A 72,089-nucleotide genomic window follows, 5' to 3' on the forward strand; every position below is an offset into this window, starting at 1 on the left:
CACCGCCCACCTCCCCGCTGGCCTCCTGCTGCCGGCGGAAAAGCCACTCAGCAGAAGAAGGCGGGGCAGAGAGCGGAAGAAGCTCTCTGACCCGGTTGGTTCTTTCTCCGGCAGCAGGAGGCTGGCAGGGAGGTGGGCGGTGGCGGCGGTGGCGGCAAGGGCGCGGCCAGATTCCCCAGCCTCCTCTTCCTCCGCCTCTTAGGGCAGGATCTACACCGTCGCTTTGGGGGCGCACTGCAGGCGCACGCAAGCGCCTTCAGTACGCAGTGTAGATCCCCTCATGGTTGTCCAGCTGCCTCTTGAAGGCCTCTAGTGTGGGAGAGCCCACAACCTCAACAGGCAACTGATTCCATTGTCGTACTGCTCTAACAGTCAGCAATCTTTTCCTGATGTCCAGCTGGAATCTGGCTTCCTTTAACTTGAGCCCGTTATTCCGTGTCCTGCACTCTGGGAGGATCGAGAAGAGATCCTGGCCCTCCTCTGTGTGACAACCTTTTAAGTATTTGAAGAGTGCTATCATGTCTCCCCTCCATCTTCTCTTCTCCAGGCTAAACCTGCCCAGTTCTTTCAGTCTCTCTTCATAGGGCTTTGTTTCCAGACACCTGATCATCCTGGTTGCCCTCCTCTGTTTCATTTCATTCTGTTGTTTTCTGCCCAGCACTCCAGCCTATCAAGATCACTTTGAAGTTTATTTCTGTCCCACCCAATTTTGTGTCATCTGCAAACTTGCTCCAGCATCGTTATATTTTGGCTGCCCTTTTCTGCGTCTTCTACCTTCCACAATAGCCTTTCTGAGGTGGGGTGACCAGAACTGAACGCAGCACTCATAAGAACATGAGAAGAGCCCTGATGCTGGATCAGACCAAGGGTCCATCTAGTCCAGGAGCGGATCTGCACAGATCCGCCGAGCTCTCCGACCCTGGTGGTTCTTTCGCTGGGGTGGGTACTGGGGGAGGCAAAGAAGAACAGAATTACGATGGTGGAGATGGGCGGCGGCGGCAAGGATACGGCCGGAGAGCCCGGAAACTTTTCGCCCCGTCCCCGCGAGGGGCGATGCGGGGCCGCTGCCAGCTCCGCATCTTCTGGCCAGGATCAGGATCTACACTAGGAGTTTCGGGGCTCCCTGGAGGCGCATGCAAGCACCTTCAGGGCGCCCCGACGACTCTGTGTAGATCCGCTCCAGCACTCTATTCACACAGCGGCCAACCAGCCTTCGACCAGGGATGAACAAGCAGGACATGGTGCAAGTTTTTTTCCATAACACTAGGGTGACCCTATGAAAAGGAGGACAGGGCTCCTGTATTTTTAACAGGTGTAGAGAAAAGGGATTTTCAGGAGGTGTCATTTGTACGCATACAGCGTCTGGTGAAATTCCCTCTTCGTTGCAATAGTTAAAGGTGCAGGTGCCTTCCTCTCTTTTGTATCTGGTCAAGAGGGCAGGACTCCTGCAGCTTTAACTGTTATGATGAAGACAACATTTCACCAGGTGCTTCATTAGGGTGACCATATGAAAAGGAGGACAGGGCTCCTATATCTTTAACAGTTGCATTGAAAAGGGAATTTCAGCAGGTGTCATTTGTATATATGGAGAACCTGGTGAAATCCCCTCTTCACCACCACAGTTAAAGCCGCAGGTGCCCTGCCCTCTTTTAAATCTGGTCACTCTAGTATAGCTCCTGCACTTTAACTGTTGTGATGAAGCCGGAATTTCATCAGGTTCTCCATATGTACAAATGACACCTGCTGAAATTCCCTTTTCTATGCGACTGTTAGAGATACAGGAGCCCTGTCCTCCTTTTCATAGGGTCACCCTACATAACACTCCATAGTTAACCTTATAAAGCTTATGCATGTCTCTAGGTATATGTACGCCAAGATATCTAAAGGAAGAATGTACCAATCAATGGTATTTTTGATTGTTTAGATATAATCAATTGTTAGGAGGGATATTGAAGCATAAAAGATTAGATTTGTTATAGTTCACTTTTCGTCTTGCTACTTCCTGAAAAGAATGCAATTCTGTAAGGAAATATGAGATGGCCTGAGACCGATTACTCAGGAATTTCCCCCTTTTTCACAGCTGTTGCGGCCTGGGTTGATACTTTCATTGAGCTGTCCACCACAACCCCAAAATTCTTTCCTGGTCAGTCATTGCCAGTTCAATCCCCAGTAGCATAGATGTGTAATTAGGATTTTTCTGCTCTGATGCGCCTAACTTTACACTGGAGCACACTGGAGTACCCTGAAGCACATTTGCTATTTTCATGGCTATGCTCCAGTTTGGAGTGATGCTGGGATGCAGGTGTGTGGAACCTCAGGCCTGCAGACCAAATCCAGCCTGCCCAAGATACTAATCTAGGTCTCTGGAGTTCCCCAGATGGTCCTTCCTTTAGCCCCCCCCCCCCACGCCTTTCCCCTAATTGGTGGTTTCCTGGCATTTGCGCAGTCCCCCCGCCCGCCCCCCAAAAAAGGTTGAAATGCCTCTCCTAAGGTTTAGTTAGTGGCAGCCAGCACTTTTAAGTAAAAAATTGCTGATCTTTTTGGTATTCGGGCACCACCCCTAAGAGCTTCTCCAAAATTGATCTGAGCCCTCAGACTGAAAGAAGTTCAGCTCCATTGTTGTAATGAATCCAGCCCAATGCATTTCTCTTTCTGGAAAGGCCTCTGAACAAAGACCACGGCCAGACTGTAGGTCTTTACTCATTCCTGGTTGACTCAACATTATTCTCAGAGGTACTGAAGACATCTCATGGAGAACGCATGACGAGTTCCTCCAGGGCTATTGTTTGAACCTCTCTCCCAGGCCCATAGAAATACTTGAGGTCTTCTTGGTGTTCGGCTGGTTGACCAAGAGTGTGGACAAGACCAAGTCAGGATCAGAGCTGTGGGCTGGGTGGGTGGGTGTCATCCTGTCCCCCACCTGAAGGTTGCTTTTGAACTTACTCTTAGGATCCCAATAAGGAAGACTTCGTGAGCTAGTTTGATTTTTCATTCCTTTTTTTTAATTTTATCTATTTCATTTTATTTTTAAAGCAACTGAACCACTCTCTGTTTAGTTCTTTAATAAAGGTATTGAATTTGGAAACTGGAGTTGGTTTGATTTTCTTGCCTAGCCTGGAGTTGGTCTTACTCATGCGCTGGACTGCTTGGCAAACATGCTAAGTTGGTTCTTAAGAATTTAAAGGAGGCTCTGAAACAGGGCTCATCCTTCTTTGCATACAGACCCCGTAAGTCTATTTAAGAAAACCACACAGATGGGCAGCCGTGTTAATCTGTGTCCAGTTCTGGGCTCCACAATTCAAGAAGGATGCAGACAAGCTGGAGTGTGTTCAGAGGAGGGCAACCAGGATGATCAGGGGTCTGGAAACAAAGCCCTATGAAGAGAGACTGAAAGAACTGGGCAGGTTTAGCCTGGAGAAGAGAAGATGGAGGGGAGACATGAGAGCACTCTTCAAAGACTTAAAAGGTTGTCACACAGAGGAGGGCCAGGATCTCTTCTCGATCTTCCCAGAGTGCAGGACACAGAATAATGGGCTCAAGTTAAAGGAAGCCAGATTCCAGCTTGACATCAGGAAAAACGTCCTGACTGTTAGAGCAGTACGACAATGGAACCAGTGACCTAAGTTGGTTGTGGGCTCTCCCACACTAGAGGCCTTCAAGAGGAAGCTGGACAACCCTCTGTCAGGGATGCTTTAGGGTGGATTCCTGCATTGAGCAGGGGGTTAGACTCGATGGCCTTGTAGGCCCCTTCCAACTCTGCTATTCTATGATTCTATGATCTATTGCAGCAAAACCAGGAAAGCTTCTTGTGTTACCTTAAAGATGAACAAATTAACTGTGGCCTAAGCTTTCGTGGACTATAGCCGCTCTATCAGAATGCATGGAGAATTTAGGAGAGTTTCACGTTTATAGTCATTAGATAGGGGTGGTGGTGGTGGTGGTGGTAGGGCAGAAATTGGATAGAGTGAATCCTTGAGTCAACCAGTGAAACTGATTGGCAATGAAATTTCAGGGAAGCAGGATTTAGCTAAACCTTAGCAGAAGCGTCCTCACAGCAACCGCGTGTAGCAGCAGATCAGTTTGCCTTGGGAGGTCGTGGATTCTCCTTCCCTGGAGGGTTTTAAACAGACATTGGACGCATCTTGGGTAGCTCCTAGCAGATTCGCCAACCCATTGACATCAGAGCCACCAGCCTCCACTGCACGTGATGAACAATGAAAAACACACACCAAGAACTGGAGAAGGAACTTTTGGTGTTAGAAACCAGTTTAATCCAATCTATCCAACAGAGATGTGGATGGCCAAATAAATAGATTAATGCAGAAACGTCCCCAATTCAAACAGGCATAAATACACATGTCGGTCGTTTAATCCCAGTGGGTGTGAATAGCAGACACGATTCACGCACCCTCCATCGTCTTGTGACAATGGACAGAATGATTATTTGGAAGATGTGAGTATAGTACAGTAGATAATGTGAGATACATAGTTATGCCATAATAATGCACTAAACCACTCCTATAGCGCACAGAGAAGGTCCATGCAACCTCATGAACACCAGATGGCCCATCGTTGCAGGTACAGGTGAGAGAGTGTGTGTGTGTGTGTGTATGTGTCCTGATCAAAGTGTAGGAAGAACCGACCCACCCTCATGACCTATGGTCCCAAGGGCCTTTCACTTGTTCCCTGCACCTACTATGCATCACAGGTAGTGTACCAGTCCTAGTTGCCACACCTTTTTATACTGCTCATGCATAGTTGTACATGGGCAGGGCCATTACCAAATAATGCGGCCCCGATTGGGATGCTGGCAGGCACCATAAGCAATGACTGAAAACAGGGCAAAAGCTGCATGAAACAGGACCAGTTTTTTACAAGAAGGAAAAAGGATGCAGGCGATAGGTTGGCCGCCACGCAGAGCAACATATGTGCAGCTTGGATGCTTTCGCCTACGTGCAGGGGCTAACTGGGCAGGGCCTTTGTCACAATTGCAGCAGCCCTGGGAGGCAGACGCCAGTAACAGGAACAAAGTGGATGTGCTTGGCGGGGCAGCCATCACGGTACCCGGGCTCACAACATTGGAGGCTTGAAGTTGAAAGTGATCTTGATAGGCTGGAGTGCTGGGCGGAAAACCACAGAATGAAATTTAATAGGGATAAATGCCAAGTTCTACATCTAGGAAATAGAAACCAAATGAACAGTGACAAGATGGGGGATACTTGGCTCAGCAATACTACAAATGAGAAGGATCTTGGAATTGTTGTAGATCCCAAGCTTATTGCGTCCAGTTCTGGGCTCCACAATTCAAGAAGGACGCAGACAAGCTGGAGCGTGTTCAGAGGAGGGCAACCAGGATGATCCGGGGTCTGAAAACATAGCCCTATGAAGAGAGACTGAAAGAACTGGGCATGTTTAGCCTGGAGAAGAGAAGATTGAGGGGAGACATGACAGCACTCTTCAAATACTTAAAAGGTTGTCACACAGAGGAGGGCCAGGATCTCTTCTCGATCCTCCCAGAGCGCAGGACATGGAATAACAGGCTCAAGTTAAAAGAAGCCAGATTCCAGCTGGACATCAGGAGAAACTTCCTGACTGTTAGAGCAGTATGTCAATGGAACCAGTGACCTAGGGAGGTGGTGGGCTCTCCCACACTAGAGGCCTTCAAGAGGCAGCTGGACAACCATCTGTCAGGGATGCTTTAGGGTGGATTCCTGCATTGAGCAGGGGGTTGGACTCGATGGCCTTGTAGGCCCCTTCCAGCTCTGCTATTCTATGGTTCTAAGTTGGCGATCCACGCACCACCCAAAAGCATGCATTGAAAGGATGGAGGGAGTTCATTGTGAAGATGACCCAAAGTGCCCCACATGGGTGCAGTGGGGTGCAAAGGGTAGCTGCAGGGAAAAGAAGCCATCAAAGCCCAGCTGCACATACTGAAGTTATCGTATTCTTTGAATCTTCTGACCCCTCTCTTTTACCAGTGTTTAACCACCATGATTGCAAGAATGACAGGTCAAAGGACGCTATACTGAGAGCAGGAAGGGGGGGGAGAGGAAATCCTTCAGTTCACATTTTTCATGTGAACTTGCCTTATTTTGCACTTTTGAACTGCTATGCGAACTGTGACTCCATTATCCTTCGAAATTCGTACCGCTCCGAATTTTGCAATGGAGTTTGCAAGTAAAAAAGAAAAAGAAAACAAAAAAAATTGCATATTTTGGGGGGAATAACATTCAAAAGTACATTATATTAGGATAATTGCTTGCAAAAAAGAGTATGTTAGTCGGAAATGCATGTATTCGGAGAAATGTACCCAAAAGCCTTATGAATTTTCATGCAAACTAAAAGGTAAAAAGAAAAATCAAAGTTCAGGGCAGACTGAACTTAAAATCAGATTATTTTTCAAAGTTCAAGACCAATCTTAAAATTGGAAAGAATGGGAAAGTGAGAGAACCAAAATTGCCATTCATCCACCTCTAAGCAAGAGAGTCCTCATGCATACCCAGTTCTACGTGTGCTTAGGGTCAAAGGTAAGAGTGAAATAGACATGATTAAAGACCCTTACTCTACCTGGGCGTGACTGACGGAAATGTCAGAGGGCTCCTTCCCGAAAGGACGCAGGCCACAGTTTTTTTGGTCAAATTGGGGGAGGTGGCAAAAGAACCTCCTTGCCCAGCTTTCCCCAACCTAGAGCCTTCCAGTTGTTTTGGACTGCAAGCCCCATCATCCTCAGCCAGCATGACCCATTGGCCAACACACCTGGAAGGTACCAGGTTGGGGAAAAAATGGCCCTAGCCAATGCAAGTTTTACATTCATCTTTCAAATTAGAGACACAAAGAAATATAAGACATCACTGTTTTAAAGCACAGTTTGTCAACGCAGTTATGTTGAAACCCAACAGCCGTGTTTTAATGAGACTGTGAATTTGGAGGTCAAATTCTGACATCAGGCAGCAAGACTGAGAACATTCAAGGTCCTTTTTGATAGAACAATATCGCTTGCTCCTCAAAGGATTAATCCAGTGTCAGGGATGCCATCTGCCAGGGATGCTTTAAGGTAGATTCCTGCATTGAGCAGGGGGTTGGACTCGATGGCCTTGTAGGCCCCTTCCAACTCTACTATTCTATGATTCTATGATACTATAAACAGGGAAACTCAGACCTTTCCTTCCTAATAGTGATATTTCCAGGGAGGGAGGGTGTAAAATCAGCCCAGCAGCCTGACTGTGCAAGCAACCCATCAGTCACTTGGAGTGACAGTATTATGGGATGCACCAACGAATGTAAGAAGCTGACTTACAATGACTCAGAACATAGATCCGCCTAATAACGCTTTTCTCTGACCAGCAACGACTCTCTAATTCTAATTTCCATCACTTGAGATCCTTGTTAACTGGAGATGCCAAAGACCGAACATGGGAGACATGCTTCCAAAACATGCGCTCTACCGCTGAACTTTGGTTCTCATACTACTCATACCCGCTTGTGTAACACCCAATCCAAGTTGGGCTCCAGAAGAACCCATGCAATATTCTAAGGATGTCCGGGTGCAACGCATCCGTCACAAACAGCCATGCACAATCCCAGAATCCTACGAGCCCCAGAAGTAAGGGAAGGACTGTAGCTGAACAGTAAGGGGTCAAGTCCTACAACAGCCTTCTTTCCCCCAACCTGGTGTCCTCCAGAGCTGTTGGACTACCATTCCCCAAATCCTGGGAGCTGGGTAGGGGTGGGGCGAAAATTGTACTGCAACCTATCTGGTGGGTGCCAGGTTGGGGTAGGCAGCTCTACAATGAAACAGAGTGGCCATTGCTCAATATTTGACGTGGTTTCCCCCCCCCCCATATGTCTGGAATTTTATCTGATAAAGCGACAACTTGCCAGGGTCTGGGTTTCTCCTTTCAACTACTGGTGCAGTGGATGATCAGACCAGCTATAATTTATCAGGTCAAAAGGTGGCAACCCTACCTGGCAGTTCTCTTGCACAGGTGCCCCTAAAATGAAAGGAAGCAACTCAAGAGGAGGGCCATGAGTGAAGATGATCTTCTGCCCGGAGATTGGACGTGACGGAGACCTCTAAGGAGGCAAATGCAGCGATGCATGTTTAGACCTAAAATCCCTCCCCACCACCACCTTTCCAGCTTGGCCCCGAGGACAGTTGGCGTAAGAGCAGGATGAAAATCTGTATGGAGTCATTCCTCCCTAGGAAATCACAGAGCCATTACCCCCACCACAACATCCCCCAACCCTAAAGGAAACGAAGTGTCTCTTTTGTCTTCTTCCTCTTTACAAGAAGCAGATGGAAGAGGAATCTGTTCACTCTGGCAGCTTTTGGGAAGGCTGGCGGCCTTGGCGCGGATTCGAGCTGTGAAGTCAAGCGGCCATATTGCTGATGTCATCGGCATGGATGGGTTGGCGAGAGTTTTCATAAAGCTGACTGCTGATGGTCTTTTCCTGCAACTGCTGTGATAGTTTATTTAATAATGCGACTTCCCCCATATATAGCTATGTAGATATATATATTAATGTCAATATACTTTTCTTTTCTTTTTACAAGTTCGTTGTTTCTTTGTCTGGACTCTCGGTCGCCTTTACTTCTGGTCCTTGCACCAGGAACATGTTCCAGTACGCTAAAAGGAAGATGGCAGATGGCAGAATATTCATTACTTGCAATTCATTACCCTATAAGGGTAACAAATGTATAGAATACAATCTCTCTCCGCTCGCCCCCCACTAAAAAAAAAAGAAATCACTAGGATCCCACGGGACTTTAATAATAATAATAATAATAATAATAATAATAATAATAATAATAATAATAATAATACGACAATGGAATCAGTTACCTAGGGAGGCTGTGAGCTCTCCCACACTAGAGGCCTTCAAGAGGCAGCTGGAGAACCATCTGTCAGGGATGCTTTAGGGTGGATTCCTGCACTGAGCAGGGGGTTGGACTCGATGGCCTTGTAGGCCCCTTCCAACTCTGCTATTCTATGATTCTATGATAATAATAATAATAGTAATCATAATTTATTGCAGCAAGAGCTTTTGTAAGTGAGAACCTTCTTCTCTAGAAGAAGCTCCTTTTGCAAAAAGAATCTATTCTTTCATTCCCTGAGAAAGACACAGTGGTGTTGTAAAGTCAGAACAACTGAGATTCCAACAGACAAAAAAAAAATAGAGAGAGAGAGAGACCTTGCTGGAATGGCCACTGCCGTGCAAGCAAACGTTGCAATAGCCAACAGCTTATTTGGATTTAAAGTGAGACTAGACAAATTCAGCCTTCCCAACTTGGTGCCCACCAGATGTGTCAGACTACAACTCCCATCGTTCCCAGCAAAAATGGCCAACAGCTTATGCCAAGAAGCATCCGCTTTCAAAAGCTTATGGCATCCCGGTAGCTTCTAGTCTTTACAATTATAGCTGTCCGAGTTCACCCACGTGGGCAAACGTACGCTCACCCACACTATGATAATCCTTTTGGGGTGGGACAGCCAGGACTGATGTGGCCACACCGGAAATGTAATTATTGGCACCATGGTACCTTCATGCATTGCGCATGTATTGCATTATGGGACTTTCATGTGCAACCCAGTCTCATTAAAGCACGGCTGCTCAGAGGAGCCATTCTGTGACCACGTCACTGAAGCTAAGCTGGTCTGAGTCTGGTTAGTGCCTTATCCAACCCCCTTTTGAAGCCACCCAAATGGGTGGCCATCACCACATCTTGTGGTAGTGAGTTCCATAATTTAACTCTGCGTTGCGTGAAGAAGTCCTTCCTTTCATTTGTCCTGAATCTCCCACCAATCAGCTTCCGATGACCCACAAAGTATTATGGGAGAAGGAGAAAAATGCCTCTCTCTCCATATTCTCCACACCATGTGAAATTTAGTACACCTTGCTGGTGCTTCCCCATCCTGTGACAGAGAACGCCATGTATTAATGACATCGTCTTTTGTCTCTCCGAAATCTACGCCAAAGAACTCATTCTAGTATTATGAGAGGGAGAAAAACCTCTCTCAATCTCTGTGCCATGCCATGCGTCATTCTGTGGACCTCTGTCATGTCATTCCCCTCTGGACATCTCCCCTCCGCCAAATAAAATAACTTTGCCCAACCTTTCCTGATGTGCTAGCTTTCTGCAAGCCAGGAGGTATTTTACACTGGGGAATAGCCAAAGATTCCGCCCCCCTCCTCTCCTGAATCTGTAGACTCCCAAGAGGGCTGTACAGCATAATTCTTTTTACAAGCAGCCTCCATTCTCACTTGTGAGCTGTGCCAGAAAGTGCTGCTGGTGGAACTTCGACAGCTAACAAAGCAAAGTATTTCAGGCTGCTGGTTTTTGCATTTTATTAGGTTCAAAAAGTTTGTTTATACTGGCCCTGCATCCTCAGCTCATCTTCCCTGTTGCAACGGGGCGAAAAGAATGCAAAGATCCTTTGGTAAGTGTAGTTTCTTCCCGTGGAGTTTTTCGGCAATGTTTTCACTGAACCATCCTCCACCCCACCCCGCCCCGCCCCGCCCCGCAAAGCCCCAAAGCCGCACCAGTTTCGAAAGCGCCGGTTGGATTATTTATACCTTCATTTGTCCTGGAGACCAGCCGGAAGTTCTGCACTTGCTGCCTGAAGTCCTGTTTCTTGACCCTCTTGACTTGAACCAAATGATATATGCCTGAAAACAGAGAGAAATGACCAGGCGTCGTTTAGAAAATGACACTTAAAACGGCCCAAAAGATGCGAACCTATTTCAGTTTTGAAGAGGAATGAGGCACAGAGGAGGACTTAAATGTATTGGGATGTCTGCCTGCCCAAGATGGGCCATGCTGGATGGGGTGGTGGTGGTGGTAGATGGGAGTTGTAATCAAAAAGCATCTGGAAGGCACCATGCCGGAGAAGTCTGCCTTAGGGAAACCTATATACTCTAGCAATTATTATGAAGTATAAGACAGAAGTAAAAGACATAAGACAAATGATCTTCCAAGTCACTCCTTTTTAGAATACATCCAAAAATGGGTTTTTGAAATTTGCTATGAATCTCTCCCCACCCCCAGCACCAAAAATCAAACACTTCCTCCACTACTCAAATCTGAAAGCATAGGAGTGCACAGTACATTTCATTAGGGTGTGCACCCAGGACATTTTATTTATTAATAATTTTTTAAATTGTCATTTTTAAAGATAAAGAGATGAAAGTTGGCACCATGATAGATTTTAGGTAGAGCTTAAGCCATACCAAATTTGAAACAGATCTGTTCATCCATTGATTTTTAGGGATTTTTTAAAATTTGAGGATTTAATTTTTTAAAAAATTTTATTTTTAAAGATAAAGAAATGAAACTTGGCACCATGATTGCTCTTAACAAGGACATTAGCTATGCCAAGTTTGAAACAGATCTGTCCAACCATTGAGTTTTAGGATTTTTAAAAAAAGTTTGAGGTTTTAAAATTATTTTTAAAAAATAATGTTAACATGGCGACCATGTTGTCCTCCTTTTTGGTTTCCAAAATATGGTCACCCTACAGGACACGGAATAACGGGCTGAAGTTAAAGGAAGCCAGATTCCAGCTGGACATCAGGAAAAACTTCCTGACTGTTAGAGCAGTACGGCAATGGAATCAGTGACCTAGGGAGGTTGTGGGCTCTTCCACACTAGAGGCATTCAAGAGGCAGCTGGACAACCCTCTGTCAGGGATGTTTTAGGGTGGATTCCTGTATTGAGCAGGGGGGGGGGTTGGACTTGATGGCCTTGTAGGCCCCTTCCAACTCTGCTATTCTATGATTCTATGATTCTATGATCCTAATGTTTGCTCATATTTAGTATTGCAGCTTGTATGCTAGTTAGCATCACTTTGTCCTATTTATTTCCACTGCTGCCTTCTATTTTGTATTCCTAGAATTCAATGCCAGACATCACTAAGTGAATAACACCAGCTCTGACTTATGTTAACATAAACCATTAAAACATACAAATCCCTCGCCAGTTCACCCCTTTTTCTGTCCTGTATCCTCGTCCTGACCCAGCCCACCTCCTTTTCCATCGCGCTGGCCAGATGTTTCATTTGTCCCGGTAGACACAGCAACGACCAGGTTTTGGGTTTCTTTTTAATCTCCCAGCATCTCAAGCAGGAAATATATATAAAAAAATCTGCCTGCAGATTTATGCTCCCTTTGTGCTGGCACCATAATATGCGGGTCTTCTGAGTCAAATGTTTAAAACAAGGAGAGCATAAGGACAGATGGAGCGGCAGAGTTGACCTTCCTGAGGGTTAGGGGTTTCTGCAGGCCTGGCCCTAACGTTAGGCAGAGTGAGGCGGTGACCTTAGGTGGCAGATGCTCTGAGGCGGCAGCGAGGGGTTGGAGGAGAGATGCAGGAATCCACCCTAAAGCATCCCTGACAGATGGTTGTCCAGCTGCCTCTTGAAGGCCTCTAGTGTGGGAGAGCCCACAACCTCACCAGGCAACATGATAGCACTCTTCGAATACTTAAAAGATTGTCACACAGAGGAGGGCCAGGAACTCTTCTCGATCCTCCCAGAGTGCAGGACACTAGGGTGACCATATGACCGGATTTGCCCGGATTTGTCTGGGTTTTTGATGACAAATCCGGGAGAGGGAGGGGAAATCCGGATTTTTTTTCCAAAGAGCAGCTCTAATGGGAATTAACAAAAATGCTTATAACTCCGTCATTTTTTAAGCTAAAGTCATGAAACTTGGCACGATGGTAGCTCTTACGAAGGGCTTTAGTCATACCAAATTTGAAACACTTCCCTTCCTCAGGAGCATCGGGGTGGGCTGCTAACAGATGCAGAAAACTGGTTGGCGTGCGGACTCACGTGCCACTAAGATTTATTTATTTATTTATTTATTTATTACACTTATATACCGCTCCCATAGCCAGAGCTCTCTGGGCGGATTACAGAAATTCTAAAATTGAGATAAAAGCAAGTATACAAAATTTAAAAAATTCTAAAACACAGAACATACACACATAAAGCATTAAAAACCGTTAAAAAAAAAACTAAACATGTGGGTGATTAAGATGTGCCGCCATATGCCTGGGCAAAGAGGAAAGTCTTAACCTGGCGCTGGAAAGATAGCAGCATGGGCGCCAGGTGAGCCTCGTCAAGGAGATCGTTCCATAGTCTGGGGGCCACCACTGAAAAGGCCCTGTCCCTCATTGCCATACTCTGAGCCTCTCTCAGAGTAGGCACCCGGAGGACCTTAGATGTTGAATGTAGTGACCAGGTATATTCACGTCAGAAGAGGTGTTCCGTCAAGTATTGTGGTCCCAAGCCATATAAGGCTTTATAGGTCAAAACCAGCACCTTGAATTGGGCTCGGAAACATACAGGCAGCCAATACAAGCGGACCAGAGCAGGTGTTATATGGTCGAACCTTCTGGTTCCCGAAATCAATCTGGCCGCTGCATTTTACATGAGGTGCAGCTTCCAAACCGTCTTCAAATGCAGCCCTACGTAGAGTGCGTTGCAGTAATCTAACTTGGAGGTTACCAGAGCATGGACAACTTAAGCCAGGTTATCCCTGTCCAGATAGGGGCGTAGCTGGGTCACCAACCAGAGTTTGTAAAAGGCACTCCATGCCTTTTACTCTCTGGGGAGGGGGTCAGTGGAGTGCGGGGATTTTAGGCCAGGACGCTCGGGGTTCAGGCAGGGGAAAGGGGGGGTCTGTGGCACCCCTGACAGGATTAGCAGATGATATCAGCATCTTGGTGTTATGTCTAACCCTACTGCCCCTGTTTTGGGAGAAAGTGTTTCAAGTAATCAATCAGAATCAGATTCAGAAATAGAGGAGACGGCGCCAGACACCAGCCAGCCTGTACCAGTGGGGGAGGAAGCACTCGCAGGCGATTCCCCAGCTGAGGGTCAGCCCTCTCCAGAGTTTATCTCAAGGTCAATCCTACACACTCAGTGGGAAGTGAGCTTTCTTCTGGAGGAGAGCGCCCCGACAAGCTAGCTGATGCTAGGGTCCGCTGGAAGCTAAATCGCATGACGCGGAAGGAAGGCGTGAGAAAGTCATTCCGACCAGGATTGCGCCAGAACCTGCCTCCTCACCTCCTCTGAAGTTACGGGCGTTTGGGAAGGGGCTTCCTCTTCTCCTTGGTCGGACAATTGTCTCACTTAGTTTGCATAGTTTTGCCTAGGGGGAAGTTTCCACGAGATTAGACTCTCTTCAGGTAGAAGAGATGTTTGCTGCTTAATAAAAGCTTTGTGGATTGCCTAGCAGGCCTCGTCATTTGTCTCCCATCGAAACCAGGAGCTTTCTAAGAAACACGACACCTTGCTAATAAAAAAAGAGTACTGGTGTGGTATCCCTGTGAACCCTGATCCACTGCACCACTGGGGATGCATCCGAGTTAAAAATAAGACCTGACACTATTAATTAAAATTCACCTCGCAAAACAAATATGACAGTAGCAGAGGCTGGGGGCTCCCATGTCGGTGGGGCAGTGAATCCGCTCCGAGTTTCAGTCAGAACGCTCAGCGTTCTGACTGAAACCCGGAGCGGATTCACCGCCCCACCGATATGGGAGCCCCCAGCCTCCACTTCCCCACGAGGGACTCACCTCTCATGGGTTTCCAGATGTAGATTTCCACGTCTTCGGAGGATTCCCTCTCCACAGCGATCTTCCTCAAGACCTGTTTCCGGTGCTGAGTGCTGGACGAGGAGGGGACAAACATGTAGACGGACACTCTGCACTTGCTGATGTCGATAACTTCCGTGATCGGCCCTTTGTCCTCTGAAAGTACACAGAAGCTGCGGTCAGCAGCAGTTGTGGGGCGGGGAGCGGCCTGAACAAAGGGAGTGACGCAAAGCGAGCCGGCTCAGAGTTCAGCCTGGAAGCAGGCCGGGACCATGGCAGGTAATGTGAAGGCCTTTATATGGCAGGGATGTTGAACCACCAGGCGTGGTGAGGACTACCAATTGGGATGGCTTTAAAAGGGGATTGGATTGGATTATTATTTATTGTTATTATTATCTATCTATATAAAACACTTAGGTATGTTTCCGTAAAGGCTTCAGCTGATACAGGTTACTAAGCAACAGTAACAACGTGTAACGTCAGCTGATACAGGTTGCTAAGCCCCTCGCCCGACTCCTCCGGGCTTGGTAAGGTAATCCTAACCCCCCCTTTCTGCCTCTTCGCTCTCCCCCCCACGAAGGGGGTAGCGCCATGGTCCGGAGCATGAGCAAGGTACGGCCGGGACCCTTGGTGGCTGGGTGGGAGGCCGCTCGCCTGCTGCGAGCCCCGGCCCCGGCCGAATCTCATGCGAGCTGGGCAGGCGGCCCAAGGCTGACAGGAACCCCGGGAAGAGGGGGACACCTGCTCCCCCTCCCACAACCTCCCTGCCCCCCAGGTCTCCCAGACGGTGCTGTATCAGCGGCCTCCAAGCAGCCCGCACCCCCGCGATATTTAATTAATAAACTTTAAGATATGCTACAACGGCATATGTTACGCTGGGTACAGCTAGTTATTATTATTATTATTATTTTGCCCCATAGCTGAAGCTCTCTGGGCAGTTTACAAAGATTAAAACAGAGAACATTAAAAACAAATATACAAAATTTAAAGCATAAAAACAGATTACGTACAACATCCATCTATTCTGGGTCATTTAAAAACTCAACATATGCTGTTAAATGCCTGGGAGAAAAGTCTTGATCTGGCGCCGAAAAGATAACAACGTTGGCACCAGGCGAGCCTCGGTGGGGAGATCGTTCCCTAATTGTGGGGGCCACCACAGAAAAGGCCATCTCCCTTGTTGCCATCCTCTGGGCTTCCCTCGGAAGAGGACCTTAGATGGTGAGTGTGGTGTATGGGTAGGTTCACATCGGGAGAGGCGTTCCCTCAGGTACTAGTCCTGATGGCTACAGGCTACCTTCAGTATCAGAAGCAGTGTGCCTATGTACACCAGTTGCTGGGGAACATGGGTGGGAGAGTGTAGAAACCCACAAGCAAGACATTTGAATGCTGGACTAGATGGATCCTTGGTCTGATCCAGCAGGGCTCTTCTTAAGTTCTGTTTCAGGCCAAGGCCCAAATTCAGTTTCAGAAGAGCTTCAGGGGGACGGACCGCATTTTATGAACCAAAGAAGAGCCCAGATATTGGATCAGACCGAGGGTCCACCTAGTCCAGCACTCTGTCCCCACAGTGGCCAACCAGCTGTCAGCCAGGGGCCCACACGCAGGGCACGGTGCAATTTTAGTGATGGGCAGGGCCCAAAGGCAAAACGAACGGAGACCAAAATACCAGAGCCAACCTATTTTAGCTGAACGCGATCTTACTGCCAGTAACTAAGCCTTAGCAGAGCCCAGTCAACCTTTTAGAATGGAAAGAACCGTGCAATAGCCAGGGTTCAGGAGATGAGGGCGGGGCCCAGGGAAGGGGCGGGGCCAGATTGGGACCGCAGGTGGGCCAGGCGTGGCCCGCAGGCCTCAGATTCAACACTTCTGTTGCATGGGATCTCCATGTTCAGAGGTGGGCTGTCCCTGTTCTTTGGCAGCAACGACAGGAAAGGACTATTGCCTACATACACATACTCGCAATTGTGGGCTTCCCATCTGGTTGGCCACTCTAGGAAGCAGGATACTGGACTGAATCTAAATTCATAGAATCGTAAAACAGCAGAGTTGGAAAGGGCCTACAAGGCCATGGGGTCCAACCCCCTGCCCAATGCAGGAATCCACCCAAAAGCATCCCTGACAGGTTGTTGTCCAGCTGTCTCTTGAAGGCCTCTAGTGTGGGAGAGCCCACAACCTCCGTAGGCAACTGATTCCATTGTCGTACTGCTCTAACAGTCAGGAAGTTTTTCCTGATGTCCAGCTGGAATCTGGCTTCCTTTAACTTGAGCCCATTATTCCGTGTCCTGCACTCTTGGAGGATCGAGAAGAGATCCTGGCCCTCCTCTGTGTGACAACCTTTTAAGTATTTGAAGAGTGCTATCATGTCTCCCCTCAGCCTTCTCTTCTCCAGGCTAAACATGCCCAGTTCTATCAATCTCTCCTCATAATTCAATCCAATCTGGCAAGGCTCATCTTCTTTTCTAATCTACGCTGTCCATTGCGGGGTGGGGTGGGGTGACGACGACGACAACGACATCCTATTCAGCCATGACGTCAGCATGTGGGCGCTGGAGAGATGATCCACACTCCCTTCCCAGAGATGCTTTTGTGGATCACTCTTTCCATGCTACTGCTGCTAGCAGCAAGGGAAGAGTGGCCTGTATCATTGGGAGGAGGTAATTCAGGGTTTTTTTCCGTGGAGCACCCTTGGGGGCTACAGTTAGGGCCTTGGGGTGCACAGGTTGTGCATCCCTACTGTAGATGGAAGAGGGAACATCACATTTGTGGATGCTCACCACATTAAAGAAGTTACTCATGTAGTAAACTAGCACACCTGTGTGTGTGTGTGTGTGTGTGTGTGTGTGTCTGCACGCACTAAACCTGTTTCTCTGAAATTCTAATTTGCCCAACGGAAAAAGCAACCAGAGCGAAATCGGCCAAGACCTTAGGTAATGAAGTTGGACCAATTCCAGGGCGTGAGTTAGTGACACGGCTCTGTTACATTCCTGTTTTCTGCCTACTGTGTTTATTCTCAGCTTGTCAGAGGACGAGGGCCCAGGATTGGGCAAAAGGCAGGATAATAATAATAATAATAATAATAATAATAATAATAATAATATTCTGGCCAGCAGCCTCCTTTTAGCGCTCCTGTCCTTTGTTTTAATTTTTACTGTTGGGGTAATTAGGAATTCATTTTTGGACACAGCTTTATTGCGTCTGGTCGAGGTTCCTGGACGCAGCACTGACCCCTTGCAGATTTTTATTATTAATAATATTAATATTAATAGTAATATTTCATTAATATCCCGCCTTTTTTCCTCTGAGGAACCTAAGGTGTCATACATAATCCTCCTCCTCTCCATGTTATCATCACAACAACAACCCTGTGAGTTCGGTTGGGCTGAGAGTCCGTGTCTGGCCCAAAGTCACCCAGTGGGTTTTCATGGCCAAGTGGGGACTATAACCCGGATCTCCTGACTGCCAGTCCAACACTTTAGCCACTACACCACACTAATTCCCAAAGCTTCTCTCACAAGGGCAAAGCTATAAACATGCAGCATTTACTTCAAGAGTAATGTGCGTCAGGCGCCAACGATTGGTCCCAAACCGTGACCGTCACCTTTCCCCAACCTATTGGACTTCTACACTGGCTGAGAATGATGGGAGTTGGAATCCAACACGCCAAGTTGGGGAAAGCTGATGTACACTGTGATATTTCTCCTGCTTTACAGAGGCGAGCAAGATCGCAAACCTAGGAGCAACAGTAGGGTCCACTGAGCCGTGGACTGCAGATAATGGTGCATTCTGGTCTGTACGAAGGAAGCTTTCTGTTTTGTGTGGCGGGGTTGGATGCACCAACCTGCAAGAAGCCACAGGCCTCACTGGAGAAAGCTTGGGGTGTGGCGTGGAGGAATCACTTAAAATTATGGCTAAACCCAATTTTCAACTATGTCAACGTTCAACATCTCCAGGTAGGACTAGAAAAGAAGCCTACCTGGAAGTAAGCCAACCCTGGAGATGAGCCAATCTGAGGTAATAGCACAGATTCCTCCGGGAGAGGGGCAGGTGATAAAGGGATGGACATGGCTGTAGATTATAAAGGGATGGGCCCTATCCAATCTCATTTCCTTCTGGTAAAGCTATGCGCTAAAGTGATAAGACCCAACAATGAAACATAATCAGCACGCTGGAGCGTGTTCAGAGGAGGGCAACCAGGATGATCAGGGGTGTGGAAACAAAGCCCTATGAAGAGAGACTGAAAGAACTGGGCAGGTTTAGCCTGGAGAAGAGAAGATGGAGGGGAGACACGATAGCACTCTTCAAATACTTAAAAGGTTATCACACAGAGGAGGGCCAGGATCTCTTCTCGATCCTCCCAGAGTGCAGGACACGGAATAACAGGCTCAACTGACAGGAAGCCAGATTCCGGCTGGACATCAGGAAAAACTTCCTGACTGTTATTTATTTATTATTTATTTATTTAAAACATTTATATCCCGGCCTATATCATAAAAGATCTCAGAGCGGCGTACAGATAAAAGCATACAGTATAAAACAATAAATATGCACAGTTAAAAACAAATTAAACCATGAACTAAGTTAAAACAATATATAATTTAAAAGCAGTAAAAGCAGTACGACAATGGAACCAGTGACCTAGGGAGGTTGTGGGCTCTCCCACACTAGAGGCCGTCAAGAGGCAGCTGGACAACCATCTGTCAGGGATGCTTTAGGGTGGATTCCTGCACTGAGCCTTATAGGCCCCTTCCAACTCTACTATTCTATGATTCTGTTATTCTTTCTTTCTTTTACCTGGGCACACTTTGCAGCATTTCCCTTGCACGTTCTGAGGTTGTTCGCAAGGGTACACTGTTGGACAGGTGACCTTCTGGCAATCATTGACCCCATCTTTGCAGGTGCACAGGATGCAGGGCACAGACACCCTCTGTTGGACCGTGGGGTGCCATACTTCCCCGTGGGAGTAGGTCTTCCCGTTGTACAAACACGCTGAAGAGATGGAAAGAATGGAAGAAAGGGATTTCACGTTAGAGTCGTGACAATAAACAATACGGTCCATGTTCAGATGGCCTAGGACTTATGGCTCTTTACCTTTAAACAGGGTGTCCGGATTTAATTCTGGGCAGCCCTTCATTAGAACACAACTGCAAATGCAAGACTGTCCTCTGCGAAGTTGGTCACATGGCCAAAGGGCTCGGGGGCCCTGTACTTGAGAGACCATTTTCTCTGATACCAACACGTTCCGAACGATGGACAGTGGTCACTAGGGATGTGCTCCGCTCCGATTAGGAGCGTAGAAGCAGTAGCGGATTGGCCTGCTCCGCCTTACCCAGAGGCGGAGTAGGAGCGGACCGCGGACCCCCTAGAAGCAAGGTGAAGAGAAGCGACCATTTTTCGGAGCTCCGAGTTCAGGCGGAGCGCTCCGGTCGCCATCTTGAAAACATTTCGCCATAGGATTGCATTGCGGCAAATAATCGCGCACAACTACGTTGTTTTTGAAGCTATCGTTCTGGAAATTCTTGTGCACAGAGAGTCGTGGATGGGGGTCATTTTGAGACCACTCTCAACTTTCTGCGTTGTCTGGGTCGCGGGCTATATTTTTGTGAAAATCGGGTCAACCGCGCGGCTCAAACTGCGTTTTCGGCTTTTCGCCCATAGGATTGCATTGAGGGAAAGAATCGGGGATAACTGGGGGGGGGTTTAAGCTATCGTTCTGAAAATTTTTGTGCACAGAGAGTCGTGGATGGGGGTCATTTTGAGACCACTCTCAACTTTCTGCATCGTACGGGTCGCGGGCTAGACGTTTTTAAAAAATCGGCGGGAAAAATACCTTTTTCAAAGGGCTGAGGGGCAGAGTCAGCTCCCGGTCATGATGATCCCAAAGTTGGAGGAGGGCATAGGCAAAACAGGTAACTTGGGATTCTGGGAAACTTCTCTTTCTTCATCTGAACGGGCTTTTCCCCGTGTTTTTTAACACAGTAGCCCCACCAAATGCACAAACACAACCTGAAATCATATACTAAGCCAAGAATAAGAGATAGAAACACAGCACTGCTCCCCACCCTAACCTTGGTGAACAACTGAATCGATGTGGTGCAAGGGGATGAGCTCCCCTAGGGCATCTCATCGTGGACGTGCCCCCACTCTCTCCTGCACTGGAAGGCCATTAGAGCCTTCCAAAGAGAGTAAAACGGTGGAGCAATGCCTATCATGAGTTGAAGTGAATGGTCACTTTTCAGTGGTGGAGCAATGCCTGTTCTGAGTCGAAGTGAGCGTTTTACTTCTTCTCAGAGCTGTGGCTGTCAGTGTCTTGAACTGGCAGCTACTTCCCCCTCCCCTGGGCACGTCCCCCTATTGCTGGTAAAAGACAGATATAGCCTTTTAAAAAAAGTTCTTCTTGTTGTTTATTGAGCAACACTGCTGCTTTTAATTCCACCCCTCCTTTGTTTATTGATTGATTTATTCCATTTTATATGCATTACTGGCTTATCCTTGGCTCACTTCCTTATGCCCCCAGAAATGCCAGCTGCATGCCTGCCTGCCTTCCCTCCCTCCTCCCCTGCCCACCTCGCAGGGATGGTGTGTGTGGGGTGCCCGATTTTCAAAAATTCGCCAAAAATCAGGGGATGATGGGATTGCTTTGAAACTTGGCATGCGTGTGTATATCCCCATGAGGTGTCATGGTGCCAAACATGAGGTTTCTAACTTGAACAGAAAAAAAGTTGTATAATTTTTTAGCTTTCAATGCAAGCCTATGGGGGGGGGGGAAACGGAGCTCCGGATCCGGATCCGGAGCTCCGGGCGGAGCGGAGCGGAAGTGGGCGGAGCGGGGGCGGGGCGGAGCGGCCTGATCCGGAAAATGGCGGATCTGCAAGTGAAGCGGAGCGGGGGGTCTGTGCACACCCCTAGTGGTCACCCAGCTGCGGAATAGGGAGACATTTTTCTCCCTCTCTCAAAATACGAGAACCCAACGGGGTCATTTTCCCATGACGCTGACGGGTGGGAGATCCAGGACGAATAAAAGGAAGGGCTTCTTCACACAGCGCAGAGTTAAACTATGGAACTCACTACCACAAGATGTAGTGGTGGCTACCCATTTGGATGGCTTTAAAAGGGGGTTGGATGAATTCCTGGAGGCGAAGGCTATCAAGGGCTACTAGCCCTGATGGTTGTGTGCTTTCTCCAGTATTCAAGGCAGTAAGCCTGTGTGCACCAGTTATTGGGGGACATGGGCGGGACACTGCTGTTGCACCGTGTCCTGCTTTGTTGGTCCCTGGTCAACAGCTGGTTGGCCACTGTGGGAACAGAGTGCTGGACTAGATGGCCTCACTCTGGCCAGCGTCACTACAAAGCCCCACCAATGCTGAGGCTTGAGGAACATCTCCTCATCGCCCCCCCCCGCCCCCGTAATGGCCCTCCCACAGTCAGACAAGCCAAACCCAGAACAGGGCATCAGCGTCTACAGTGTTTAATAAATGAATGAATGAAAAGAACGTCCTTTACGATTGAGTATTTAGTAAATGTTGACCTTTAAAGGAAAACCCCTCGGTGCACACCCTAAGGAAATGCACTGCGCTGCACACACCTGTGACCACTACAAGCCCTCCATCTGGAAACACGAGATGGAGGACTTCTTGGTTATTTCCAACCCAAACGTTCTGGTCCTAGTACTGAGAAAAACGAAAACCTGCGATTGTTTTTGAGAATAGGCCAGGGGTGCGCTGTTTTCTAGGCCGCAGCCATGTCGGCAGGCCTTGAGCCCACCCTTCACCAACAACACCATGAAATATCTGTCTTACAACCACGACCACTCCAACGGGACGCCTGGGGGGATTCCACACGCCGTACTGTCCTTGCCGCCGCCGCCGCCACCCACCTACCTCCGACCCGGCTGGGTCGGAGAGCTCGGCGAAAGAAGGCAGGGTGGAGAGCGGAAGAAGCTCTCCACCCCGTCTTCTTCCCCCGAGCTCTCCGTCCCAGCCGGCGAGGAAGTAGGTGGGTGGCGGCGGCGGCAAGGACGCCTCTTCCTCGTCGCTTCTCCAGGCAAGTTACACAATCGCTTTGGGGCCGCACTGGGGGTGCATGGAAGCAGCCTCAGTAAGGCGTGTAGAATCCCCCCTGGTCTTTCCCAGGACGGATCCTGCCGTGCCCATGTGACGCAGCAGCCTTACTTCTCCTGGGGTTTTCTTCCAAAATGATTCTGACAGTCGTGCCGCCTCTTCCTCTCGGCCTGACCAGCTCCGGCGGAACCCCTGTCGGGGGATCCACCAGGCCCAGGGCGTCTGTCTCCTCAGTGTCCTCGGAGCATTGCTGCAGCGAGTGCCTCTAGAAAACCAGATAAGAAGGAAAGGCCTAGTCAGTTCAGTGGGATCACCTCTCCACTCCCGTTGAAATCAGCGGGATTTCGTTCAACCAGGGATACGAATATAAGAACTGCCCTGATGCTGGATCACACCAAGAGACCATCTAGTCCAGCACTCTGTTCCCACAGTGGCCGACCAGCTGTCAACCAGGGACCAACAAAGCAGAACACGAGTCCAACAGTACCCTCCCACCCATGTTCCCCAGCAACTGGTGCACGCAGGCTTACTGCCTCAGATACTGGAGGTTTTATCCTGGTTGTGCTTTAGTTTTTATACTGTATTTTGTATTTGTGTTTTTAACCTGTTGGTCGTTTTATTATGGTTTTAATTTTTGTGAACCGCCCAGAGAGCTTCGGCTATTGGGCGGTACAAAAATGTAATAAATAAATAAATAAATATAAGGTAGCACACAACCATCAGGGCTAGTAGCCATGGATAGCCTTCTCCTCCAGGAATTTATCCAACCCCCTTTTAAAGTGGCAGTGAGTTCCATAGTTTAACTCAGCATAGGCTGACCACATGAAAAGGAGGACAGGGCTCCTGTATCTTTAAAAAATTTCAGCAGGTGTCCTTTGTATGCATGCAGCACCTGGTGAAATTCCCTCTTCATCACAACTGTTAAAGCCACGGGTTCGATACTAGCATGACCAGATACAAAAGAGGGCAGGGCTCCTGAAGCTTTAACCGTTGTGATGAAAAGGGAATTTCGCCAGGTGCTGCATGCGTAACAACAATACCTGCCGAAATTCCCTTTTTAATATAGCTGTTAAAGATACGGGAGCCTTGTCCTCCTTTTCATAGGGTCACCCTAACCCTGCACTGCGTGAAGAAGCCCTTCATTTCCTCTGTCCTGAATCTCCCACTGATCAACTTCATGGGATGACCTCACTGGGTTCTAGTATTATGGGAGAAGGTGGAAAATGCCTCCCCTTTCCCATCTGGCTCTCCAGATGTTGTCAGACTACAATTCCCAACAGCTGGGCTGGCTAAGGCTGATGCAAGCCGCAGGCCTTGAGCTGCCAAGCCCAGGACCGGTGCTACCATAGAGGCCACTCAGGCGGCTGCCTAGAGCGCCAAGCTAAGAGGGGCGCCGGGCACAGCGCAGCACTCATGCGCGTTGGCTGTAAGCTGGCCTGGCCGGAGGATTCAGCTGGGCCTGGGCGGGCGAGATGGCACCCCGCGCCCGCCCAGCCGAAGCGAAGCCAGGGATGCTGGGGTAGGGGTGGGGCGGCTCCCTGTTCGGACTTCCAGAATGCTCCTGGAAGAGAGAAAGAGAGAATGTCTGGGTGAATGGGGTGCATGGGGTCTTTGAGTGAATGCATGTGTTCATGCGTGTGTTTGTTTGGAGTGAGTGATGCTGAGTGTGTGTGTGCACACGTGTGAGTTGGGGGGGATGATTTGGAGGTGACACTCCTATTAAATAATGCATTTTAGACCCACAGACCTTCCTTTCCAATTTGTTTGCTATAATTGGCATGCCGTATTTCTTGCACTTGAAAATAAATTCAGCAGTTTCAAGTTTTGTGCTTCTTATTTTTTTCCAGGAAACATCTGTTCTTAAAAATCAAAGTTGGCATTTTGTGTGTGTGTGTGTGTTTGTGTGTGTGTGTGTGTGTGTGTAAGTAGCTTTCCTTGCCTAGGGCACAAAACAGTCTGGCACTGGCCCTGGCCAAGCCCCCCTCGCTAGCCGAGCATTCACCTGTGCCGCGTGAGCACCTGCTGTGCTTGGCAGCTGTGCTTTGCCCCCCAGCCGGGCCTCCCAACGGCTTCACGATGCCCCACGTACACGCCGGGCTTGTCAGAGCAGCTGCCAGCCGAGGAAAGCGTGCCAAGAATGCAAAAGGGTTTTGCCCAGCTAATTTCTCCCATCTTGTGCCGTTCGTCAGCTGCGTGCCAAGGAACTGCTGCCTCCATCTTCGGAAACGCCTTCCGTTAAAGGAGAACCCATGGACATATGCAGACAGCAAAATCCTCGGGATCTTGTGAGATGTCCCAGAATGTTGCATAACGTCGGCAGGGCCCTAAATATGTAGGCCAGGCTCTGAACCCTGGAGCGTGATGCAGGTGGGGGAAGAGAAGCCTGCCTACAGTTGAAGCCGCCCTTTCGTCTTTGCTGTGGCAGCTCCCAGGGCTGAAGAGACAAGCCACTGTTCACCGAAAACAGGCCTGTTTCTTTAGCAGTCAGAATGCTCACAGCAAAAAAAGTTGGGTGCCCCACACCATCTACGTCCCTTTTTTTTTTTTTTTTTGCATCACGGTCACGAGGCAGAATAAAATCCCATGGAATGGAGTAATTTCTCCATTCATTTGCATGGAGTGAGGGGAGGAAAAAACTGCTGAAAATTGGCTGGAGTGAGGAGGTGAAGTTGATCCCCTGCCAAGGATCCTGTTGGCCCCAGGGTCCTTGGAGGCAGCAGGGGTGCGGTGGACTTGGCCCACAAACATCATCAGTTTTTTTTTTGGCAAGGGGCCTTTTTCTCTCTCTAGAAAAGCCTATGACGAATTGCTCCATAGGCTTATACAGGCAGAGCGCGTTGGAGAAATATTTTGGCCAGGCACTGCAAATGGCCAGGCTTTCTGGGAACGATAGGAGTTGCAGTCAGAACATCTGAAAGTCACTAAGGTTGGAGTAGGCTGAGTTAGATAATACTGGGCTAAGTGGACGAACGGTCTGACAGCTGATTCATTTTCACGTCGGAGCCACCAGCCTCCATTGGAGCAGCTATCCAAGGTGCTGAACTTAGAATCATAGAATCACAGAATAGTAGAGTTGGAAGGGGCCTCTAATGCCATCGAGTCCATCCCCCTGCTCAATGCAGGAATCTACCCTAAAGCATCCCTGGCAGATGGTTGTCCAGCTGCCTCTTGAATGCCTCCAGTGTGGGAGAGCCCACAACCTCCCTAGGTAACTGATTCAATTGTCGCACTGCTCTAACAGTCAGGAAGTTTTTCCTGATGTCCAGCCGGAATCTAGCTTCCTGTAACTTGAGCCCGTTATTCCGTGTCCTGCACTCTGCGAGGATCGAGAAGAGATTCTGACCCTCCTCTATGTGACAACCTTTTAAGTATTTGAAGAGTGATACTTAAAAGGTTAATTTGAGAAGAGTGTTCTGGAGAGCTCCTTTAGAGTTCTGGGTGAAACCCAGAATGGATCCACAGCCCCACTGAAATTAGAGCCACCAGCCCTCACTGCATTGCTCTTGGTTTTAATTAAGACTAAGCTAACTTATCCACTTTCCATTGCAGATGAATGTAACATAACGGGGGGAATCTCAGGGCCTGCAAGTCAGGGATGGCCTTCCTGAGTCCCAATCTACCCCTCTGGAGTTCCCTGGATGGTGAACCCGCCCCCTTCCCCCGGATCGCCAACGTGTTTAGCATGAATTTGCAGAAATTTAAGTAAGGCTTCCCCATCCATTAGGGATGCTCACTGTGGCATATTTTGAACATATGACATCTCGATATTGCACATAAAACTGTGCAATATCACTGTGGCATATTTTGAATGTATAACATCTCGATATTTCACAGAAAACTATCTGCTAATGCAGATGTAGAACCTCAAAACCAGGCTCTAAAAAAGAAGCGATACACACACACATACATTCGATATTAAAATGGAAATTTCACGTACCACACCTCTGGTTAACTGGGTATCTTCTATCAAGCTCTCTTGAGAATTATCTGCAAAAAGGAAAGAAAAAAGGATATAGATTCAGGTGGGGATTTCTCACAAGTAGGTATCCATGTTAACCTGTTTAAGATGATCAGTAGAAATTACTGTGCTCTTATTAATTCAAATTTATTTATTTATTTATTACATTTTTATACCGCCCAATAGCCGAAGCTCTCTGGGTGGTTCACAAAAATTAAAACCATGACGGGCATACTACGTCAGCATTCTACTACCCCCTGAAACGTTATTTGTGGCATACTCAGGGTGCAATCCTACGCATGCATAGACAGAAAATAGTCCTACAATTTCCAAGTATGGCCCAGCTGGTATGAGTAGCTAAGGCATGGTGGGAATTGTAGAACTTTTTGTAGGAATTTTGGCTGAGAAAAGAGAGGGGGTCACTAACCAGAAGGAAAAAATCAAAAGGTGCTGCTGATACATGAAAAAAACTATTGTGGCACGTAACAAATATTTATGACACAATGAACAATTGGTGTGAACATATAAATACAATATAAATGTAGAGTGACCCTATGGAAAGGAGGACAGAGCCCCTGTATCTTTAACAGTTATATAGAAAAGGGAATTTCAGCAGGTGTCATTTGTAGGTATGCAGCACCGGGTGAAATCCCCTCTTCATCGCAACTGTTAAAGCTGCAGGAGCCCTGCCCTCTTTTGTAGCTGGTCACTCAGGACAGGGCTCCTGCAGCTTTAACAGTTGTGTAGAAAAGGGAATTTCCGCAGGTGTCATTTGCATGCATGCAGCACCTGGTGAAATTCCCTCTTCATTGCAACCGTTAAAGCTGCAGGAGCCCTGCCCTCTTTTGTAGCTGGTCACTCAGGGCAGGGCTCCTGCAGCTTTAACAGTTGTGTAGAAAAGGGAATGTCAGCAGGTGTCATTTGTAGGTATGCAGCACCGGGTGAAACCCCCTCTTCATCGCAACCGTTAAAGCTGCAGGAGCCCTGCCCTCTTTTGTAGCTGGCCACTCTAGTATAGCTAAGCAAAATGTCTGTGGCGTGTGTGTTGCTTGTGTGTTTGTGTGGGTGTCCTGTCTTACCTCTGCAAACTTGGCAGCAGGAATCGGGTACGGTTTCGGGCGAGGCACACAGCAGGTCTGCGCAGGTCACTAAACCACAGTATATATGCCCCTCCTGAGAAAAACAAGAAGTCCCAGTGCATCATCAAAAGCGGCAAGAGAGATTCTCTTACTGAAAAAACACCCGCCTGCTCCAAAGGCGAAGTGGAGCGTATGGGACAGGCGGATACACAGATGAATGGGCGGACAGACATTTCCAAGCTCCATTCAAGTTGCTAGCGCACTCTTCCCCAACTTGGGTGTCCTCCAGAGGTGCTGAACTGCAACTCCCATCATTCCCAACCAGCATGGCCACCACCCCTTTGGCCTTTTGGCAGGGCCGGGGGGCCCATGTGGCAGGGTGTATCCCCTGCTCAGGTGGTGGATCAAGAGGGGTGGTAGATCACACTTCTACCCCACCACCAAGGGTGCCCTACTACCGCAGGAGAGCAGCCTGGGCACCTCTCCGGAGAAGCTTCCAACCCGATCTCCCAGAGTGAGAGATCAGGCAGCTCGTCAGAACTCTAAAAAGGAAGCTCGTTGGACTGCTCCTTTAGAGTTCTGATGGAAGCCCAGGGCGGACCTCGGAGGCACCAGCCTCCACTGCTCCTCTGAAACCTTCAGGAGTCCCTGCTGTGCTCTTGCGCAATCCCTGGCCATTTCAATCTGTCCAGCGCAACAGAAACTCCTGGCGGATCACTTACCGAGCAGCTGCACTGGGAGCACTGGTTCGATTCCCGAGAAGGGAAGAGTTCGCTGTTGGTGAAAATGTCTCCGTGCTGGTACGTGGTATCGTTGTATTGGCAGGAGAAATTGTCAGGCGCCTGAAGGCCCGGGGAAGTCTGAACGTCTGCAGAGGATGAGGAGAGGCAGACCAAAGAGAATGACACGTCTCCGACTGGAAGCATTTCCTGCACAGCAGCCTCCCTGCAGCCGTTTGCTCCGGAGGGCCCACAGAGCGTATGCTTAGCGTGCTGGGGATCCCATTACAAGGATGCATCACTTGGTGGGATGATGACCGTGAGCTTAGATGGCTTTAAAAGGGGGGGAGGAGTCGGAGAGAGATGGCTTTATCATGGAATCATAGAATAGTAGAGTTGGAAGGGGCCTACAAGGCCATCGAGTCCAACCCCCTGCTCAATGCAGGAATCCACCCTAAAGCATCCCTGGCAGATGGTTCCCCAGCTGCCTCTTGAAGGCCTCTAGTGTGGGAGAGCCCACAACTTCCCTAGGTAACTGGTTCCATTGTCGTACTGCTCTAACAGTCAGGAAGTTTTTCCTGATGACCAGCTGGAATCTGGCTTCCTTTAACTTGAGCCCATTATTCCGTGTTCTGCACTCTGGGAGGATCAAGAAGAGAAAAGGAGGTTGGATAAATCCCTGGAGGCAAAGGCTATCAAGGGCCTTAGCTAGACCTAAGGTTTATCCCAGGATCGTCCCTGTTCATGTAAATGACACACAGGATATCCCGGGAGCAGGCAGGGACGATCCCGGGATGACCCCGGGATAAACCTTAGGTCTAGCTAAGTCCAAGGGCTACTAGCCCTGATGGTTGTGTGCTATCCCCAGTATTCGAGGCAGTAAGCCTGTGTGAGCCAGTTGCTAGGGAACATGGGTGGGAGGGTGCTGTTGCACCCTGTCCTGCTTGTTCATCCCTGGCCGATGGCTGGTTGGCCCCTGTGTGAACAGAGTGCTGGACTAGATGGACCCTTGGTCTGATCCAGCATCAGGGCTCTTCTTATGTTCTTATTGCTGGAGAAGGAGAGGTCAGCAAATGGATATTACCCTCAATTTATTTATTTGTATGATTTATATGCACCTTTCCTCCAAGGAGCTGAAGGCATTGTACCCCCACCCTGCCCCAATCCTCTACCCTGTTGTATCCTCAAGACAGCCTTGTGAGGCAGATGAGGTTGAGGGTTGGTTGACCGGGCCAAGCTCACCCTGAGAGGTTCATGGCCAAGTGGAATTTGAACTTGGGTCTTCCCAGTCCTCATGTGGCGCAGAGTGGTAAAGCAGCAGTTTCTGCAGCTGAAACTCTCCCTACGGCCTGAGTTCGATCCCAGCGGAAGCTGGTTTCAGGCAGCCAGCTCGGGTCAACTCAGCCTTCCATCCTCCCAAGGTCGGTAAAATGAGTCCCCAGTTAGCTGGGGGAAAGGTAATAACGGCCGGGGAAGGCAACGGCAAACCACCCCGCTATAAGGCCTGCCAAGAAAACGTCAGTGAAATCTGGCATCCCTCCAAGAGTCAGTAATGACTCAGCGCTTGCACGAGAGGTCCCTTTCCTTTCCTTCCTTCCCAGTCCTAAGTTAGCACACACTGCCAGGAGATGTGGGTTGTCCCGGATCAAAAGGGACAGATGGAACATATTTATAAATGATGATGAAGATGTTGATCAGCCATTTTGTGCAACCCTATTTGTAATCATCAGGATGGTGACAGTGAAGCCTAGTGAGGTACCAGTGGGAAAATGGGTTGCCCAGCTCTTTGAGCGGCAAAAAAAAAAAATCACTCCGGGGCCATGTCGGAGGGTGAAGAGAGCGTTGAGCCAATCCCTGGCCCCATTAAATGAGAGGTGTCAAACCTCTTTCATCTGGGGGAAGAATTCGGTTTTGGAGAAGCTCTCAGGAGGCTGCATTGCAATGGTGGGTGGAGCCAGAAGCAAAAGAGGGCTTCAAGCGCTTCCTGACAGGAACGAAGCTTTAGGAGAGGCATTCCAGGAATGCTCCCAATGATTGGTGGTTGGAGGAAAGTGGGTGGGGCCAGGGGAAGTGGGCGGAGCCATCTAGAGTACACTGGAGGGCCAGTTTAGGACTTCAGGTGAGCCAGTTCTGGTGGGCAGGCTGGCCGGTGGTTCACATGCTTGCTCTATACACCCCCTTAGATTGGGAATGGGACGCTCCAAATGTGAGCACAAAAGATAGTTATGTACCAAGGAGGGAGAGGAGGCATTTATTCAAATCCACTTACCTGGGCACACCATGCAGCATCGATAAGGGACTTTGATGGGCTTTCGGCACTTAAGCGGTGGACAGTCAAATTGGTAGCACTTGGTTCCCAGTTCCTGGGCAGGCAAGAGGACAAGGCAGGGTCAGTAACAGTTGAAACTTCTTTGCAGAGTGTCAAAAACAAAAATAGCTGAAACGATAGCTGATCTCTGATAGGAGAACCATAGAATCATAGAACAGCAGAGTTGGAAGGGGCCTACAAGGCCATCGAGTCCAACCCCCTGCTCAATGCAGGAATCCACCCTAAAGCATCCCTGACGGATGGTTGTCCAGCTGCTTCTTGAATGCCTCTAGTGTGGGAGAGCCCACGACCTCCCTAGTAACTGGTTCCATTGTTGTACTGCTCTAATAGTCAGGAAGGCACAAGAAGGAGGAGGAGAGGAGGAGGAGGAGGAGGAGGAGGAGGAGAGGAAGAGGAAGAGGAGGAGGAGGAGGAGAGGAAGAGGAGGAGGAGGAGGAGGAGAGGAAGAGGAGGAGGAGGAGGAGGAGAGGAAGAGGAGAAGGAGGAGAGGAAGAGGAGGAGGAGGAGGAGGAGGAGGAGGAGGAGGAGGAGAGGAAGAGGAAGAGGAAGAGGAGGAGGAGGAGGAGGAGGAGAGGAAGAGGAGGAGGAGGAGAGGAAGAGGAGGAGGAGGAGGAGAGGAAGAGGAAGAGGAAGAAGCAGCTCAAGAAAAGGTGATGGAAGAAGCATTCACTAGCAGGAGTTTAGATTTAAGCCTCCTTCATTCATGTTGTGCATCAAGCCTTTGGGCTCCTAACAGCTTCCTCAGAACTGAATTTTGCCCTCGGGCTGAAAGACGTTTGACAATCCTGTGGTAAAAGGGCTGGGTAAACATGGTTTCCACCAAACAATCAAGAATTGTACAAGATACCTGTGAACAGATGCATCTCACGCAGTGTGTTACAGCTGCAGGCTTCAGGGAAGGGTACCAGATCTGCCCTGTTCGGTAAGTCAAGCCATTAAATTGGCAGGAATCATTCGTACCTGGAAAACAAACATTTTTTTTAATTACTTACTTATTTAATTAATTAATTGGGGAAAATATATACTCCCTTTTCTATATAAAATTATCTCAAAGTGAGTTACGAAAGAGAACCATTACATGCAAGAAAACACTTCAAATTACAATAAAATGCAGCTCAGATCACTAAAATCAATTCTACGCTTTAAAACCAAGAACAGGATAAAACAATTCCACATAAAAACCCGGAGGCAAAACTTGAACTCACGCTAAAAGCGCCACAAAATCAAAAGGTCTTAGTAGCTCTCCTGAAGCTTAAAAAAAAAGAGGCACCCAAACCTCTCTAGGACATGTTATGGACAGAGTTGGAAGAGCAAGAAACTAAGATTTCGACATGGTAACGAGGGAGATTGATCCTAAAAGGATGTTTTTCTTGCTCAGTATGGGAGAGCAGACCAGTCAACCTCCGATGAGAGTCATGAGGCCTAGAAAGTTGTTCCTCTTAATGAAAGACGAGATTCTCAGAAATTCTAATTTTGCTGCACGAACCTGATACACCATGGATAAACACCATCTAGAACTTGCTGGCCGCTGCGATTCCAGCAAACGATGGCCAGATCTACACCAAACAGGACATTGCACTATGAAAATGGTATGAAAGCGGTCTACAAAAGGCCGGAGCCACACTACTGCTTTATAGTGGTATTGAAGTGCACTGACAACTGTTGAGGCCCATTGACACAGACCATATACCGCTATCATAGTGCTATATCCTGCTTGGTGCGGTGCCTGCCTTTTCTATACCACTTTCAGAGAGCTTCAGCTATGGGGCGGTATAATAATAAAATAATAATAATACATTTATTTGTTACCCGCCTCTCCCTCCGGATCGAGATGGGGTACAACATAAATGCAACTGCCATAAAATACATATAATTAAATCATTTAAAACTAATACATTATTAAAAGCAGCACATTATTAAAAGGAAAGGAAAGGAACCTCTCGTGCAAGCACTGAGTCATTGCTGACTCTTGGAGGGACGCCACCTTTCGCTGACGTTTTCTTGGCAGGCCTTATAGCGGGGTGGTTTGCCGTTGCCTTCCCCGGCCGTTATTACCTTTCCCCCAGCTAACTGGGTACTCATTTTACCGACCTCGGGAGGATGGAAGGCTGAGTCGACCCGAGCCGGCTGCCTGAAACCAGCTTCCGCCGGGATTGAATTCAGGCCGTGGGGAGAGTTTCAGTTGCAGAAACTGCTGCTTTACCGCTCTGCGCCACACAAGGCTCCACACATTATTAAAAAGGCATCTTAAAATTCGACTGGGTAGGCCTGCCGGAAGAGATCACTCTTTATAGCTTTCTTAAAATCCGGAAGACTGTTAAGTTGACGAATCTCTCCCGGCAGGTCATTCCATAATCTGGGAGCGGCAGAAGAAAAGGTCTCCTGGAGAATAGTTGTCAGCCTTGTTTTCGTTGGCTGGAGTAAATTCTTCCCAGAGGACCTGAGTGCATGGGGCGGATTGTACGGGGGAAGGCGATCCCGCAGGTAGCCTGGACCCAAACCATGTAGGGCTTTCAAGGTGATAGCCAACACTTTATAATTCGCCCGGAAACTAATTGGCAGCCAGTGAAGAGATTTTAAAACTGTCGTAATGTGGTCACCCCTAGGTGTGCAATAAATAAATATAAATAAATAAATTCATACTGTTTTCACAGTGCAATACCCTGCTTGGTGTATATCTGGCCAATGTTGGCATCCATTAGGAAACATATGCCCCTCTATATGTCGTTGAACTCCAAATTCCATCAGCGCCTGCCAGCATGGCCAATGGTTAGGAATGATGGTAGTCCAAAAATGGCAGGAGGGACACTCCTGGATTAGGAGAATTACGTCTCCCCAGCAAAACAACTGTAATCTCCTTAAGCAAAGCGCGTATTCGGAAGAATTTCATATGGTTTATTTATCCCTTGAGTGTTGAGAGATCTTGAGATTGAACTCTTTAAAATCTCCATGCTGGACCATGGGTATTCTAGGGTCTGTTTGTTTTTTAGAAAAGAAAAGAAGACCACGTAGGGCTGAGATTAGTTTACCCCTGCCATAACATACCCCACCTTTCCTCTCTGGAGTTAACGCAGGTAAATCGGTGAGAGATAACCATCTGAGGTTGCGAAGGCAAACTGTGTACCTGTTTATTATCAACAGAATATGTGTTTCTCCTCAGGCTGTGCCAAAAACCCTTCAAGATTTGTCAGGCGTATGCTTGATTTACATTCTGAGTGCTCCATGATGTAAAGGAGAACGGGGAGTGCAAAGAAGCCGCTCCCATGAGGTCCAGCAACTTGCACAGCCCAGCAAAGAATAGTTAGGACCGTAATTTCCAAAACTGTTTTTAAGCATTTTAGTCCACCTTTCTGGGACAAGGCCCTCTCATTTTCCTATTGCTGAGAAAAATCCATCATCTTTGTAGCCCTGTTCAGAAGACACCTTAAACCACGGATTTCACCACGGCAGTTAAGCCAGAAAGCCGGGCTGTGTTCAGAAGACACCTTAAACCAGCCTTCCTCAACCTGGGGCGCTCCAGATGTGTTGGACTGCATCTCCCAGAATGCCCCAGCCAGCTGGCTGGGGCATTCTGGGAGTTGTAGTCCAACACATCTGGAGCGCCCCAGGTTGAGGAAGGCTGCCTTAAACCATGGCTTTAACCACAGTGACTAAAGCAAAAAAACTTATTCATTGTGGTTAAAGCCATGGTTTAAAGTGTCTTCTGAACACAACCCGGCTTTCTGGCTTAACCACCATGGTTAAAGCCGTGGTTTAAAGTGTCTTCTGAACGGCACCTATAAGGCCTATGTGCACTTTAATCCATTACGCAGTGTAAATTGTAACAGGAGAATAATTCAGCCCAGTTCTAGGATTAACTGAGACAGCGAGAAGTCACTTCTGTGGAAAGCCCACCTTTGGCTATTCTCTCTAGACAACAGTGAAGAAGCAAACGTTCTGTTCCACAATCAATGGGGAGAACTGTTAGCTGCTGACAAAAATCCCACTAAATGGTTTCAGTCAGAACACATGGTGAAGCCCCCTGGTCAGCTTCTCTAGAGTTCTGGCTGAAACCCAGAGTAGAGTCACCAACCCAATGACATTGGAGCGACCAGTCTCCACTGCCCAAAGGATCAAAAGAGCTCTCTTTTTATTTTATTTTATTTTTATTTATTTATTTACAACTATTTGCCCCATGTCAGTTCACCAGTGTCTGACAAACTAATCTGTCTCTTCACCGAACTTGCATTGTACCATTTTCCAGATGTGTCGGGTGGCCATGTTTGTCTTTGGTGACCATATGGAAAGGAAGACAGGGCTCCTGTATCTTTAACAGTAATGTAGAAAAGGGAATTTCAGCAGGTGTTAATTGAAGAGGGTGAAATTCCCTCTTTATCACAACAGTTAAAGCTGCAGAAGCCCTGCCCTCTTTTGCTATCTGGCCACTCTACTATAGCTAGTGTAGCTTTAACTGTTGTGATGAAGAGAGAATTTCACCCACTTCAATTGACACCTGCTGAAATTCCCTTTCCTACATTACTGTTAAAGATACATGAGCCCTGTCCTCCTTTTCATATGGTCACCCTAGCCATGTTTGTCTTTGGTGACCATATGGAAAGGAAGACAGGGCTCATGTATCTTTAAAAGTTGTATAGAAAAGGGAATTACAGCAGGAGCCCTGCCCTTCTGACCAGATACAGAAGAGGGCAGGGCAAGGCTCCTGAAGCTTAGTTCTTATAATGAAAAGGAAATTTCACCAAGTGCTGCATACATGCAAATGACAACTGCTGAAATGTCCTTTTCTATACAGCTGTTAAAGATACAGGAGCCCTGTCCTCCTTTCCATATGGTCACCCTATATTCAGTAAAGAGGGATGTTTGTCTGTCGCGGCAAAAACAGCCAAGAATCTTGTGGCACCCTGAAGTTGGAGAATTTTATTTCGGCATTCCGCATCCATGGCCGCTGTCCAACACATCAGATGCACCTGATGGCATCCGATGGAGTCAACAGTGTCCATAAAAGCTCAGGCAGGATTAGATTGGTTAATCTTTAAGGCAGCACAGGACTCTAATTCTTGTGTTATATGAAACCATTTAAGAACAAGCAACCATCCATGCATGGGCTGGGTTTATCGGTACACAGCTGGAAACCATGGTCAGGCCTCATCTAGAGTATTGCGTCCTGTTCTGGGCTCCACAATTCAAGAAGGACACAGACAAGCTGGAGCGTGTTCAGAGGAGGGCAACCAGGATGATCAGGGGTCTGGAAACAAAGCCCTATGAAGAGAGACTGAAAGAACTGGGCATGTTTAGCCTGGAGAAGAGAAGATTGAGGGGGAGTCATGATAGCACTCTTCAAATACTTAAAAGGTCGTCACACAGAGGAGGGCCAGGATCTCTTCTTGATCCTCCCAGAGTGCAGGACATGTAGTGTAGATCTGGCATATAGAACCAAAATATTCTCAAAATGTGTTTCCTGCTTAGGAACAGACAGGTGCCATATAGCTATGTGTATAAGAGAGACCCCTACTGGCTAAAAAAAGGAACTAGCGTATTCACTGCCTAATAAATTCCACCTGGAACTGAAGTGTGCAATTTGATGAAGCTTAAATTGAAAGTTGCAGTTTTGCCCATCAGGCTTTGAAGGTATTCTGTGCGCTTAAACGTGCGCTTTAGAATATGCCCTGCCACCTTCTGCAAATAGGGTGACCCTTTGGAAAGGAGGACTGGGCTCCTGTATCAATAATAATAATAATAATAATAATAATAATAATATTTATTTGTTACTCGCCTCTCCCTCTAGATCGAGGCAGGGTACAACACAAATACAAACACCATAAAATACATATAACTAATTAAAACATTTAAAACTAATAAATTATTAAAAGCAGCACATTAATAAAAATAGGCTGACCACATGAAAAGGAGGACAGGGCTCCTGTATCTTTAACTGTTGTATTGAAAAGGGAAATTTCATTTGTATATATGGGGAACCTAGTGAAATTCCCTCTTCATCACAACAGTGAAAACTGCAGGTGCTCTGCCCTCTTTTAAATCTGGTCACTCTAGTATAGTTCCTGCACCTTTAACTGTGATGATGAAGAGGGAATTTCACCAGGTTCCCCATATATACAAATGACACTGCTGAAATTCCCTTTTCTATGCAACTGTTAAAGATACAGGAGCCCAGTCCTCCTTTTCATAGGGTCACCCTAATTAAAAAGGCATCTTAATATTCAACTGGGTAGGCCTTTAACAGTTGTATAGAAATGGGAATTTCAGCAGGTGTCATTTGTATGTCATTTGTGTATCATTTTAACCTGTTGGTTGTTTTATTATGGTTTTAATTTTTGTGAACCAGCCAGAGAGCTTCAGCTATTGGGCGGTATAAAAATGTAATAAATAAATAAATAAATAAATATATGCAGCACCTGGTGAAATCCCCTCCTTGTCATAACTGTTACAGCTGCAGAAGCTATACTAGAATGACCAGTTTTAAAAGAGGGCAGGGCACCTGCAGCTTTAACTGTTGTGATGAAGAGGAAAATTCACCAGGTTCCCCATATATACAAACAACACTTGCTGAAATTCCCTTTTCTATGCAACTGTTAAAGATACAGGAGCCCGGTCCTCCTTTTCATATCGTCACTCTAACTCAAGAAGAAGGTAAGTCCTCCACAGAGGTCAGAATAAACAGATTATCAATTGAATAATTTAACCCAACACATGACGTCAAATATTGAAGGCACACTGGCTAAGAAGTGAACCAAACAAATATCATGTAAAAAAATAGTGGTTTACAATTAAAAAGATCTCAGGCATTCTGGACTGTGCTGAAGTCTATTTAACAGGCTGTATAGATCCATATCTGTTCATAAACTTTTGGTTAAAATAATACCCCCCAAAAAAGAAATTTAACTTTTAAAATATTTCTATGCTGCTCTAGCGAATCCTGCTGACATATGCATGGTAGGATTAGTATTCACACTAGGGTGACCATATGAAAAGGAGGACTGGGCTCCTGTATCTTTAACAGTTGCATAGAAAAGGGAATTTCAGCAGGTGCCATTCGTATATATGGAGAACCTGGTGAAATTCCCTCTTCATCACAGTAGTTAAAGCTGCAGGAGCTATACTAGAATGACCATTTTAAAAGAGGGCAGCTTTCACTGTTGTGATGAAGAGGGAATTTCACCAGGTTCTCCATATACATACAAATGACACCTGCTGAAATTCCGTTTTCAATACAACTGTTAAAGATACAGGAGCCCTGTCCTCCTTTAAATAGGGTCACCCTAATCCACACACCCAGTTATTTGGGGGCTACTTGATAATGCGGCAGGGTCTTGCTATTTACTGTTTTACTCTGTACAGCACCATGTACATTGATGGTGCTATATAAATAAATAATAAAAATAATAATTTGATGGGGCGGGGAGGGAAAGAGGGGTTGTTAGGATATAATAACTGAGCTGTGCTAGATCAGATCCAAGGCATCTATCTATACTGGGATCGCTGGTTGCTCAAGTCAGTGTGGTGATGAATTTGCTCTGGGTCTTAGTCAGAATCAGCCCGAACTCTATCCAAGATGCAGAAATATCTTGGGAAGCTCCTTTTGAGTTCTGACTGAAACTCGGAACGGATTCACTGCCCCACTGACATCGGAGGCACCAGCCTCCACTGATTAGAGACCCACTTTCTGATCTCAGATGCACCTATGGGAAGTCCACAAGCCGGACATGAGAGCAATAGCCTTCTCTCACTTTGATTCCCTATTAACTGGTATTGAGAGTCAAAATAATTCCTAGTTATTCCACATGTGCCACGTCAAGCATGAATTTAGAGAGCTCTATCAGGGTTCCCCTTCCCCAGATCAGTCCTATGGAAATTAAAAAGCCCCAGTCAATTTAGCCTTTCTGTGTGTTCTAACCTCAACCTCCCCTCCAATTTAACACGGCTTCCTTAAAATTCATCAGCAAGATTTCTGCCCCAATTCAGCCAGGGGCTACACGTGCTCGGCGGAGCAGGTCTGACCAAACATTTTCCCAGTACACAAACAGCTGGTGGATATATATATGATTCCTCACACCAGTCCAACAGCTGGACTTGTACCTGTGTAGCCTGTCTGCCTTTTCTTAAAAAAAAAGGTGAAATCTCGCAGATTGACAGTATGGGAGAGATGGGTGGGATTGTCTTCAGCCCCCCACATTCCCCCGTCCCCACCAAATAACTCATCAGCAGAATCATAGAATCATAGACTAGCAGAGTTGGAAGAGGCATTGCTTCCAGTCAATGTAGTAGAATCATAGAATAGCAGAGTTGGAAGGGACCTACAAGGCCATCGAGTCCAACCCCCTGCTCAATGCAGGAATCCACCCTAAAGCATCCCTGACAGATGGCTGTCCAGCTGCCTCTTGAAGGCCTCTAGTGTGGGAGAGCCCACCACCTCCCTAGGTCACTGGTTCCATTGTCGTACTGCTCTAACAGTCAAGAAGTTTTTCCTGATGTCCAGTTGGAATCTGGCTTCCTACCACTTGAGCCCGTTATTCCGTGTCCTGCACTCTGGGAGGATCGAGAAGAGATCCTGGCCCTCCTCTGTGTGACAACCTTTTAAGTATTTGAAGAGTGCTATCATGTCTTTGTTCGTTCTCTTGCTCCGTCGGTTTGGAGCTTTCCAACTGAAGATATATGTTTTTAAACTCCCCCCCCCTCAATTTTGGTGGCGAAATTTGGAAGGGAGAACAAAAGTCGAATCTGGATTTTGAGATTTTGGGCAAATTTGGGAGAAAATTTCACTTTGGCTCTGCCTTTCCCAAGGAAGCGGTTGAGCAAGACGCCAAAGTTCCCCTGTTCCATTCCGAAGGGTTTCCCCCGGCCTACAAGAGTTCCAAGGTTCATGTTCCGGAAATGTGGGCTTCCCCTAGCCTCCAGCACCGCTCCGTTGACAACCGAGGAGCCAACGCTGATGCCGGCTTGATGTTTGGCTCCTTCTCTCTAGGAGAAGGAGGAGTTTTTCCGGCCCACCCACTGCTAGGAAGTCCCTAATTTGCGTATGGCGTGTTGACTTATCTTCTGCATTCTTCGCTTGTCAGTTCCCGGCCTCCCTTTGCATCTTGCACCGTCCCACGTGAATCAGAATGAGGTGGTGGGGCTGAGGCTGTAGAGACCTGAGATGGTAGAATGGTCTGGACCACAGCAGGCGAGGAAAGCCCAGGTTTGAACCCATCTTTGCATATACACGGCCTCCTTGCAAGTATTAAACTGGCAGAGCCAGGAGCAGTTGGAGTAGAACAGTTCTCTTTAAATTCATAGAATCATAGAATAGTAGAGTTGGAAGGGGCCTACAAGGCCTTCGAGTCCAACCCCCTGTTCCATACAGGAATCCACCCTAAAGCATCCCTGACAGATGGCTGTCCAGCTGCCTCTTGAAGGCCTCTAGGGTAGGAGAGCCCACCACCTCCTGAGGTCATGGTTTCCACAGTTGTATCGCTCTAACAGTCAGGACGTTTTTCCTGGAGTCTAGCTGAAATCTGGCTTCCTGTAACTTGAGCCTGTTATTCCATGTCCTGCGCTCTGGGAGGATCGAGAAGAGATCCTGGCCCTCCTCTGTGTGACAACCGTTTAAGTATTTGTCGTACTGCTCTAACAGTCAGGAAGTTTTTCCTGATGTCCAGCCGGAATCTGGCTTCCTTTAACTTGAGCCCGTTATTCCATGTCCTGCACTCTGGAAGGATCAAGAAGAGATCCTGGCCCTCCTCTGTTTGACAACCTTTCCAGTATTTGAAGAGTGCTATCATGTCTCACCTCAGCCTTTTCTCCTCTAGGCTAAACAGACCCAGTTCTTTCAGTCCCTCCTCACAAGGCTTTGTTTTTAGTGCAAAGAGTGGTTTTGTATTGGGGGGGGGGCATTCTAAAATGACATCCCTCTTCTACCTGCAGCCTGAAATCGTACTGTCAACTCTACCACCTCAGGATTCTCCCTACCACATTGTTTTATTGTACATGTAGGCCAGGCCTAACCCTCTGGTCATATGCTAGTTACCCAGGACATCACCTAACGCTTGGTTGGTGCACCAAAAATGAAACAAACAAAAATGAAACAGACAAAAATGAAACAAACAAAAATGAAACAAACAAAAATGAAACAACAGTGCGATATGGCTGCAAGAAAGGCCAATGCTATTTTGGGCTGCATTAATAGAAGTCTAGCTTCCAAATCGTGTGAGGTACTGGTTCCTCTCTATTCGGCCCTGGTTAGGCCTCATCTAGAGTATTGCCTCCAGTTCTGGGCTCCACAATTCAAGAAGGACGCAGACAAGCTGGAGCGTCTTCAGAGGAGGGCAACCAGGGTGATCAGGGGTCTGGAAACAAAGCCCTATGAGGAGAGACTGAAAGAACTGGGCCTGTTTAGCCTGGAGAAGAGAAGATTGAGGGGAGACATGATAGCACTCTTCCAATGTTTAAAAGGTTGTCACACAGAGGAGGGCCAGGATCTCTTCTCGATCCTCCCAGAGTGCAGGACACGGAATAACAGGCTCAAGTTAAAGGAAGCCAGATTCCGGCTGGACATCAGGAAAAACTTCCTGACTGTTAGAGCACTGCAACGGTGGAATCAGTTACCTAGGGAGGTTGTGGGCCCTCCCACACTAGAAGCATTCAAGAGGCAGCTGGACAACCACCTGTCAGGGATGCTTTAGGGTGGATTCCTGCATTGAGCAGGAGGTTGGACTAGATGGCCTTGCAGGCCCCTTCCAACTCTGCTAGTCTATGATTCTATGATTCTATAACTGTAGCGTAACCAGTTTATATATTTTTGTGGATTTTTTTAAAAAATCTGTAATTTATAATGTTAGAGCTTTAATTTTTTTAAAAAAACACTATATATGATTTTAAAATGTGAAACGTTTTGGTATAAACCACTAGCTTCAGTTGCAAATAAGTATGCTACAAAAGAGGACACCTATTTGCATATGCACAATAACAATAGGTGCACATTTAGACACTCTAACGGTTATTTAAATAGAAATACAAGAGATCTCACCACAGTGAAGAAGATTGAACAGGTGGACTGTGTGCTTTGCTCAGCCTGTTGTCCAGGGGCTAATTCTGGATGAGTATCTCCAAGAATTGTTGTTTTAAATGGATGCTGCTGTTTTTATACTGTTGTTTTTATGTCTCTGATGGTTTTTAAATTTTGTATCCTTTTAATGTTTACTGTTTTTAGCTTTTGTGAACCTCCCAGAGAGCTTCGGCTGTGGGGCGGAATATAAATGTAATACAATAAATAAATAAATAAATAAATAAGGCCAGGCCTGCTCTCCCTCCTCAGGGCTCTTGGACTTTAAACCAGACTTGACTGGATACCTCTTCAAACAGAGGACACCTTTGACTGTCCTCTGTCAGCTCTCCAAAACAGAGGACTACCCTTTGTAAAGGAGGACACCCAGCCACCCATTGGAGAAGGAGAGACAGAGAGGCCTTTTCCATTGGCTTGCTCTGACCCATTTCCAGTTTCAGTAGAGGAGGAGCAACAGATGAAGGGAAAAGTAAAGATCCCGGCCACAGTTCAGAGGCCTGATCATAGGCTGAGTCAAGATTAATGGCAACAAACAAACAAAAAACAGTGTATTTTGAGACTGCGCTTTTAGACCTCATCTTAAACAGAGAATCCGAGGAACAAGCACCTGTGTTCTGACTGTGAAACAAGATGGGAGCACCATCTCTCAATGGACACCCCCCCTGGTATCTACTTTGGAGGGTCAAAGGCAGGAAATCTACAACCGTGGAAGGGCCAGAAACAAAATCCAAACCACCATCCAAATGTGTTGGACAACCACCTGTCAGGGATGCTTTAGGGTGGATTCCTGCATTGAGCAGGGGGTTGGACTAGATGGCCTTAGAGGCCCCTTCCAACTCTACTGTTCTATGATTCTATGGTTCTAAGCCTAAAGATAAGGAATCCTAAGAATGGATAGCAGGAGTCTTGAAGCTTCCCATCTAGTTAACACCTGGCCAGCAGGCTGTACAGGTAGGCAGACAGGTCACCTGGTCACTGTCTCCTCCATTGCGAACCTCTATTTCTTGTTAACTCATAACAATATTTTCCAAATTGGCATCTATAGAACCTGGTGAAATTCCCTCCTTATCACAACAGTTAAAGCTGCAGGAGACCTGCCCTCTTTTAAATCTGGTCACTCTAGTATAGCTCCTGCAGCTTTAACTGTGGTGATGAAGAGGGAATTTCACCAGGTTCCCCCTATATACAATTATTATTATTATTATTATTATTATTATTATTATTATTATTATTATTATTTTATTTATATAGCACCATCAATGTACATGGTGCTGTACAGAGTAAAACAGTAAATAGCAAGACTCTGCCGCATAGGCTTACACTCTAATAAAATCATAATGAAACAATAAGGAGGGGAAGAGAATGCAAACAGGCACAGGGTAGGGTAAAACTAACAGTATGTTAGTAAATGACACCTGCTGAAATTCCCTTTTCGATACAATTGTTAAAGATACAGGAGCCCTGTCCTCCTTTTCAAAGGGTCACCCTAGATAATGGAATCAGTTACCTAGGGAGGTTGTGGGCTCTCCCACACTAGAGACAACCATCTGTCGGGGATGCTTTAGGGTGGATTCCTGCATTGAGCAGGGGGTTGGACTCGATGGCCTTAGAGGCCCCTTCCAACTCTACTATTCTATGATTCTATGTTTAGGTCGCTTCCCCAGACTCTGTTGTGGTGGTGGTGGTGAGTTCATCCCTAGCCAAGCTGCAAACGTCATCACAGCAGTAGCTGCCGCTGCATTGCTCCAGGTCTGGCCTCCCCGTCACAGCGGCAGGGAGGTGACCAAGCCCTGGTCCCTTTCAGGGAGGAGGATGACTGAGGAGGATGGGACAACCCACCTGCGATGCCACAAGAGAAGCTGGTAAGAGATTTCCCTTCTCTCGCTTTCTCTCTCCCCATTTCTGCCCCACATCATCTGAGACCAGCATCACTAAGTAAAGTTTAGTAGTTATTATTATTTTATTTTTTAAAAAAGGGTTTAGTTAGGTTTTACTTCCTTTAGTTTGTTTGATGGATAAAAATAATGTCCTTGAAGATTGAGTATTCAATCATGCCCGCCTTTAAAAATAAATAAATCCCTGGGTGCACCATCTAACGAAATGTGCTGCTCACGCCTATGCCAAGGTGTGTGTCCTCTCATGGAAATCAAGCTCAAAACATGCTTAGACTCAAAACAAGTCCTCGGGCATAATTCTCTCCATGCAGGAAACAAACAGGAAAGAAAACATTTAGACTGTGCAAAGGGAGGTGGCATTATCAGCCCCAAGTTCCAGGGGAAAAGTGTTCTAAAGAGACTCTATGAAGCCCTATGAAGAGGGACTGAAAGAACCGGGCAGGTTTAGCATGGATAAGAGAAGATGGAGGGGAGACATGATAGCACTCTTCAAAGACTTAAAAGGTTGACACACAGAGGAGGGCCAGGATCTCTTCTCGATCCTCCCAGAGTGCAGGACACGGAAGAACGGGCTCAAGTGACAGGAAGCCAGATTCCGGCTGGACATCAGGAAAAACTTCCTGACTGTTAGAGCAGTACGACAATGGAACCAGTTACCTAGGGAGGTTGTGGGCTCTCCCACACTAGAGGCCTTCAAGAGGCAGCTGGACAACCATCTGTCAGGGATGCTTTAGGGTGGATTCCTGCATTGAGCAGGGGGTTGGACTCGATGGCCTTGTAGGCCCCTTCCAACTCTGCTATTCTATGATTCTATGACTCAAATACCAAGAGTGACCAGGGGAGGCTCTTCCCATCAAGACTGGCTCCAGATTTGGGGGGCAGGGTTTGGGCAAGACACCCTCAATGGGGCCCCTCCCTCAATCAGTGTTTGTTCTCACCAACGTGGTCATCAGCTGCCATAGTTCAACATCTAAGGTCCTCCTCCGAGTGCCTACTCTGAGGGAAGTTTGGAGGATGGCAATGAGAGAGAGGGCCTTCTCAGTGGTGGCCCCCCAATTATGGAATGATCTCCCCGACGAGGTTCGCCTGGCGCCAACACTGCTATCTTTTTGGCACCAGGTCAAGACTTTTCTCTTCTCCCAGGCATTTAACAGCATATACTGAGTTTTTAACTGACCCGAGAATAGTTGTTTTAAATGGATATTGTTTTTTTTTATACTTTTGGTGGTTTAAAATTTTGTATATCTGTTTTTAATGTTCATTGTTTTTAACTTTTGTAAACTGCCCAGAGAGCTTCAGCTATGGGGAGGTATATAAATGTAATTAATAAATACATCCAGATCTAAATAAATAAATCCAAATAAATAAATCTAGCTCCTCATCCTCATGGAGGAAGAACTGGGGGATGGACTTGTTGGCCTTACAGACCCTTTCCAACTCCACTGTTCCATGATTCTATGCCCAGAGTGCTGGGTCAGACAATGGTCCAGCATCGGAGGCAGGTAAACGTGCAGCTTGCAACTCTACAGGCCTCTTGGAAGTGGCCCCCCGCTAGGGTGCCCAAACATGCCTACCCTTAATGCCAGCCCTGGTTCCTATTTAATGCAGCCCTAAGCAATAGCAAGCTGCATTAGAGCTGTGACCCACATGCATTGCAGAGCAAATGCAATCAAACCCACAGGGTCAGCACACATACAGGCATTTGGCCCCAATACCTCTGTACCGGGAGCCGTTGCCTTACTTGTGCTTCATCACTGCCAGCTGCACTCACAATTGGGACGGTGAGCAATGCAGGTAAAGTAGGGTGACCCTATGAAAAGGAGGACCGGGCTCCTGTATCTTTAACAGTTGCATAGAAAAGGGAATTTCAGCAGGTGTCATTTGTATATATGGAGAACATGGTGACACTCCCTCTTCATCACACCAGTTAAAGCTGCAGGAGCCCTGCCCTCTTTTAAATCTGGTCACAGTATAGCTGCAGTATAGCTCCTGCAGCTTTAACTGTTGTGATGAAGAGGAAATTTCACCAGGTGCTGCACGCATACAAATGACACCTGCTGAAATTCCCTTTTCTATGCAACTGTTAAAGATACGGGAGCCCTGTCCTTTTCATATGGGCACCCTAGGTAAAGGGCAACACAGGCCACAGCTAGACCTAAGGTTTATCCTGGGATCATCTAGAGTTCGCCCTTGCCTGAGCACGGGATCCCCTGTGTGTCACCTAGATGAACAGGCTTGACCCCTGGACGATCCAGGGATAAACCTTAGGTCTAGCTATGGCCACAATCTCACAGGTGAGATGGGGAATCAGACTAATGTTAGCAATCGAGTGTGAGTAAAGAACTTGGGAAGCTGTTCTGGGTTGGTTAAGAGGCACCAGATCTTGTGACGTGACTGAAGTAGACCCATAGCTCCATCACACCCAGGGCCGGTGCTACCATAGAGGCCACTCAGCCGGCCGCCTAGAGCGCCAAGGTAAGGGGGCGCCGAACACCGCACCCGGAAGCCGCTCTCCCACAGCAGCTCTGAGAGGGCAGCTTCTGAAGGCCCCCCCCCCCCAGCATCCTGGCTTTGCTTCGGCTGGGCACCCACCCTGATGAAGTGAAGCCACACCCGCCCCCCATCCCACCCCAGCATCCTGGCTTCGCTTCGGCTGGGCGCCCACCCAGCTGAAGTGAAGCCACACTCTCCCCCCCACCCCAGCATCCTGGCTTCGCTTCGGCTGGGCGCCCACCCTGCCGAAGTGAAGCCACACCCGCCCCCATCCCACCCCAGCATCCTGGCTTCGCTTCGGCTGGGCGCCCACCCAGCTGAAGTGAAGCCACACTCTCCCCCCCCACCCCAGCGTCCTGGCTTCGCTTCGGCTGGGCGCCCACCCAGCCGAAGTGAAGCCACACTCTCCCTCCCACTCCAGCGTCCTGGCTTCGCTTCGGCTGGGCGCCCACCCTGCCGAAGTGAAGCCACACCCGCCCCCCATCCCACCCCAGCATCCTGGCTTCGCTTCAGCTGGGCGCCCACCCAGCTGAAGTGAAGCCACACTCTCCCCCCCCCCCCAGCATCCTTGCTTTGCTTCGGCTGGGCGCCCACCCAGCCAAAGCGAAGCCAGGACGCTGGGGCGGGCGGCTTCGGAACGGTGCACCTGGAAGTCGCTCTCCCACAGCAGCTCTGAGAGGGCAGCTTCTGGGCGCGCTGGTCTGAAGCCCCCCCCCCAGCATCCTGGCTTCGCTTCGGCTGGGCGCCCACCCAGCCGAAGTGAAGCCACACCCGCCCCCCACCCCAGCGTCCTAGCTTTGCTTCGGCTGGGCTCCCACCCAGCCGAAGTGAAGCCAGGACGCTGGGGCGGGCGGCTTCGGAACGACGCACCCGGAAGTCGCTCTCCCAGAGTAGCTTCCGGCTGGGCGTGCCGTTCCGAAGCCCCCCCCCCCCCAGCATCCTGGCTTCGCTTCGGCTGGGCAGGCGTGATGGCGCCCCGCGCCCAGGTGCGCTGGGGTGGGGGTGGGTGGGTGAAAGCTGCTCCCCTGCCTAGGGCGCAAAATAGTCTGGCACCGGCCCTGATCACACCTTGGAGAAACGCTGGCTAACACTGGCTACCGTCGCTTCTCCGTGGACACTCAGTTACTTCCTGTTTTCAAACAGGAAGTAAACAAGGTGCACGTTGTGAACACGCTTGCTTCCCCCACGCACAGCAGGAGCGAGCAGCAGCTTCGGTTTAAAAATATTTCGGAGCTTTTCTGGGTTTTCTTGCGGCGCAAGGAAGACCAGAAGGGGCGGAAGGAGCACGGGAGGCAGACGCCGTCATGTGTGCTACGTCCGAGGAATCCATGAGTGCCCAGTAATGAGCAATGCAATAAAACGCTCCTCAGATGGGGCTTCCAGTGTGGCCCCATGGAGAGCTGAATGGATTGTGGACCTCTGGTGGTGTGCCTCCTGCTATCAGCTGTCCAATGAGAAGCATTGCAACCTAATTCTACCGCAGAAGAGCATAAAATCCTTTGCCCCCGTTTTAAGAGTGCCAGATTTAACTAAACACACGAGCTTTAGGGATTCCTGTAGAGCCGGCTTCCTTAACATGCCCTCCAGATGTTTTGAACTGGAACTCCCAGCAGAGCCAATCAGAGATGATGTGCAAAACATCTGGGAGGGCACCACGTTGGAGAAGGCGGCTGCAGGACTGTTGAAGTCATTGCTTTCTGTACAGTTTGCAAAGCGCATGAATTGGCAGATGGGCGTAAGGACAGGTTGTTCTTTTTCAAGAGGAGAATAACCCTGGATACGTGCCGAGGGACACTGTTGGTTGGACGAGACAATCCTGAACTAGATGAAGCAAGATTCTGACAGGAGAAGACAAGCAGCTTCCTATGGAAATGGGTAGGAGGATTCTTCTGCTAATAACTCATGTCCGCCACGTTCAACCATGGCCCACAGACTGTGCAAGCGAGCCGTGGAAGCCTCATGAGTGGCACAGCCCTGGTGGCTTCCTCGGAGCTGAAAGTATTTTCCGGACCCTAGCAGGGAACACACATATATGGGGAGAGAGCTCCAGCTATTGGGCGGTATAGAAATATAATAAATAAATAAATAAATAGGTGCTTTTCACCAGCACAGTCCCTCTTCTCCAGAGCTCAGCTGTTCCTCTCAGCTACTTTTAACTGAGTATGTTTTTATTCCTGAGTAGGCATGACAAGGGGTACATTTTCACCTTAAAAGAAACATGGATGCCCCTTCCTTGCCTGCAGCGCCCTCATTTTTAAAGATAAAGAGATCAAAATTAGCACAGTGATAGCTCTTAAGGAGGGCTTTAGCCACCCCAAGTTTGAAACAGATCAGTTCATCCCTTGATTTTAAAGAATTCTTTAAATGGAAATTTAAAAAATGCTTACATCTGCGTAAGTTTTAAAGATAAAGGGATCAAAGGTGGCACAGTGATAGCTCTTAAGGAGGGCTTTCAGCATGCCAAGTTTGAATGATATTGGTTTATCCCTTAATTTTTTTAATGAACTTTTTAATTTCCCCCCCCAAACCCATTTTCCTGGTAGTTCTCAAGTGCGAAGGATCGATCTTCCATTCCTTTGAAGCTGTGCATCTTCAAGTTCATAAACTACAGATCTGCTGGTTCCCTTACTCAAGAGTAAATCCCACTGATTTCAACTGCATTTACATCCAATTCATACTAAAATCCCATGCATGCTTACCTTCGAGTAAACCCCATTTTAGTAAGTCTGTGTCTGTTCAACGGGGTTTACTCGAAGGTAAGCATGCATGGGATTTTAGTACGGATCGGATGGGATTTTAGTACGGATCGGATGTAAATGCAGTTGAAGTCAATGGGATTTACACAACTCTGCAACCCTCTCCAGGGCGAGGTGTCCAATTACCACCAACCAATGAACTGTAAGGGGGAGGTACAAAGGAGATCTGAGAGTGCATCTCAATGGAACAACAGCGATACACTCGTGCACACGAGAGGAGAGGTGTAAAGATGAGTGATCACATGCTATGGAAACGAAGGTGGATAATTTGAGGGCAAATGTGTAGGTGTGATGGAGCCCTTAGTCACAGAAATGCATCTATTTTTATGGATGCAGCTAAGAACTGGATCTGATGGAGAGCTCCGGCTATTGGACGGTATAAAAATGAAATAAATAAATAAATAAATGCCTACTTGTCCTGGTCTGATAGATGCCAAGGCAGTAGCACCAGAGGGCTATTGTGACCTAAAGACTACAATCTATAGGAAGAAAAGGGAACAGGAAACCATCAACATACACAGACACATGCAGCAATGTGCAGATGGGGGATGCTAGAAGTTGTAGTCCAACATACCTGGAGGGCAGCAGGTTGGGGAAAGCTGCCCTAATCGTACAAGCAAGTAAACCAAACTGCAGGCTACCAAGGAAAGAAATTCAACCTGAGAAAGCCAAGCTCTGACCAGAAAGGTTAGGGTGACCCTATGAAAAGGAGGACAGGGCTCCTATATCTTTAACAGTTGTATTGAAAAGGGGATTTTATAGAATCCTAGAATCATAGAATAGCAGAGTTGGAAGGGACCTACAAGGCCATCGAGTCCAACCCCTGCTCCATGCAGGAATCCACCCTAAAGCATCCCTGACAGAGGGTTGTCCAGCTGCCTCTTGAAGGCCTCTAGCATGGGGGAGCCCACAACCTCCCTAGGTAACCGGTTCCATTGTAGTACTGCTCTAACAGTCAGGAAGTTTTTCCTGATGTCCAGCTGGAATCGGGCTTCCTTTAACTTGAGCCCGTTATTCCGTGTCCTGCAGGTGTCATTTGTATATATGGAGAACCTGGTGAAATTTCCTCTTCATCACAACAGTTAAAAGCTGCAGGTGCCCTGTCCTCTTTTAAATCTGGTCACAATACAGCTGCATTATAACTCCTGCAGCTTTAACTGTTGTGATGAAGAGGAAATTTTACCATGTGCAACATGCCTACAAATGACACCTGCTGAAATTCCCTTTTCTTTGCCACTGTTAAAGATACAGGAGCCGTGTCCTCCTTTTCATATGGTCACCCTCAGAAAGGTAGCTTCCTGGTTTTTTAAACATACTTTTCATTGTATTTTCATTTCCACCTGCCATAAACATCTGTTTTACCGCACTTGTTATCACACATCTATGTGTGTGTTTTTAATAATGCACCTTGGCATTTAGTGGGGTGACACAAACCGCCCACCTACTCCAGGGTGCGAGAGCTGTAGAGCAGCCTTCCTCAACCTGGGGCGCTCCAGATGTGTTGGACTACAACTCCCAGAATGCCCCAGCCGGGAGATGCAGTCCAACACATCTGGAGCGCCCCAGGTTGAGGAAGGCTGCTGTAGAGTATCAGGATGTTACAGAACAGATTTCTCAAGCAAGTGAGCCAAATTACATTGCTGCAAAGGGAAGGGAGGCGAGGGGACCCTGGAATGACTCAACCTTCAGTCATGCCAACAACTCTTCATCTGACAGCTCTTTCCCAGGTGCCATCCACGGAATCTTATTCTGAGGCTGTTTTTTATTGGAACATACAGGGCTGAATCACACATCACCCTAAGTCTCCAATCTTATGCATGTTTCTCTGGGAGTAAATCCCAAGGGACTTGGTAGGACAGACCTGGGAAATGTTTAGCCTGCAGAAGAGACTAATAAGGCGGGACATGATCACTGTCTTCAATTGCCTGAAAGGCTGTGGTGCAGGAGACGGAGCAGACGCGTACTCTCCAGAGGGCAGGATTAAAACCAGTGAGTGGAAATTGCAAGCAATCAGGTTTGGGCTAAACCTTAGGAGAAGCATCCTAACGGTGGGGTCTTTTTGGCAGTGGTACAGTTCGAATTCCACAGTTCTATTATTTACTCTAAACATGCATAGGATTGGGATGGACCTCCAATGGCAAAAGCTCTTGATCTGTGAGGGACACACACTTCCCCGATAGCAGCGAGCAAAAGGACTCAACTCCAGCGGGTCAAGATCTCTCCCCGTTCAGCAGTTCTATGGATGGTGACAGTCTTACATCCAGTGGAGGCTGGTGGCTCCGATGTCATTGGGGCGGTGGATCCGCTCCAGGTTTCTGTCAGAACCGGTCAGAACTCTAAAGGAGCTGTCCCAAGGTGTTTCTCCTTTAAATTTCCAGCTGGTTCAGACTGAAACCCAGAGCGGATTCATCGCCCCACTGATATTGGAGCCACAAGCCTCCCCTGCTTACAGACGATCCTTTTGCTACACATGCTGTCGCCCGTCTGTATGCGATGTGTGGCAAAATCCTCCTTACTGCTTAGTAGGAGTTTGCCATGTTGAGCTATTCCGGGGTGAGTGCATTTAAAGTCCAGGGTGATTTGGCGACCTTTCCATCGGCACTCTGTGTCCGAAACCTGTGACACCTCTAATTTGGAGGGATCCGGAAATCCTGGATTAATTTTGGTCAAGATACCTTCAGCCTACGCCACCCCCCCCACCCCGCAACAAGCTAGTAAAAACAAGAAAGTGCGATTACTATGAATGAAACCTACAAACCCGTTCTTCTTATCTTGCAGAAGTTGCTAGAGTACATTCCTTATTCATCCTCACTACAGCTGCGATCAGAGAGTATAATATTTGACCCAGACTGTTCGCAATTGAACGCCCCCATCCCAGGTCCTGCTCATGTCAGGGTCTTCCTGGCAGGGCTGTGGCGGGGGCGACTCAAAGCGTGCCACGCACCTGTCGCTCCATCCACCAGGAATATCCCCCCCCCCATGATGAAAATGAATGAGGACGGATCAGGGGCATTCATTTAAACAGGTCACCTGTCAGAGATATGCCTGTTGGCTCAGGCGTAGGGCCAATTCCTGAGGGCCATGCTGGCTGGGAATGATGGGACTTGCAGTCCCAGACATGTGGAGGGCAACGGGTGGGGAAAGGCTGCCCTAGGAGTATCAAATAAGGCCAGGCATCTCTGAAGAGGCGCCCGCTGCTGTCTCATCCAAGATCATATTTGCCGTACACATTTCCGCTACTTTTTTGACCGCTCTGATCCTCTTAGCAGCCGGCTACAACACAGTGGCCCTGTTCAGAAGACACCTTAAACCATGGCTTTAACCGCAGTGATTAACCCAGAAAGCCGGGCTGTGTTCAGAAGACACCTTAAACCACAGCTTTAACCATGGTGAACAAAGCAAAAAGCCTTATTCACTGTGGTTAAAGCCATGGTTTAAGGAGTCTTCTGAACACAGCTTGGCTGTCTGGCTTAACCACCATGGTCTAAGGTGTCTTCTGAATGGGCCCTTTGGTAGCCCAAAGTGGCCACTCGGGATCGATGCAAAGCGCCCGGGTTTCCCCACCCCTGTGGCCATTCCTGTGCCACTGCCTCCCAACCACTTTCCGTTCTGGTTTACTCACTGGCATCCGTCTCCATGGCGAAACAGAGGAGCAGGCATCCCAGGAGTAAGAGGACCGCTCGGCGTGGCACAGCCATCCTTCCACTGAAGATGCTGTGACAGAAGAGAGGGACGGAGAAGGAGATAGGAAGGAGAAGGGTCGCTATATCCAAAGCTGCTTTTCTCTGGAAGGTGTCCAAGAGCCAGGATCCGAGACGGCGACCGGGGAGCAGAGCAGAGCACAGCACAGCAGCTAAGAGGCTGCAGAAGTCCTCTAGGGCGCCCACCTGGTAGAGCGCAGCAGCTGCCTCTCCGCCAAGGAAAGGACTGGGTGGCAATTGTTTAAAAATCCGCCTTTTAACATCTCTCTCTCTCTCTCTCTCTTTCCCCACCACCCCTCCCCGCCTCCCAAAGTTTTCTTAAGCAAAGCAGCAGGAGGGGCGGGAAGGTGGAAAACTTTAACTCCTCCTTCTCTGGGATTGTCCATCTATCTTTCCTTCGTCTTTCCTTCGTCTTTCCTTCTCTCTAGAAGATGTTGTGTTCATTAACCATGGAATGCCAGCATTTCTGTCGGTCCTCCTTCCGTCTTCTTGTTCCATCCTATCCTTCCTCCAGAGGGCTCAAAGCTGTTCCTAGCCTCAAAAGAACGAGCCCTGCAGACTAGCATCCTGCTTCCAACAGCGAGCAGCCAGAGGTGCCTGTTAAGTACAGCAGACATGCATGGAGGCAATCCGGTTAATTGCCTGCTCCCCACCCCACCCTCATCCCCAACCCAGTTAACTGGTATTCAGAGGAATGCCAGCGCTGAACCTGGAAGGTCCATTTAGCTAGGGTGACCCTATAAAAAGGAGGACTGGGCTCCTGTATCTTTCACAGTTGCATAGAAAAGGGAATCTCAGCAGGTGTCATTTGTGTGCATGCAGCACCTGGTGAAATTCCTTCTTTATCACATCAGTTAAAGCTGCAAGTGCCCTGGCCTCTTTTGTCACCAACTGAAGACCTTTTTATTCTCTCAGTATTTTAGAGAGCTTCAGCTATTGGGCGGTATAAAAATGTAATAAATAAATAAATAAATAAATAAACACTTAATTTTAACTTAAATTTAAATTGTACAGGTTCTAACTTTGTATTTTAATCTTATACCAATTTTGCTGCGTGGTTTTATCCTGGTTGTGCTTTTTATACTGGATTTTGTATTTGTGCTTTTAACCTGTTGGTTGTTTTATTATGGTTTTAATTTTTGTGAACCGCCCAGAGAGCTTCTGCTATTGGGCGGAATAAAAATGTAATAAATAAATAAATAAATAAATAAAATCTGGTCACTCTTCTATAGCTCCTGCATCTTTAACGGTTGTGATGAAGAGGGAATTTCACCAGGTGCTGCGTGCATACAAAGGACACCTGCTGAAATTCCTTTTTCTATGCAACTTTTAAAGATACAGGAGCCCCGTCCTCCTTTTCATAAGGTTACCCTAATTTAGCTATCATGGCTAAACGGATCCATCAATCAGCTTCACCCAAACCCTGTAAGGTGGGTTAGGCTGACCTTCTCCAACCCGGGGCCCTCCAGAGGTTTTGGACTACAATGCCCTGCATTCCTAACCATTGGCCCTGTTGGCTGGGGCTGATGGGAACTGAAGTCCAAAACATTTTGAAGGGTACCGGGTTTCTTTAGGCCAAGAGACGGCAGGTTCTCTAATGCTACTCCAGTGAGCTTCAGGAGTCTCAGAGTTGAGCCCGAGTTTCCTCACGTGATCCAAATTCAACTTTCTATTATTCATTTATTTATTTATTGCATTTTTATACTGCCCAATAGCCGAAGCTCTCTGGGTGGTTCTAGCTCATTCCCCACCCACCCTGCCGCCGCCTGCTGGCATCCCCAAATGTGTTGGACTGGTCAATGTTTAGGAATGCTGGAAGTTGTAGTGCAAAACATTTGGACAGCTAATGCCTGTGCTAGTTCGAAATGATGGGGGTTGTAGTCTAACATCTTTGACAGACTTTTGGGCCAGGGAAGACTGCTATCCGTGGCACCGCCGTGACAATGGGAAGAAAGGAAGTCCCCGGAGCTTTGAAGGCCACGAACAGGGCTGGAGAAACGATCGCCCCATCCTTTCCCCCTGGTCAACTCTGATGAGCCTTTTCCCCTAATGATGATGACGATATAGCAGGGATGCATCTCCAAGAGGCAACTCCCAGAACGATTCCTGGAGAAGCAGGGATCTTGGGAACTGAAAAGGGAGAGGGTGCAAGCCTTGAGGACCCAGGGAGATCCCACCCGTCTTCTAGACGGCTTTTTAAAAGGATTAGGCATATTCAGGGAGAATAGCTCCGAGGGTGGCCACGACAGCTCCAGTTCAGAAGCAGGAAGCAGTTGCTTGCCAGCACCACAATCTCAGCCGGTATTCTTCCTTAGGATAATGGCGCACGCACATCGTAATAACAGGTGCACGCGGACCATAATGCTAATGATAATGGTGCACGCACAGCATAATAACAGGTGCAATTGCAGCATAATGATAACTGTGCACGATGGTAATAACAGGAACAGGAGCTTAGGAAGCTGCCATCCAGTTTAGTATTGCTGTTGCTGACTGGCAGCATCCCTTCAGGGTTTCCGACAGGAGCCTTCCCCGGCCCTACTGGGGATTCAACCTGGGGCCTTCTTCAGCACATGCGCCCTACCACTGGCCTTTGGCCCTTGTGTACGACGGCAACATTGTGCCAAAGGTATTCTAGGCACTGTGTGCAAAGATGAAGCAACAACACAGTCTCTGCCCACGGCCATAAGATCTAATAGACATAACATGATGCAAAAGGAAAAAAGGGATAAGGAGGAACAAGAAAATTCAGGCATTAATTGTACATAATGTAAGGGACAGGGCTGTAAGCTTAGTTTAAAACATAAAAACACAGGAAGTAATGTGCTGGATCAGACCAAGGCCAACTGTGTCAACAAAGTGCTGGACTAGATGGACCCCTGGTCTGATCCAGCATCAGGGCTCTTCTTACGTTCTAATTGGTGAAACCCACAAGTAGGATGTGAGGCTAGGGCGACCCTATGACAAGGAGGACAGGGCTCCTGTATCTTTAACAGTTGCATAGAAAAGGGAATTTCACCAGGTGTCATTTGTATATAGAATCATAGAATAGCAGAGTTGGAAGGGGCCTACAAGGCCATCGAGTCCAACCCTCTGCTCAATGCAGGAATCCACCCTAAAGCATCCCTGACGGATGGTTGTCCAGCTGCCTCTTGAAGGCCTCTAGGGTGAGAGAGGCCACAACCTCACCAGGCAACTGATTCCATTGTCGTACTTCTCTAACGGTCAGGAAGTTTTTCCTGATGTCCAGCTGGAATCTGGCTTCCTTTAACTTGAGCCCGTTATTCTGTGTCCTGCACTCTGGGAGGTTTGAGAAGAGATCCTGGCCCTCCTCTGAGTAACAACCTTTTAAGGATTTGAAGAGTGCTATCATGTCTCCCCTCAATCTTCTCTTCTCCAGGCTAAACATGCCCAGTTCTTTCAGTCTCTCTTCATAGGGCTTTGTTTCCAGACCCCTGATCATCCTGGTTGCCCTCCTCTGAATATGGAGAACCTGGTGAAATTCCCTCTTCATCACAACAGTTAAAGGTGCAGGAGCTATACTAGAGTGACCAGATTTAAAAGAGGGCAGGGCACCTGCAGAACTGTTGTGATGAAGAGGAAATTTCACCAGGTTTCCCATATATACAAATTACACCTACTGAAATTTCGTTTTCAATACAACTATTATAGATACAGGAGCCCTGTCCTCCTTTTCATATGGTCACCCTAATGTGAGCTCAACAGCACCCTAGCAACTGGTGTACACTGGCACACTGCCTCTGATACTGTAGGTAGCATGTAGCCATTAGGACTTGCAGCCATCGATAGCCTTAAGGTGCAATCCTATACATGTTTGACAGGAAGAAAAAGTCCCAGTGTGCTGAAAGTTGAAGGACGTCCACCCACCTCGTCTAAACATAGATAGAATTGTGCCTTTAGTTTATTTCATTAGTAGATTGGTAGATGTATTTATTTAATTATAATATTTATGTACCACTCCCCATTCAAGAATTTCAGAGCAGTGGGCAAGTCGAATAAAAACGGAACTGTCACTTGAGGCACAGGTGAACTCAGTGGCAAAGAGCACCTTTTATCAGCTTAGGCTGATATACCAACTGCGCCCTTATCTGGACAGATATAGCCTAGCTACAGTTATCCATGCCCTGATAACCTCTCGTCTGGATTACTACAATGTATTATACGTGGGGCTGCCTTTGAAAATGGTCCGGAAACTTCCGCTGGTACAAAACAGAGCAGCGTGTTTACTAACAGGGACTGGCCAGTGAGACCACATCACACCAGTCCTTTTCCAACTTCACTGGCTGCCAGTCCAGGTCCGGGCCCGATTCAAAATGCTGGTATTAACATTCAAAGCCCTTGGGGCCAGGTTATCTGAAGGAATGCCTCCTCCCATATGTACCTCCCCAGACCCTAAGATCATCCTCAGGAGTGCATCTCTGTGAGCCCCTGCCAAAGGAAGTGAGGCAGGTGGCTACTAGGAGCAGGGCCTTCTGTGCTGTGGCACCCCGGCTGTGGAATGAGCTCCATAAAGAGGTTTGCTTGACACCTACGGTGAAGTTCTTTTTATTTTCCCAGCATTTTAACAGTTTATCATCTTAGTTTTTTAACTTTGCTGTTCTAAATCTGAATTTTAACCCTGCCTGTATTAACCTCTGCATTGCTGCTCAGTTTTATTTATTTATTGCATTTTTATACCTCCCAATGGCCGGAGCTCTCTGGGCGGTTCACACAATTTTTTATTTATTTATTTATTTATTACATTTTTATACCGCTCAATAGCTGAAGCTTTCTGGGCGGTTCACAAAAATTAAATTAAAACCATTCAAAATATAAAACAAAGCGTATAAAAACATGATATAAAATACAATATAAAAACACAACCAGGATAAAATCAGCAGCAGGTCAGAAATACAATTTTAACAAACAAAATTAAAACTGCCAAGTTAAAATTGATTTTTTAAACTGTTAAAATGCTGAGAGAATAAAAAGGTCTTCACCTGGCATCTGAAAGGATACAGTGTAGGTGGCCGGCAAACCTCCTTAGGGAGCTCATTCCACAGCCGGGGTGCCACAGCAGAGAAGGCCCTGCTCCTGGTAGCCACCTGCCTCACTTCCTGGTTGTGCTTTTATACTGTGTTTTTATACTGTTCTTGTATACTTGAATTGTGTCCATGGTTTTAATTTTTGTGAACTGCCCAGAGAGTTTCAACTATTGGGCGGAATAGAAATGCAATAAATAAATAAATAAATAAATAAATGCATTTTTAAAAGAAACAAAAATGCAATTAAATTAATTAATTAAATTACAATTAGATTAATTGGTCATTAAATTAATCAACTAGAGCTTTAGTCAACTAAGTGAAGGGGACTGATTTGAATTAGTAATAGTTAATTTGAATCAGAGATAGCCAGTTTAAATCAGTAAAAGCTGGATTCCAGTGGGTGTTTCCGCCCTTTTCATTCTGACATGTAACAGCAATGAGGAATGAGAGGGGAAATAAGGCATTTAAAGGTGGCTTTTAACCTGTGAACAACATACATTGGAATTCTTATTTGTTAAATTGTCTCCCACATTTCCTTTCAGAAAGGCGCCTCTACTGAGATTTTGATAAAATAAGAGTGTGTTTAATTACTTGATTAATCAATCAGTTAAAAGAGAGATGGTTAATTAAAAAAAGATGGTTTATTGGCTGAGTGACAGCCATAATAAGAAAACATGGGAGCTGAGATCCAGGTGCTGGCAGACACTTTGATTGTCAAAATAAGTGCAAATGAAACAGGAGACCTGACGCGAGGGGTACAGATTTAATTAAGCCCATCAAGGTGCCTTATTTGGAGTCAGAAGTTGACCCATTTTGATCGGTATTGTCTACTTCAAATACTTAAAAGGTTGTCACACAGAGGAGGGCCAGGATCTCTTCTCGATCCTCCCAGAGTGCAGGACACGGAATAACGGGCTCAAGTTAAAGGAAGCCAGATTCCGGCTGGACATCAGGAAAAACTTCCTGACCATTAGAGAAGTACGACAATGGAATCAGTTACCTAGGGAGGTTGTGGGCTCTCCCACACCAGAGGCCTTCAAGAGGCAGCTGGACAGCCATCTGTCAGGGATGCTGTAGGGTGGATTCCTGCATTGAGCAGGGGGTTGGACTCGATGGCCTTGTAGGCCCCTTCCAACTCTGCTATTCTATGATTCTACTACATTGACTGGAAGCAATGCCCACGGTCTCATAAAAAAAACCAACCCTGCTGCATAATATCCATTCAGGGTCGAACCTGAGACCCCCTGCACGCAGGGAGCTTTGGCTATTGGGCAGTATAAAATGCAACAAATAATAATAATAATTAATAATAATGTATGCTATCACTGAGATGCAGTCCATGAGACCTGGCCTCAAGCTGTTCTCGAGAATGCTGACTTATACTGAGTCCACTCATTGGTTCTTTGAGCCCAGGATTGTCTAGTTCGGACGTCCCCAGCCTGCCGCCCACAGTTGTCCTGGACTACAACTCCCATCATGCCCAGCCAGCTTTGTAGCCGCTTGTCCCATAGGATCCTCACTGTGACACAGACTATAAAAATAAGCTGATGTACAGAAGGGCATTACTCACCACCCTTTTGCAAATGACAGCCAGTGTGGTGTGGTGTTTAGAGCACTGGCTTGGGACGCGGGAGGTCCAGGTTCTAGTCCTCACTCGGCCATGGAAGCTCACAGACTCTCAGCCCTGCCTTCTCACAGGGTTGTTGTTGTTGTGAGTTTAAAATGGAAAGGAGGAGGATTATGTATGCCGCCTTGGGTTCCTTAAGGAGGGGGGAAAGGCAGGATATAAATGTAATAAATAAATGCAATGCAATGCAATGAAGCTAAAACAGTAAGAAATACATGTCCTCAGTTTTTGAATTAGAGGATTTACTTGAAGGGTGGAATTCATTGGGTATGAAAGGTTTATAGGTTGATGTTCACTTGCTAATTGTATTATTTATTAATTCATAGAATCATAGAATAGTAGCGTTGGAAGGGGCCTCTAAGGCCATCAAGTCCAACCCCCTGCTCAGTGCAGGAATCCACCTCAAAGCATCCCTGACAGATGGTTGTCCAGCTGCCTCTTGAAGGCCTCTAGTGTGGGAGAGCCCACAACCTCCCTAGGTCACTGGGTCCATTGTCGTACTGCTCTAACAGTCAGGAAGTTTTTCCTGATGTCCAGCCGGAATCTGGCTTCCTGTCACTTTAGCCCATTATTCCGTGTCCTGCAGTCTGGGATGATCGAGAAGAGATCCTGGCCCTCCTCTGTGTGACAACCTTTTAAGTTTTTGAAGAGTGCTATCACGTCTCTCCTCAATATTCTCTTATTGTTGTAGCAAAAGTGGCATGTTTTGGAAAAAGAATAAGGATTTTAAAAAAAGATAAAATGCAGAACACAGGCCTTGTTTACACAATCAAGATTCAGTGAAATGTCTTTACTCTTTTCCTGTTTCATTGTTTTCTTCTATTGCAGCTTTCCCCAGCCTGGTGTCCAACAGATGTGGTGCACTACAATTCCCATCATATGCAGCCAGCATGGCCAATGACTGTTCTATTGTTTTCTGAATGAACGTATGAATAGTTACCGACATTCAGATGAATATTTCTTGGGAGTTTGACAGAAAATGATTGAGAAGTTTTGACGAGGGGTGGTTTGAATAGAAGGTGGTAGGAATTGTAGGGAAATGTCAAAACACGGGATGGATAAAGGAGAGGGAAGTTGGGGATGGATGAGGAATAGAGCTTTTCAACATAAGCTTTTCTTTATGGCTGTTAATTTGCTGTATCTACTTTTAGTTTCGTCGTAGAAATGTGATCTGAGCACTACGTTATTTCTTTCCTGCTTTTCCACTATATAACCTCTAGGTGGCACTGTGATATAGTGCAAATACACTAGAGGAAATTGTGCTTTTTTCGCTTTCACAATGAAATGTCGCATTTTCCCTGCTCTAAAAAAATACTTACCAAAAGTGCTGATTAGACACAGAAGCAAAGCTGGAGGGTGGCAACGTAAACAACCATGCTGGTAATCAACCACGACCTGGTAAACAACCATGAGTAAGGAATGATCATCATGTGATAAATGCCTCATGTAGAAAAGCCCATATTCACATGGTACATTGTAGCAAAATGCTGTTGCTTGATATAAGTATGTGTTAAAGTTATCCCAGGGTTGTTACCCTGGGATAACAACAAAGAAGTAATTCTAATATATATATTTTTCAGACCTACTCCTTTGCTCACTAACTTGGCTCTTTATGGAATTACGAATTCTTCCCACCAGAGATAATAAAACCTGCTATTTTTACATACATGTAGAGAGCCAATGTGGTGCAGTGGCTAAGGTGTTGGTCTGGGAGTCAGGAGATCCGGGTTCTAGTCCCCACGTGGCCATGAAAACCCACTGGGTGACTTTGGGCCAGTCACAGACTCTCAGCCCAACCTACCTCACAGGCTTGTTGTTGTGATGATAACATGGAGAGGAAGAGGATTATGTACGCCGCCTTGGGTTCCTTGGAGGAAAAGGGCGGGATATAAATGTAATAAATAATAATAATAACTATGCCCTAGGAAGGAAGAAAGAGAGGTAAGTTGGGAGCTGTTGATCCTGCCAACAGGTGATGATTTTCCTTCAACTCATTTCACCTCTGATTCACATAGGGTGGCCGAGTGTCCTACTTTATAGTGGGCTGTCCTCTAATTGAAGGCTTCCTCTTTGAAGGGCTGTCTAATGCGATCCGGTTTAAATCTCAAGCACCATGAGAATGGAGAGCAGGCAGAGGCCTTGGCTTTGCTCCCTCAACTGTTAGCATCTAGACAGCAGACTGAGCTGTCATGCACACAAGTAACATGGCCACAGTCCTTCCTGCATTGCGCTTCTATTTAAATTAAAGCATTCCCCCCCAAAAGAATTTGCATCTTTTTTTAAGTTTTTATTTAATACTTCAAACAATACATCAATACAAAATAAAACAATACTACATAATACACAATAATATAAAATAAACATTTGAACATATATTCTAACTTAATTCTCTTAACATAATCATACTTAACATAAAAGTGCTCCCCCCAACCACGGGATCTTATTCATGTTTCCAAAATCTCTGGAGGTGTTTTCCCTCTCCCCTTTGATAAAACAAATTCTAGAAACTGGTTCCATATTCCCTCAAAGTCATTCGTTTTTATCATTCCTCTTCTTTTATATTACATGTTAATTTATCGTTAATAGCAATATCCCATATTTCTTTATACCAGTCTTCTATATGATAATCCCCTTGAACCTTCCAGTTCCTAGATATTATTAATCTTGCTGCTGTTAACAAATCCGTTATCAATTCTTTAGTCTCTTTATTACAATTCAGTTCTCCATATAATTATAACAATTCCACTATAGGTGTCTCTTCGATCTCCATTCCTAAAATTTCTTTTATCTCATTAAACACCATTTCCCATAATTTTTGTACCCCAAAATTTGTATCTATACATGTGCAACAGTGTACTGTGTGCAAATGTGATGCAAATAGGTGTCCTCTTTTACTAGTGATGCCTTCCCAGTTATTTCGCAACGTGCAAATGGCCACCTTATATGGAATCAAGGAAAACAAGTCAAAGATTTTGACCTCGTCTGCACTGAGGTGGTCAACGTGTGTTCAGAGATAGTTATCCCAGGATAACTGCTTGTGAAAACAGAACGATTATTCCATGTTCTGAGGGTCTTGTCTTGCGTATGTGACACAGGGATGTCGGATCCGCTTGGTTTATTATTATTATTATTTATTTATATAGCACCATCAATGTACATGGTGCTGTACAGATAACACAGTAAATAGCAAGACCCTGCCGCATAGGCTTACAATCTAATTTCAACTGTATTACCCTTTGACTAGATACTGACCATATATACAACCTCAAATAACAAAGATGTACTTTTTGTGTTAATTAAGTTGAAATAATTACCACTGCACATTCTGTGTTCAGAGGCCTCATTTTGGTGGTAAATCTTTTTGGGGGCTGTGTCACTTGAGATCGTGGGGGCAGGGGGGTTCCTCACGTGACTGAACGTTCCTCCTATAGAAATGTAGAAGCCTTATCTCCGACATTGAGGGGAGACATGAGAGCACTCTTCAAATACTTAAAAGGTGTCACATAGAGGAGGGCCAGGATCTCTTCTCGATCCTCCCAGAGTGCAGGACACGGAATAACGGGCTCAAGTAAAAGGAAGCCAGATTCCAGCTGGACATCAGGAAAAACTTCCTGACTGTTAGAGCAGTACAACAATGGAATCAGTTGCCTGGTGAGGTTATGGCCTCTCCCACACTAGAGGCCTTCAAGAGGCAGCTGGACCGCCATCTGTCAGGGATGCTTTAGGGTGGATTCCTGCATTGAGCAGGGGGTTGGACTCGATGGCCTTGTAGGCCCCTTCCAACTCTGCTATTCTATGATTCTATGATCTAGTTTTTGATGCGGAGGGAACATTGGAATGGAAGAGCATTCATCCATCTCCAACAGCAGTACGAAGTGGTACAGCCCGGAACACACGTTGACCACCTCAGTGCAGATGAGGTCAAAAACATAAATGTAGATTGGAATCGCTATTCTTCGTTCATGATAAGCAAGCATTAGGCATGGATGAGGCGAGGGGGGGAAAACCCTCCTTAAGCCTATGCGGCAGGGTCTTGCTATTTACTGTGTTATCTGTACAGCACCATGCACATTGATGGTGCTATATAAATAAATAAATAATAATAATAATAATAATAATTATTATTATTATTATTATTATTATTATTATTATTATTATTATTATTTTAAACACCGTCATGCTTTTTTGTTTTTAATAAAAACACAACAGGGGGTTTGAACAGGGGGTTGGACTCGATGGCGTTATAGGCCCCTTCCAACTCTACTATTCTATGATTCTAGGGTGCCTAGGATGTAGATGTTAATGGGCGAATAATCCTCCTTATCCGATTTCCAGTAACCTGCATCTAGTTGTTCAACATCAATTTGCACCTGAACAGGAACAGCTTTATCTCTGTGCAACAGAGACATCTGCTGGAGAGCCGTGACCGAATTCCTTCCCAGCTTTGCATCATTTTTGTAAAGTCACATACTGATTTCACAATTTGAGAAAACCAAATGACCCATTCTCTTCAGCAAATACATTTAATTCTTTGGGTCCCGCCCCCCCATTTTTGGAGGGGAACCTGGATGAGATCAGAGGTGAAGGCGAGGCAGAGAGATGTGTCAATACTGCTTGTTCATACTGCTTGCATAAAATTGCATCTTATTTTTTTGTTGTTCTTCTTCTTCCAAATTTTCAAAGTTAATGGGATTTTCATGGGAGGATCCCAAGTACCCCACAACCACCCAGCTCCCTTTCAGGCCCTGTTTACTTAGGAGAACAGAAGTAAGCACAGGGCCGGCGCTACCATTAGGCCAACTAGGCAGCCGCCCAGGGTGCAGACCTCAGAGGGGTGCAGTACTGCCCTTTAAGGGTCACCGTTTTATACTAATTAGCTGTTTTAAGAAAAAAACATAATAAAAGGAAAATATAATAGTTCAGAAACTCTTCTTGAACGGCTGAATCGAAGTTGGCAATTTATTTTTGGGGGGTGCAAGTAGGATGATCAGGGGTCTGGAAACAAAGCCCTATGAAGAGAGACTGAAAGAACTGGGCATGTTTAGCCTGGAGAAGAGAAGATGGAGGGGAGACATGAGAGCACTCTTCAAATACTTCAAAGGTTGTCACACAGAGGAGGGCCAGGATCTCTTCTCGATCCTCCCAGAGTGCAGGACACGGAATAACGGGCTCAAGTTAAAGGAAGCCAGATTCCAGCTGGACATCAGGAAAAACTTCCTGACTGTTAGATGATTATTATTATTATTATTATTATTATTATTATTTATTTATTTATTTATTTATTTATATAGCACCATCAATGTACATGGTGCTGTACAGAGTAAAACAGTAAACAGCAAGACTCTGCCGCATAGGCTTACAATCTAATAAAATCATAGTAAAACAATAAGGAGGGGAAGAGAATGCAAACAGGCACAGGGTAGGGTAAGCAGGCACAGGGTAGGGTAAAACAATGGAACCAGTGACCTAGGGAGGTTGTGGGCTCTCCCACACTAGAGGCCTTCAAGAGGCAGCTGGACAACCACCTGTCAGGGATGCTTTAAGGTGGATTCCTGCATGGAGCAGGGGGTTGGACTTGATGGCCTTGTAGGCCCCTTCCAACTCTGCTATTCTATGATTCTAAGGCGCAAAATACTCTGGCACCGGCCCTGAGTAAGCATCTAATATTTGTATGTTCTCTGTTTTGGAGCTCCCAAGAAGAGGAGCAGGAAGATGAGAGAGAGCAATCCAGAATGGAGGTATATATTTTGGAATGGTTCATTTTTAATTAATTTCATTCATTTATTACATTTCCGCCTAATAGGCAAAGCTCTCTGGGCAGTTTACAAAGATTTTGAAGAGGTGTACAAAATGTTGCATGGTGTGGAGAATGTGAATACGAAGACATTTTCCTCCCTATCCCATAGTACTAGAACCCAACGGGGTCATTCCCATTAAGCTGATGGGTGGGAGATTCAGGACAGATAACAGGAAGGACTTCTTCACACAGCGCACAGTTAAATTGTGGAACTCCCTACCACAAGATGTAGTGATGGCCACCCATTTGGATGGCTTTCAAAGGGGGTTGGATAAATTCCTGGAGGAGAAAGTTACCAGTCCTGATGGCTACTTCCAGTATCGGAGGCAGTATGTCTATGTACACCAGTTGTTGAGGGAAGTGGACGGAAGGGTTCTGTTGCACTCATGTCCTGTTTGTGACTTTTCCGCCCTTACTGATTAAAACTGGCCATCCCTTGTTAAAGTTAGCTGTTACTACTTCAAATCAGTACCTATCAGTCAGTCAACTAAAGCTTTAGTTGATTAATCTCCTAATTAAATAAACAAAGGACACGATCCTATGCATGTTTAGGCAGGAAAAAAAGTATTACAACGTATAGCATACTAGAAGTTGTAGGACTTTCTTTTCCTGTCTAAACATGCATTTCATTGCAGCTTAAAGTTATCAATGGCTTCTAGTCCTGGTGGCTATATGTTACCTCTGGTAACAGAGGCCTTCTTGGTGGTGATGCCAAACTGGTGTCAATATACACCAGTTGCTGGGGAACACGAGTGGCGGCACACGTTTGTGTGCCATTGCCAACGTCCAACTTGTGGGTTTCCCATGGGCAGCTCGTTGGCCACTGTGTGAACGGAATGCTGGACTTAATTTATCTAGATGGCGATCCCCTTGGGAACAGAAATGCACGTGTCTGGGAGTAGCCCATTGGGTAGGATTCAATATAATAAATAACACCCTTTGACGATTGTTTGAAGGTTGCCATTCTGTACAGATTGGCCTATGTTCAAATGTGTACTAACACAAGGAGAGGAGTTTTTTCTTACCAAGCCAAAGTAATCCTAATTTTCAACACTTTTGCTCTGATAAATACTGTCTGTGATCACATGAAAAATCATTCAAAACACAAATCAAAGACATATCACCCCAAGTAGATGTAGTAACCAGTTGATCAGTCCAATGGGCTGGTCTAAACCATGACCGCTCTGTATGGGCCAGGCCCTCGTTATTTGAAGGACCACCTTTTCCCATATACTAGCTCCTTTATGCAAGATCTTCAGACAACTACTTAGTCTAAATACTACCACTGCTAGAGGTGTATCAGGAGAGCCTGTAAGAAGGATCTTGGAATTGTTGTAGATCACAAGCTGAATATGAGCCAACAGTGCGATATGGCTGCAAGAAAGGCAAATGCTGTTTTGGGCTGCATTAATAGAAGTATAGCTTCCAAATCACGGGAGGTACTGGTTCCTCTCTATTCGGCCCTGGTCAGGCCTCATCTAGAGTATTGCGTCCAGTTCTGGGCTCCACAATTCAAGAAGGACACAGACAAGCTGGAGCGTGTTCAGAGGAGGGCAACCAGGATGATCACGGGTCTGGAAACAAAGCCCTATGAAGAGAGACTGAAAGAACTGGGCCTGTTTAGCCTGGAGAAGAGAAGATTGAGGGGAGACATGAGAGCACTCTTCAAATAATTAAAAGGTTGTCACACAGAGGAGGGCCAGGATCTCTTCTCAATCCTCCCAGAGTGCAGGACACGGAATAACGGGCTCAAGTTAAAGAAAGCCAGATTCCAGCTGGACATCAGGAAAAACTTCCTGACTGTTAGAGCAGTACGACAATGGAACCAGTTACCTAGGGAGGTTGTGGGCTCTCCCACCCTAGAGGCCTTCAAGAGGCAGCTGGACAATCATCTGTCAGGGATGCTTCAAGGTGGATTCCTGCATTGAGCAGGGGGTTGGACTCGATGGCCTTGTAGGCCCCTTCCAACTCTGCTATTCTATGATTCTTTGATCAAGAGGCCTTCCCCATGGCCATGCCAAAGTGCACAAGGCCCTACCTAGGAAAGCTTGTCTCGGTAGATCTAGGGTGACCAACTGTCAGGATTTCCCCGGATTTGTCCTGGTTTTTGTTCTTTCCATGGTGTCAGGGGGGATTTTCTATAATTTTCAATAATGTCCTGGAATGACACACCTTCCCCTTTAAGGCTGCCATTAGCATGGCAGGAGGGAGTGACATGCTTTCTTGAGGCACATCATTCCCCCACCCCGAGCTCCAATTGAGGTCTTAAAGGGGAAAGTGGGTCATTCGTGGACATTATAGAAAAGGCCCCAATTGGAGTGGATGGTGGTGGTGCAGAATGAAATCCTTTCCCCTCCTCAACCCCAATCGGGTTCTTTAAGGTGGTGGGGGAATAACGTACTTTCTGCAGGACTCAGAAAGCTGCTTCCCCACACACACACTAGGTGTCCTCTTTTTTGGTTTCCCAAATATGGTCACCCTAGGTAGATCTCCATTAACTTTTAGAAAATTGGTTGAAAACGTTCTTTTCTGGAAATCATGTCAGCTTCCTGAAAATTTAATCTGGAGCCAAAACTTACTCTTTATAAGTCTATCTGGATTGTTTTATTCTTCCCCTGAATCTGACTGCATCCAGGACAACAATAAATATGTGTTTTGCGGTCACATTTGTGAACTCCATAGTTCACAGTGCAGTTCCTGAGAAGCAGTCAAGAAACCAGAAGAAATATATGAAGATAAAATGAAACAATGGGGATTACGATAGATGAGATAATAATATTCAAGTATTTTAGTTCTTTGCCCTGCTCTATCATAGGTGCAGTTTATGGTGTTTTAAAAATGAGTGGAGGAAAAAAATAGACAGATTATATATCTTTATCTATATCTATATATAGATATTTTGGGACAAGTTACAGTTTTGGGACAACCTGAGCGTGTACAAAAGAGCCAGACTCCACTTAAACTAATTTGCAACCAGACTGCTGGTAATTAACATTAAAAAGGTGGAAGAGCTACTTTTAAACTGACCCTGAGGGAAATGTGACAGGCGCTGAGGAATGCATGGTTTTGAATGAATCATCCCTAGTGGATCCGGGTGAAATTGTTCTGATCATCCAGAGGAGAAATATATTATCATTATTATTATTATTATTATTATTATTATTATTAGCCTTTTAATAATGTGCTGCTTTTAATAATGTATTAGTTTTAAATGTTTTAATCAATTATATGTATTTTACGGTGTTTTGCATTTGTGTTGTACCCCGCCTCGATCCAGAGGGAGAGGTAGGTAACAAATATATATATATATATATATATATATATATATATATATTATTAATTATTATTGGGGAAGTAATGAGCCAGGAGCATACACTATGAGCCCCATCACATCTAGTTCAAACGCTCGGCTTCTTCTGTTGCCGTTCCAATGTCGCTTCCTGAAAACAGGAAGTAATAGCGCCATTCAGTCTGGTAGGAGAGAGTAGCAACTGGACTTTATCTGGGGTTTTTTGCTGCGAAACAAAGGCCAGAAGGGGCGGAAGATGCGACAGAGGCAGACGACGTCATGTGAGCGATCCGTGAGTGCCCAGGAACGAGTGTGCAGTAAAACACTCGTCGGATGGAGCTTTATATAACATGGTAGCCCGTCAAAGAGGGTCACCTGGCACCAACGCTGCTATCTTTCTGGCGCCAGGTTAAGACTTTTCTCTTTGCCAGGCATATGGCGGCACATCTTAATCACCCACATGTTTATTTTTAACGTTTTTTCATGCTTCATGTATGCATGTTCTCTGTTTTAGAATTTTAAATTGTGTATACTTGTTTCTATCTCATTTTAAAATTTCTGTATGTCAGTGTATTCACTGTAAGTAAAAAGGATTTTACAGACCTGAATGGTAAGGGTTAACCAAGCTCCTGAAATGAAGAGAGCTAATTGCATCAGCCAGGGTGTGCTGATTAGCAGCACCTGGGATGTTGCTGGTCAGGTTGAAAACCCTGTGTATATATTCTGTAGGTAATGTTCATGTTGTGGTTGGGTAGTTGATGTAGTCGGTGGTGGATGGTTGCTAGAAAATATATTTATGATTAATTGGACCAGCAGACTCTGTGTCTTTCTTTGGACTGGAAGAAGGGAAGCGCGTACTCTGTCAGGTTATGGGCCCAGAGCTGACTTGAAAGCTCTGATTCTGTTTGAGTGGATCCACTGGTGAGCAGTGCTTAAGGCATCTTCTTGAGCTGTTGAAGGTTTTGTAACGAGGCCTGAGAACACCAAAAGATATGGAAGCCGAGGCAGCAGTTGCGGTGAGTGGAGGAATTCCTTTGAACCGACTAAATGAACATAACTACCTAACGTGGTGCATTAAAATGGAAATGTACCTCCGGAGGGAAGGTCTCTGGGATGCAGTCAGTAATCCTCCAGTAAACCCTACTGCAAGAGAGCTGAGAGCTGATGAAAAAGCTAAAGCATGTATAATTTTGGGTCTGGAAGACAGCCAACTTGTCCACATTCGTGGGTTAACAACATCCAGTGAATGCTGGAATGTTTTGCAACAGATTTATGTCCGTGACACTCCAGGCAGCAAGATTGCTTTAACCCGAAGGCTATACAAAGCTAGCTTGAAGCTGGGGGAAAGTTTATCTCAGCACTTGCAAAACATGAGAACTTTGTTTGCAGAACTGGAGGTAAGAGGAATGACTTCTTCAGAAGCAAACAAAGTATATATTATTCTAAGCTCCCTAGATGATTCCTGGAATATGATTGTTGCCAGCTTAGAATCAATGCCAGAAAGAGAGCTTACTTTGCATTATCTTACTGGGAGGCTTCTCGAAGAGGAGCAGAAGCGGACTGATAAAGCACAGGAATGTGCCCGTGCAAAAATAAGCTTGCGAGGAAAAAAAGACATGGAGGAGGCAGCGACCAGCGGAGGAGTAGAGAGAGCTCTGGCTGTAAAGCGTTGCTACAGATGTGGATCAACACAGCATCTGAAAAGAAATTGTATGGCTCAGCTGCAAGAAGGGGCTGAGAAACCCAGGAACCAGCGATTAACAAGAGGCAAACGTCAGCAGTTTGTTTCAGTGGTGAGAGCAGTTGATGAGCTGCAAAAGGAAACCTGGCTCCTAGACTCTGGATCCAGCCAGCATATCTCCAACAGAAAAGAAGATTTTGTGACTTTGAATCCAACTTCTAAAGACCATGTTAGTTTGGCAGATGGAAAGAAATCTGCAGTTCATGGTCAAGGGCAAGTGTTTGTGCCAAGCATGAACAAAACATTTGATGGGGTATTACTGGTGCCAGGCTTAGAGTACAATCTTTTAAGTGTTTCCTCTCTTACACAGGATGGATATTCTGTGTTATTTAAAGGAATGTATTGCAAAGTAGAAAAAAATGGAATTCTCTGTGCGAAAGGTGTGTTAAAGGACAGGCTGTATGTCATGTTACCTAAAGAAAATATCTCTGATAATGTAAATACTGCAATGTATAACAAACCAGTGCATGATAATTGTATACATTTACTTCATAGAAGGTTAGGTCATGCAAATTTCAGAGCTTTGGCCAAAATGCCTGAAATGTGTGAAGGGTTAAACATAAAACAGTGTGGCAAGTATTTGGATTGTGCTGCGTGCAAAGTATCAAAATCAAAGGCTTACCCTGTTAGTAAACAGAGTAATAGGTCAACGAAAAAACCATTTGAATTGGTGCATGCAGATTTAATTGGTCCACTGCCACAAAGCCTAGGAGGGGCAAAATATGTTCTGGTAATAGTGGATGATTTTACAAGATATGGGTTCTGCTATTTGCTCAAATCCAAAAATGAAACGTTTGAGACATTTAAAAGCTGGGTTGCTTGGGTAGAGAGGAGGTTTTCCTACAAAGTGGCTCAGTTACAAACAGATAGAGGAGGAGAGTTTCTTGCAGGTGTTTTTCAACGTTGGCTGAAGCGGCAAGGCATTTGGCATCGCAAAACAAACCCATACTCCCCCAGTGAGAATGGTGTGGCAGAACGGAGGAATGGTGTGTTACAAACCATGAAGGACTCACTGTTACAGGATTCAGGATTGTCAAAGCATTTCTGGGGGGAGGCTATCTTAACAGCGAATTATATACTGAATAGATTATGGAGTTCTGTCATGAACAACACTCCATATTATCTGCTGTTTGGAAAGAAACCAGTGTTGTCTCATTTAAGAGTATTTGGTTGTTACGCATGGGTGCATATACCAAAGGGACAAAGAAGAAAGGGTCAGCCTAGGCAAGGAAACTGAGATTTGTTGGATACCAACCTGGTTCTAAGGCATATAGATTTGCACTTAACAATGGGAAAGTTGTAATTTCCAGGTCAGCAGAGTTTGCAGAACAGGATGGTTGGGAGAGAATACATGCAAACACAGAGATAATCATGCCACTAAGTGATAGTGAGGAGACAGAACACAGTTTGCAGCCATCACAAGAATCAGCAAAGAGTCCAGAAAAGAAAGCAGACATTCTAAGTCCTAAAGTAGAGAGAGAGGAGGGGGAAACTGAAATCTTTGTACCCAGGCGTTCTGAAAGGGCAACAAAAGGCATACCTCCAGAGCGATTCACTGTGGGGGAAGTGAGAGTGTGTCATGTAAGTTATGAACCTCAATGTTTAGAGGATGTGTTGGAATTGCCAAAAGCTGAATCTAAAAAATGGTTTGAGGCAATGGATGAGGAAATGCATTCAATGGCAAAATACAAGGTCTTTACACCAACACAGTTGCCTAAAGATCAGAAAGCAGTTGGCTGCAGATGGGTATACAAAAAGAAAGTTCTAGTGTCTGGTAAAGTAAAATACAAGGCACGTTTAGTAGCACAGGGATTTACACAAAGAAAGCACTTGAACTTTGATGAGACCTATGCACCTACTGTTAGGTCAGAGAGCGTAAGATTAGCTTTGAAATTGGCAGCATTAAAGAAATTTGAAGTCAATCATTTTGACATCACAACTGCTT

The 72,089-nt window shown here is 46.5% G+C and overlaps 1 protein-coding gene across 1 annotated transcript; it reads right to left on the reverse strand.

Moving 5' to 3' along the window:
* Window positions 1-8,234: 8,234 nt before the first annotated feature.
* On the reverse strand, window positions 8,235-52,670 carry CHRDL2 (chordin like 2). The gene is made up of 11 exons (XM_063127750.1): window positions 52,567-52,670; window positions 31,592-31,704; window positions 30,685-30,778; window positions 28,419-28,564; window positions 27,697-27,790; window positions 26,597-26,646; window positions 22,771-22,924; window positions 19,394-19,588; window positions 14,582-14,755; window positions 10,576-10,668; window positions 8,235-8,627 (listed from the first exon to the last, which is right to left on the reverse strand). Exons 1-11 carry the CDS (start codon window positions 52,640-52,642, stop codon window positions 8,548-8,550), a joined length of 1,269 nt encoding a protein of 422 aa, XP_062983820.1. The 5' UTR covers window positions 52,643-52,670; the 3' UTR covers window positions 8,235-8,547.
* Between the last annotated feature and the right edge of the window lie 19,419 nt (window positions 52,671-72,089).

This window comes from Elgaria multicarinata, chromosome 5, assembly GCF_023053635.1.
Source record: "Elgaria multicarinata webbii isolate HBS135686 ecotype San Diego chromosome 5, rElgMul1.1.pri, whole genome shotgun sequence".
NCBI classification, from domain to species: domain Eukaryota; kingdom Metazoa; phylum Chordata; class Lepidosauria; order Squamata; family Anguidae; genus Elgaria; species Elgaria multicarinata.

Coding starts and splice junctions, on each gene's coding strand:
- CHRDL2 (XM_063127750.1), bottom strand. CDS start 52,642: ATGGCTGTGCCACGCCGAGCGGTCCTCTTACTCCTGGGATGCCTGCTC. Junction 28,565..30,684: donor ATGCTGCATGGTGTGCCCAG/GTAAGTGGATTT, acceptor CATCCTCTGCAG/ACGTTCAGACTTCCCCGGGC. Junction 27,791..28,418: donor GCTCCCAGTGCAGCTGCTCG/GTAAGTGATCCG, acceptor TGTTTTTCTCAG/GAGGGGCATATATACTGTGG.